At 43.7% G+C, this 71,449-nt stretch overlaps 2 protein-coding genes across 5 annotated transcripts; both read right to left on the bottom strand.

Moving 5' to 3' along the window:
* Nucleotides 1-23,980: 23,980 nt before the first annotated feature.
* On the bottom strand, nt 23,981-36,960 carry NPEPL1 (aminopeptidase like 1). Its single transcript, XM_018074008.2, has 12 exons — nt 36,790-36,960; nt 35,742-35,927; nt 34,439-34,609; nt 32,024-32,113; nt 31,278-31,359; nt 30,937-31,079; nt 30,303-30,380; nt 27,696-27,796; nt 26,948-27,071; nt 26,096-26,272; nt 25,660-25,770; nt 23,981-24,879 (listed from the first exon to the last, which is right to left on the bottom strand). Exons 1-12 carry the CDS (start codon nt 36,937-36,939, stop codon nt 24,721-24,723), a joined length of 1,572 nt encoding a protein of 523 aa, XP_017929497.2. The 5' UTR covers nt 36,940-36,960; the 3' UTR covers nt 23,981-24,720.
* Nucleotides 36,961-37,526: 566 nt separating this feature from the next.
* Nucleotides 37,527-51,692, bottom strand: STX16 (syntaxin 16). 4 transcript variants are annotated; one of them, XR_001920849.3, is made up of 10 exons: nt 51,620-51,682; nt 49,306-49,317; nt 48,119-48,226; nt 46,763-46,903; nt 46,089-46,251; nt 45,049-45,140; nt 44,017-44,160; nt 43,369-43,449; nt 40,180-41,436; nt 37,527-37,888 (listed from the first exon to the last, which is right to left on the bottom strand). XR_001920849.3 is itself a non-coding variant. In XM_018073967.2 (9 exons), exons 1-9 carry the CDS (start codon nt 51,629-51,631, stop codon nt 41,332-41,334), a joined length of 858 nt encoding a protein of 285 aa, XP_017929456.1. In that variant the 5' UTR covers nt 51,632-51,692; the 3' UTR covers nt 39,457-41,331. The 4 variants fall into 4 exon arrangements, 2 of the variants coding, with proteins under 2 accessions (XP_017929456.1, XP_017929457.1); XR_001920848.2 differs by lacking the exon at nt 37,527-37,888 and having other exon boundaries at nt 39,457-40,405; nt 41,240-41,436; XM_018073967.2 differs by lacking the exon at nt 37,527-37,888 and having other exon boundaries at nt 39,457-41,436; nt 51,620-51,692.
* Nucleotides 51,693-71,449: the final 19,757 nt, after the last annotated feature.

Here is a 71,449-nt window from a genome sequence, read left to right as displayed (position 1 = left end):
CTGTGTCAGCAGAAGGACAGATCCTGCTACAGTAGCCCTCTCTTCCCTCTTTATTAACCACACAAAAGGCTGAGCAGGTCATATCCTCTATGACACCTTTGAGGGTTTCTGTTGCTGACGCATCAGAACAGCTTTGCCAGGGTAGGAGCTGCCCATGGAGGTCACTGTTAACCAGGTGAGCTAACCAGCACTCTTCCCAAGACTCCCAGTCTTGGGATCCAGCCTTAAATCAACCCTTTTGATTGCACTGGAGCAGAGGAGGAGCAGTGCCCTGCATCCAGCAGAGAGCACGGTCCTGGCAGGCAGCAGTGAGGTTTTGGTGAGGCTCACCCTGTGCCCTGCCCTGCAGGAGGGAGTTCAGGCTTCTCTGCAAAATGGCTCCCTGGTGTCCTGTTCCCAGAGCGATTCCAGGAACAGTGACAGCAAGAGAGGGTGCCAGAACAAAGTTCAGGAAATGTGTTTGAATGGTCTGTGAATTTGGGCTCAGGCAGACACGAGCACGTGCTTCACAGTGGGGACATGCCTGGAAACACTCGTGTCTGTTCTGTAAGGAGATGCTCTGTGTGTGTCCCACGCAGAAAGGATGTTTGTCATTTCAACAAGTTTATTTCTATTTGACTCACTTTCAGTCAGGTCTGGTAACTGATGGCCAGTTTCGTACCTCTTCTCTCCTGCAAGTTATCCTGTGGAAAGTCAGTGTGTCTCTCCCTGAAGAAAGACATCACCTGAGCAAAGGGAGACAACACTCCTCCTTCCCTATCCCTCCTCCTGCCTATGTCCCACTCGAGGCACATAATCAATAACTCTCTGCCTGTCTGTTACAGCAATTAGTAAGTGTACAAATGAGATCATTACATGGCAGACAAGTTCACTTTACACATCACTGTTAGCCCAAGGTTCAGCAGCGGTTGCTGCCTGTAGCAGGAATTAATCCATCTCACATTAGGCTCAAAATGCCCACATGACTCATTCTGTCTCCACTGCTGTAATGCCTTTTCCTCTGGGACCGAGAGTTCGTTCTTCTGATGAACACACCCCTGAGAATGTAATATAACAAGAAAATGTAAAGGTCAGCCTAGAATATTATTAATAGTAGTTTTCTTTTTCTTCCTGTGCTTTTCAGAGAGACACCAAAACAAGAGGAGTCTTATAGACAGGACAGTTCTTTGAAGCACTATGTGTTGTGGGGATCTGCAAAAGGAAAGGGAACTCTCAAGGGCTGTGAGGAAAACAAATCCAAACCAACCCAAAAGCTAAAATGGGATATTAGTTAGTAACATTCAGCTTATGAATTTGTTCTCCTGGCTCTGAGGGTAGACAAGCAGAGTTTTCCTGCTTGTGCAATTGACAGCAAAGAGAAGTTTAAGGTCAGTCTGTCTTGGTTTGGTTACTCTGAAAACTTTTCCAGTGCAGATGACAAGTTCTACAGAGCACACCAAACCTGCCTTCACTGCAATGTCCATCCTCTCCCAGGTATCTCTGAAGCAGAAATCTGAAAATGAAGTAGGATTTCAAAGTGGAAGACAGGCTTTCCCTCGTCCTATTATTTTAAAACCCTAGAAAAACTCAAAATCTTATCAATTACTTGTTTCAGGAAACCAGAAATTTCACATCCTGGTATAGCCCTGTCCCTAGATGTAGTTACTTGAATTCCAGCTCTTTACAGTGTCAGAGGCACTGTAACTTCCTAACTTACACCAGTTTTAGTTGGTGGCAAGAAGTGACAGCAAGGATAAAGTCACATGTTTCACCTGGGTAAAGAGTGCTGACACAGACTGACAGCTTCTTGAAATCACACGCAGCTTCAAAGGTAGAGGAGGAAATTACCTTGAAGCTCTGCCTCTTCCTGACTCCCAGCAGGCAGGGTAGGAATAGAGAGTTGTCCTTCCCCGAGCACTGGGCTGAAGATCTCTCTGCATTTTTATTCTGTTATTTCTACCATCTGCTACGGGGGGAAATAAAAAGTGGAGGGGTTAAAAAGCAGAGTGGGCCATCTGTGAATGCAAAAAATACCACAGAAGAAAAGAAGAGAGGCAACAACTGTGAGACTGCAGTGTTAAGGGACATGGACACATAAGCGAAAAAACTTGGAGCAACACCAGGAAATATGACAGCAAGAGAAATGTAAATGAGTAAAATTTGCATTTATTTGTACCTTGGGAGGGAAAATAATGGATTGAACTCAAACTCCCACCCCTATTACTGTAAGGGATCTGTATGTGCAACCTTCATTTCTCGATGCAGAGCACCGCGTACATGTCAGACCAGCTGCTGGCACTGCCCTCCCACAGGCAGCCTCTCCAGGGCACTGCTTTGCACTCAACTTTTCCAGTGTAGGTGGCTGTAGCCTGGCACTGTGTTAAAGACATCCTGGGTAAAGGCATGAAGTTTTCAAACAGGCCCTGGGATTGCTTTGCACAGTGTGGCTGGAGCAACACAGGGTGCTGAGCACCCCTGAAAATAAATCGTGCCACCCAGTTAGAAAACAGGGCTTTTAGGGCAGAAGGAGAGGAATCTACATTTGTGGAACTTGCTCAGTGTTTGTATGACTGAACACCCTGTACAGACTACGAGAATTTTCCTTTAACTTTAGCTGAAGCAGGTTCTATCTGGTCTTTGCTTCTGGTCCTTTGCTTCAGTCAATACTTGCTTTTCTATCATTCCTCTGTTTCCTACATGGAAGTTTACATTTAAAATAGTGACTGATTTCAATCTTGGATTCCTAAATCCTTGTTTAAGTATCAGTCTAAACTGTTAATTTTTTTGTTTTCTTTCAGAAAGCCTGAAACCCAAGAGTTCCTGATACATAAAACCACAAAGCCACCATCAGTGGCCTCGTCACATCTCCTCACCTAAAAGCTGGTTCATCTGCAAAGTAAACACTGTGATACACAGATAAGGCACGATAAGTAGAATTAGCTCCATTTGAACTGTATTTCAGATATAAAGTGACAAAAGGTGTTGGTGCTTCTAGTCATGGGAAACTGTTCTGAAGACACGGTCAACAAACACAGTATTGCTGTTCAGAGATGGCAGTGGGACTTGGATATCTGTACCTGAGAGTATCATTATGGATACTGGCATTAAATAATAAAATAATTAAAATTAAATAATAATTAAATAAAATAATTAAAATTGAACTGTGACTGTTTGCTCCTGGGTCCATTCCTCTTGCCAAACCTGAGAAAGGCACCCATGTAGGTGTCTTTGAGTAGTAGTGATAGCTGTGGTCAGGGGTGGTAACAACTCCCTGCCAGGGAGGCTGCACTGGGCACAGAACCAGCCAGTGTCACCATCCAAGCTCCAAAGTACAAACTTTCCCCTCTCAAACACAATAAAACTTGTCACCTTTCCCCTTGACTATCTTTACGGTTGGTTTTCCCTTGACTGTTTTTGTTTGCAGCATCATGCCCCAGTTTTCCTTCAGGAATATCAAAATACTTTCCTTTTTCTTTCTTTACTTCCCACTGCAGACCATGTGTGACCTCTCTACGGTGAGGTTCTCTGCTCTGGGATGTCACCTGAAAACATATTCATGGCTGCAGGTGGAAAGAAAAGAAAATCCCGTTGTCAAACTCCTTCCATTCAGACATCAATCACTTAACCAGATGGCCTACCCAATTCCACTGATTTTACTGGGCTTTATACACATATCTGGCATTAACCTGCCACAGAAGAGGTGCCCTGAGCTGGGCTAGAAAACCGCTGGCATTGCACTTGCGAAAACAGCAAAGCAATATTTTGATAAAGCAGCTTATTTCCATTTCTTAACTGCTTTTCCTACAGCCTGCAGATACTTCCTGCTTCCCCTCTGCCCCTCTCCAGCAGATAAAGGGACACGTTTGTTGTTGAGATCATCGTGGCACCCTCAGCAAGCCGAGGTTGTCATGGGACTCCCTGCACAAACAGAGCAGGTTTTCAAGGATAATACACAGCATAAATGAGCAGTCTTGTTCTGTCAACAAAAGTCTGTGTGTTTATAAGGACCCTCGAATGTGTTTTTAAAAATACTCGGGCGGGTATTTTTAGCTGCGAGAGCCTCTCCAGCCGCCCCGAACACACCGATACTGTTCCCGGCGCCGCTCTCCCCCTCGCCCGGGTCTGTCGCGGCCGCCCGATGGTGGAACTCCCACCCAGGGGTGTTCCTGCAGGAGCAGAGCCCTGAGCAGAGCACGGCTCCGTGTTACTCAGGCTGCACTGACATCTGTTGGCTCTTATCAGCCGGGGTAGGAAAAAGCAGCCCCGCGTGGTTTCCCGCACTGAGATAGCGCCCGCGGGCAGAGGCGAGGGACGGGGCGAGTGACGGGGCGAGCGGTCCCGCAGTGGCACTGCTGGCACCGCGGGTGACAGGGGCTCATGGACAGTCCTGGCCAGCAGGCAGCGGCGAGCCACTTCCAAAGCTCGGTTGGCAACGCGATGTGTTCCCAATGAAACATGCAATTCCCAGCGACCATCCTTCCAATCCTGTGGCTGTCCTCGTATCCCGAAACAGCTCAGGTTGCCTTTCTGCGGGAGGAGGCTGAAGCCAGCCTGGAGAAGCTGTGTGCTCCTCTGCCGGCGTGTTGTTCACTCCATGTGACTTATTAAACCAGTAGGACATGAACACTCATTTCTGAATCAGTGTCTGAAAAGATCACATAACCTTTTGGAAAAAACGAGTAAGATCTGAGCAAAGCATTTCACTTGAACTGGCAAACTCTTACTCAGATGTACAATTTGGATGATATAACTGTACGTTTGGTGCAATAAGCAAAGAGCAACTGTATGCCCTGGAGTTCAGCCAGCATCCTGCTTTGCTTAGAAGCTCCGTCCTGCAAATACTGTATCATATGTCAGTGCTCTTATTCACGGAATTAACACAAGACTTAACTGAAGTGGGTAACAGTGCTACACGCTCCTCTGTCGGGCTTAGTGAGGGAGCAATTACAGCCCTCTGGTTTTAAGTGACTAATGCCCAAAGTGTGGCGAGTCCCAAGCCTGACTGTGCAGCCTAAAAGGGTTTTCTGAGAAACACTCTGCGAACACGGGGCCTGGCTGATTTGGGCACTGAGGGTCCTGCAGCGCTTTGTGAGTGAGAGAAAGAGCAAACAAGTAGCACAGAGGTGTTGTGGGCATGGGAGGAAGTCATAGGAAAGAGGACTTTTAGAATAGCATAGACTGGAGGGGCAGTCTTGAGAGAGATGGAGACTACCATCCATTTCCTGTCTGAGTGGAAACAGTTCCAGAAATCCTTCTCCCTGCTCTTCCTCAAAAATACTTGTTATGTGATTGGGTCAACAGCATTTAAGTTTGGCCATATGAAGTATAACCTCATTTTTAAATGTCACATTTGCCCTTTGATTTTAAAGACAGTTTGTGCTGTTCAGGTTTTGAAATAATCTAAAACAGAATTAGCTGATTTTACAGCTTTATAAATCTCTCCTGGTTGGCTCCAATGTTAAGTAGGTTGTTAAATTCTACCAGTAAAGATTTCATCATTTCTCTGAGCGCTGCAGTTTCATATTTGCTGTTGAAGCACTGGGTCAGGCTGACTTTGCCTGCTAGACTTCACTGTTCTCATGCAGCTTTAAAGGAGAAAATGTCAGAGAAACAAGGGATCTACTTTCTTGGTAAAAAAGCACTGAACATGAAAGCATTGCTGGCTGTGCAGGACAGGGAAGGTGGGGAAGGCTGGTATCCCCACTGCTGGCAAGCCCTGGAGCAGCCTGGCACCTCTGCCACTGAACTGTGCCAACACACTCCAGAGCCAAGGGAGAGCTGCAGCTGCCAGGACCAAGGAGGCTGAGCAAACCCAAGCTCTCAGGAAGGCACTGCAGTGACATGCCTCAAAGAGCTGGGAGGTAGCAGCCCTGCAGAGGAGTTTGAGCTCCCACTTACACCTTCTCTGTATATTTTTTCATGCTGCCTGAACACCTGCCTCTTGCCTCTCATTAGGACTGCAGAAAATAGAGGCATCAATGCACCATAGCTGCAGTTGTAGTAATAATTCTGATTATTATTCCAGGGCAAAATACTGTCAGTGAAGGGAGGGGAACGGGGGATATGCTCCCAGAGCACAGCAGCTGCATCTGCTCTGTGTCACACACCGTCACTCAACCCTGGCTCTGGGAACAGTGTCAGAGCTTCCCCAGTCACAGGCTCCTGATAAGTCAGTCACAGCAGTGAAGTAGCAGATATTGGTCCCTGCTCCTCGCTTCCAGCAGCACAGTTCACACCATAAGCTAATGAAAGCTGAAGCTACAGCGAGGGCTGCAGAGGGAGGAAAGCAGAGCGTTTCCTCAGGGGCAGTTACACGTGCGCAGGGGTTGGTTTTTAATGTTCTCCTCTGCCCCATCAGCCTGAGATGAGCCCAGCTGGCGGCAGGAGATGGCCCACGGCTGGGAAGCCCGTCCTTCCCCAGTACGGAGCTGTGGCTGACGCCGAGAGCTGGAGTCCTCTAGATGTCACCAGTGCCACGGGCTTGCCGGTGCCTGGTCCTGCGGTAGCACATCTCAAAGTGTCCACCCAGAACAAAGGCAGAGCTGCTGCCTTTGAGATGGCCAGCTTTAAAGCCGCCTGTAAGCTGCTAATGAGGCCCCGGTGTATTAACAACAGCCTCATTAGAAGTTAAAAAAAAGAACAAAACCGCTTCATTTCTTTTTCACCGTTTCGGCTGTTATTTCACTCTGTGCTTTCTCATATCTGGTGTCTGATCAATCCAGGTGTTCTCTTGTCCTTGCTAATCCTGCAGTGCTCAGGTGCAGGCACAAAAAAAAAATCAGTAATTTACCTTTTCTGGTGCAACACCAGGAAAAAAACTTTGAGGGGAAAATACAATGTTCCTTCTCATCCTCCTCACAGGCTGGACTTTGCTGTTACTTCACCTTCACTAACTGTCATACCTTTCAACTTCCCAGTACTTCTGTAGAGTAAGGATTGGTCAACTCTTTGCCTGGACAGAGCCAAACCACATCTGGTTGAGGGTCCCAAGGAAAAGGCTCGTGTTTGTTAGGGCAGACAGGACTCTGCCCTTTGCAGGGACAGACAGACAGCTGCCCTTCACCCAGGAGGGTCCTTCTGTGCTGAGCTGAAGACCTGAAGCCTCCACCGAACCAAATGGAAAGGCCCAAATGAAAGAGAGAACAAAGATGTCAAAGGAAAAAAGCCCTCCTGGAAATGCAAAGCGTTCACAATTCCCCTTGCTGTTATCACTACCGAAAAAAGAATGGAACCCTGAAGACAATTAGGTCTTTTCATGTTAAGAAACGTGGCAAAAAAAGACACCAAAGGCTGTATTAACAATGGGTACAGAGGCTACAAGAGGAAAAAGGCAGAAGTCTATCATTTTATGGATGTGAAAGCAAGTACTGACAAAGAATTCTTGCTTTCAGAGCCACAGGCCAGAATTTTTAGTATTCTGCACCAAGGAGATTTTTTTGCTAAACCTGTATCTACATTTTGATTTCAGTCAGCTCGTGTACAGCTGGTAAGAAAACATGAAAACAAGACTTTTAAAACATTTCATTTTCTCCAAAGTTGCCTTTTCTGGGGAAAAAAAAAACTCAAGGGTTTTTCCAGAGTAGATATTCATGTTTTTCTTAGGTTTGTTCAATATTTTATTGCCACATCTTAGTGACACCAGAACATACCAGGATGCACAAGTTCATACCTTGTTGAGAACTTAGGCAACCTCCAAGATCACTGGGCTTGTGCCTTCCTTACAATCCCCTATTTCCCATTTCTCTCTGGCCATAAAAATCAATCAGTAAATCACCGCAGCGTTTTCCTTTAAACCACTTGTGTACCTTTAATCTGTTTCCACAAATTAAACAAAGCAATCTGCGCTTTACACGGGGAGAGCTCAGCTGGATTATGACATCACCTTATCACCTTAATCATTCCTTTGTTTATATGATACAAAAGACTTTGGTTTCTGTTCCATTTAAAAACGTGCTTTTCCACGTCAGTCGTATCTCAAGTGGTGTTTGTTGCTGGACTGCACAGGAAGTTTTGATGAGCTTTATTAATTTTTGCTGATGACATTTGCACTCCTGTTATGAAATATTTCTTTCTACATCCGGGGCAGGAGAAGGTGTCTGTGGTCTTTCCAACAAGATTTTAGGTGCAGAATGCAATGTCCTTCACGTGGACTGAATTAAATTCCACTGAGAGTAGGAATAGCTTGGAGGTGAAATTGGTAAACAGATTGAGCATGTACAGCCTGCAGAGTGTCACTCCTTGACTGACTCATTCACGCTGAGGATTTCAGAAAGACTCATTCCTCTGCAGGACTGACACTCCACAGAGACAAACTCCCTTTGGACAGATCATAATTAAGGCACAGACCCTGAACTAGTTCCTATTCCAGTGTGGGAACAGCAGGCAGCTGCCCAGGGCTGGAGGAAGCCCTGGGAATTGGTGGGACACAGGGTACCTGCATCCTTTCAACCAAGCATTTGCACCCAGGTGCTGACCAGTACGAACATGTTCCACCATGGATGGGAGCTCTGCTTCAGCCTGTGATTAGTTTCCTTTAAAACTCACAATAACATAAAAGGAGACTTCACACAAATGCCAGCCTCAAAACAGCTTGTAATCGTTTTCTTGGCAAATAGTCATAAAGAGCTCTGTGTTTTCAGAGCTGCAAAGTTCATTCACAGATAAATTTGGCAACAGAAGTCACAGACCCACCATACAGTCCTGTTGGGTTATCTACTACGAACTCCTTAGCCACAGAGTGAAAGGAAAATTCACAGAAGTATTTCAGCTTTCACAGTTTAAGTAGAAAATGGCTTCAGTAAATAATTAATATGACAGAAAGAGGGTTTGCTGAGTGAGGCAACAGTACCAGTATCACTAGATTCATTGTGTTCTGCCTTGCTGGTTAATTCTGCCCTGCCTATTACTACAGGTATAGGATTGCTGTTTAGAATTTTCTTTAAAGTCTCTCCACTTGGCCTATTAAGCATTTAAGAATACGTTGCATACAGACTGTCTGCATTCATCTTAAATTCAAGAATTACACTTTTGAGCATTAATTAAAAAAAAAAAAAAGAAAAAAAAAGAAAAACCAGACATTTTTTGGTTTATTTTCAATTTGAAGAACACTTCTGTTCTGACTAGTTATTTGTATCAGGTAAGAAATCAAGCAGAGAAACTCTGATTTAGAAAGAAGGATCCTACAGCCACATTTCAGAGTAATTGCTCAGCAATAAAGAGTCTGGATTAAAGTGAAACACGAGATCAATAGTTCTCATTTCAGAGAAAATGAGGATTATTGGACAGAAAGCAAATCCCAGCCTTTGGTTTGATGATTGGAAATGTATACAGTAAATATACCTGCAAAGCAATCGATGGACACAGTTTGTGCTTTCCATTTGAGAGAACTGAGGGGGGAGGGAACAGGAACAGCTCCCTGTAAGGTTGTTCCCCCTTCTCGAAGCAATGTGAACAATTCCTGCCAGCTCACAATTTGGGGAAGCCTCACAGTTTGCTACACCAACCACAGAAGTAACACGACAATTGCAGAGAATAATTTAGCTTCTGGGTTTATTTATTATGCTCGGAAGCTCTCCAGTGCTCTCTGACACATTTATCTGTCAGAACCTTGGAAGACTTTTTTTTCCACAGAAGATTTTTCTTATAGATAATGTCAGAGAAAAAGAGTGAGAGAGAGGGAGAGAATAATGATGCTTGAAGAGGAAGAGCTGCTTTAAAAAAGTCCTGTTGTTGGCACACATTAGTTGCACCTCAGCTTCACCACCAGCAATTTTTTTTCCATAAAGGATTTCTCCTTAAAACAGCCTTACTTATAAAATATGCATCGTTAACATTTTAATCTATCATATATAACTTCATTTTTCCTGCTGAAACTTTTGCATTCTTACAGTTCTTGTACCTGAGTGCAACTTAGCATGGAAAGCTCTCCTGGAAAAGGAAGACAACTTTTTCCGTTGTTCTATTACACAAAAAATTTACTTTACTTACTTTAAATTCTATTAGTCGAGTTTTTAATTATCTGATATGAACTTGCTTTCCTGTGTTTATTATTTTTGGAAGCTTGTTTTGAAGAATAGTCTGTGCAATATACCCTTGGTTATTCTTTACCCTTAAAGAAAATACTGACTTGGTAAACTTTGTACGTGAAACAATTGGACAACATGAATATATGACCTAATTTATGAGTGTTGCTTTTTTTGGCACAGCTTACCCCTCACTGAAAGCAGCACCCTGTAACTGCATTATTAGCTTGGCAATACCCACTGCACTGAAGAGGGAGCTGAAATCTGTGCTTCTCCATTTCATTAAGTCCAAACTCTTTACAGACCCACACCTTGAGAGAAAAATTAGCAATAAAATATTGTTGACTTACAAAACATGCCAGTCCTTCTTTTATTTTATTTTAAACTGGCATTTTGTCAGTATTGTGTCTGAAGAAACAAAATTAGTATTTCAGGGTTTTCCATGTGCTATTGGTTAATTTAAAATACAGGTTTTGTTCATTAAAGGTTATTAGCTGGATTCTACTTTCATTGGTTAGGCAAGAACCACCCTGATTTCAATAAAAGATATTTTACATATGGGGCAGAAGAAAACTCAGGAAAAGGTGCTAGTCTTACCTTGAAAAAGAAACCAAACTGTCTCTCATCATCTAAAAGTCAAAGTTTACCCAAAGCTTCTTGCCCCCACACCCAGATGGGATCACACTCACCCTGATGAGAAAGTGCATCAAAGATGTTTTGAGCCTTGTTTAGCAATAGCTTGGTTTTCCCATTATTCTTCACACTGATGTTTCCCCCCTGCTTTTTACAGGATTGCTAATAGAAGAATTGAAGGGTGTTGGTAAAACTGTGGTGACAAGCTGGTGTCAGTGGTAGTGGACAGTGTGTAGCTGTGCTACAGGAAAATGATATCCTGGGGTGATATTTAATGGAGGAGTACAGGCAAGAAGTCCTAATGTGCCCAGCTGAGAGCAGAAGTCTGGAGCAGGACAATGTGCTACAGCTGACCAAGAATGAAGGGAATAAAGAAGACTGGCTTTACCTCTGACCAACACAAATGTGTTCGGAGAAACCCAGAGAAACCAGAGCTATTGCTTTTCCTTCCCTGCGTTTTCCCTCCACCCATTTGCATTTCTTAACAAACAAATCCAGTATTCACAAAACCAACACCTTGACAGCCCAGCCAACAGGCAGGAACAGTGAGTCATTAGAGAGCAGTTCCAGCATCATGTAACAGTGCACCAGAAAAATCTGTGGGAAGGTGAGGTTGCACCTACGATAGCCTTGTGTTTCATTTTTCAGGGAGCTCGTTTTGCAAGTGGGGGCTGGCAGGACCCTCCCTGTCACTGTGTGCACAGCATGTCCTGCACAGCTCCTGCCACCACCAGCCCAGTGCAGGGCCCTCCTTTATCAGGTACAGGACACCAAGGGGGATCCTTACGTGACCAAGCCTGACACAGACCAAAGCACAGTTGCCACCTAATCCTGTCTAAAAAAGGAGGTGGCTGTGTTGTGAATTCACAGCCTTGGGGAGCAGTTACCCATCAATGCTCAGACACTCACCTGCTGTAGGAGGGACTCATTTCCCTTACAACCAACACAAGCAAACACAAAAGATTCTCTCTGACATTTGGGATTTTTCGGGGGGGAGGGTCCACAGGGAAAGGGAAACACAACTGTTTGGATGGGAGGTGCTACATCCTTTAGCTTTTTTACCATGGCTAGGCACTATATGATTAAATGAGGAAATTCCAGTGCCAGATGAGCTCCAAAAATAAAATTTGGCTGCAAGAGCTTTATGATGATGAAGGGCATACATGCTCACTTGATCAGTTATGTCTATCTGAACTGACTTTGTGACACATTAACAGTATAGTTTTGTAACATTTGAACATAATTTTAATGTACCTTTCAGTGTCACATCTGCTTCCTGCTGAAATGGGACAATAATGGCATTTGGAACAGCAAGTGAAAGGCACAGGGACTGTGTACACAAACTCTGACAGAGACCATGACCGGACCAAGAAACATGTCCAAAGGAACACTGACCCCTGATTCCCTTCCACATTCCTTACAGACACACCAAATCAGACCTTGGGATGCCCATTTGTTTGGTGCAGACACACATTTTTACTCTGGTACAGATTAATCATTGATTTTTGCTTTGCACAAGGGAATCCGAAGGGATAATATAGAAAATCTATGCAATAATACATCTATTTTTTGAGGCATACTGGAATTTAAATGGCAGCATTTCTTCCCCTGAGTGTTTCTGTTGCCTTGCAGCCTCGGAGCATTGCACATTCCAGCTGCTCCACTTTTGTTCTGCTGGTTTGGTCCTGCATCACTGGGATGGCTCGTGACCAGAGGCATTATGCCTTGCGTAGTTCCCAATTCCTTCCTGCTTTTGGGAACATCCTGGTTCTCCTAAGTTTCTTTGCAGGGCTAAATATCTCCCCAAAGGAATTCTTCCCTGCAAGCCCACAATCAGTTCTCATCAGCTTTGGCTTCAAACCACACTGACTGCCAAGCTTGCTTCTTGGCAGGGAGGTAGGAATTCCACATTTTCTCATTCCCTGGTCAGGTGAGCCAGCCTCTGAGAGAAAAGTAAAACTGTGTTTTGATTCTGGTGCTGTATTGTACTCTCTCTTAACCCAAAACACGTTAGGAATGATGTGAGGGACAAACCAAAATTACTTGGCAAAGGCATTAATGAAATCCATGCCGTTTGGTGTGTACATTTTCAGCGTCTGAGGGCAGGCCACATGCAAAGTCCAGCACTCGTTATTAAATCTTGGGAGCTTGTTCCAGGCCTACCAGTTTATCACAGCCCAAGAATTCGGCTTTGTAAGAGAGCCTGGAGTGGTGAGTGGCCAGTCCTGGAGTCTGCACGGGAGAACACTGTGGTGTTGGGAACACTTGTCATTTGGTTTGTCGGAGACACTTCAGCACAGGACATGGAATTCAGAGGGGATCGTGCTCTGTAGCCAAGTGAAACCTTCTTCTTCCTATGCTGACTTAATTAACTGTTGGGGAAAAGAGCCATTTGCTCATATTGAAGAAAAGTGCAGCCGTTAGATGTTGCCCTCATTTCTGATAATGCTCAGACCTCACAGTGTGCTGTGCAACACCCACACAGAGCAAGTCCTGCCTCCGAAACCTTTGCAACCTGAACTCCTTAATTTACACATATAAAAGCTATGGCCACTGGGACAGACATCCTATCCAAGGTATGCTGCCTTTCTGACTTGTTTAGATAGTTTGTAAGATTCTAGTTCTCTCTCAATTACCAAACCAGGAAAAGTTTTGCTTGTCTATCTCTGCGAATTCTGTGGAAAAAGTAAGGTGCAAATGTGGTTTAATTGCAGCTCCTCTATGCATTCACAGTCTGGCTGTTGCTAAGACAACATGTGATTGAAAGACACAAGAAGGATAAAAAGACATCTCTCAGAAAAGTGATATGGAATGGAAACAGTGAAGAAACAACACAAGTTCATCCTAGGGCGGTTCTCTGACCTTCTCTTCAGCAATACAGTTAAGCACTGAGTTTTGCTAAACTAAGGGTGGAACCTGTTACCAAAATATTCTAAGGACAGTTTCAATAAATATCAGTTGTGCAAACACAAGCACTTGATTTGTGTACACAGGTACCTGCTTGTCTGGGAGGTTCCACGTGTGCTTTGCTTTGGTGCTGGAGAACAGACTTTTGGTATCACATAACAGCACATGGGGTGGGAGATGTGTTCATGCTCACAGGAGAGATCTTCCAGCCATTCTGGGAGCAACACAGAGTATCACAAGGACCATACCTGGCTCCTGAAGCAGAAGTTTCTGCAGCCAAGAACGTACCTTTGTTTCCACCAGTTGTTCAGCTCTCACTTGTTGCTGTTTCAAGTAAGTGTATTTGGGAAAGACAAGTGGATGCCATGTAAGGAAGAAGACAGCAAGTTACTGTATTCAGGAGCAGTAACCACTCTTTGGGACTGCCAGTCTCCTCTGCATTTTTGACCTCAGTTGCTAAGTGACAATGTTTAAGGCAAGATAAGTCACCTGCTATAGAGGCGTTTGCAGCCACAGGCAGGGATAATTATAAAAAAGGTGTCAAGTCAGAGCAGTGATAGCATCATGCCCAACAGATTTGTTTTCTTCTCATTACAGAAGGGGACAAACCACATAATCTTCTTTTGGAAATCCTTGGTTTTCTGCTTAAGGGAACGTTAGTTAAACACTGGAGCTATTTCTGTGCTGCCACGTTTTTAATTCTCAGCCTCGATGGCAGCGTGGTGGCACATGGAACACTCTGTGCTCTTCTGGTTCTGTGTGGCCCAGTACCAGGTAAGCATGAAAATCAAATTAATAGTGCCTTTTAGCACGGATTTTCAGAGGGATTAAACTGTCACTTCTAAAATTTTGTTGGGGAAAATTATAAAGAAAGGTTTTGTCAACCTAAGCTTGATGGACACCACTGTGCCAGGCTGAAGGAGCTGCTGCACAAACCTGCTCCGTGCTGTGCTCCTGTTCATCCACAGGCTGGTGCTGAGAGCTCTGGGGGAGCAATGGCTCTTTGACCCTGCCTCGAGGTGGGAGCCCTATTTTAATAACTGAAAGGTTGCTGGAACAATGTCATAGGAGGGCCAGGCAGTCCCAAGCTCTGCTGCATGTCAGGCTGTGGTGTTTACCAGGAGGAGGGCCTGGCAGTATGAGCAGGATTTGCACTGACTGCTTGTTGGGTTGGGTTTGTTTTTTTTTTCCAAACACAGTTCCACTAATTTTCACCCTTCTATTTTGTTTGGCTTTCTCTTTTAAGGAGAGCTGGAACGTACTTGCCAGTTGGCCAGAAATCATTTAAATGACTGGTTCAGTCAGTAGGCTAAATAATGCATTACCTGCATGGGATAAACAGGGTGTAAAAGGTTCTTTAAAATAAAAATCCTGTTTAGATACTTGTGACTGCCAATGGAGAGGAGATTTATGAAACAAATAATATTTTCTCATTTATCTTAGTGCATTGTTCTTGATTCACTCTGCTTTAGGCCCTCTCCCACTAGGATCTTTATTGCACAACTCCAGGAACGTTATTCCTTGAAATTGCTGCTGGCCCAAATCCTTTAGTTATTCCTGTTACTGCAGAAGCATGAGGAGGATCTTCCCACATCATGACATTGCATGTGTTCCAGGCTGGGAATGGGCTATGGGTCATCCAGTTCTCACTGAGCTGCTGCTCCTAAAAACAGCCCCAGAAAGTGGTATACAGAGATTATCTTCCCAGCAGAGAAAGGCACAGAACATTTTAAATGCTACGATTTTTGAGTGAATTCACCTTTCCCAGTTCTTACTTAGTACCACATTTTGGATTTCTTTACACCCAAGACTATTTTGCACAGATTTTGAAGAACTACACAGTTATTTTTGAGCAATAGCAGTGGAGATGATGGTGCATCTCATTCAGTTTGTCAGCTGGATTCAAAGTCAGCTGCCACCACCCATGAAGGGATTGGATTTGGGAGCATTACTCGGGAGCACTGGATGATTTGACTGAGTTGTGTCAAATATTTTCTCACCTACAGTTTTTCCAAATTCAGATTGGAGGTGAGGAAATATAAGGAGACTAAAAGTATCCTAAAGAAGGGCACATCAGTTTGCCAAGGTATTAAAACAGTCATGGTAAACTCAGTTAAACAGAGGCCAAATTCTCTCATGCCATAAGCCCACACACCAGCAGGGATATACAGATGCCACCTCTTCCCTCGGGGCACCTGCTGTGTCTGATGCCACTCAGGGCTGCACAACACAGCAGGAGGAGGGTTGTGGTATCAGGGGTTCTCATCAGCTCTCAGGGCTGTCACCCACTTGCACAGCAAAACAGAATATTGCTTTTAATGTTCCACTCTGTAAATAACAACACTGCTCCCTGGCTTCTGTAAGCAACATCTCACTAATACAGCAATTTAAGTAATCTCTGAGTACAGACACTCTTACTCCAGTAGTCTCTTTTTTTCTTTCTTAAATGTTTGTTCAAGCTGTTCTCAAGTTGCACAAGCCAAGTCAGGGTAATTTTCTAAATGACAGCACACTGTAACCTGCAAAGCCTGCCTGTTTCCTTGGCTCACTGCATCCCTGCAGATGCACCTCACTGCTGCCACCATGTTATCCCACACCATGCAGATGCCTACGTGCTGCTCATGGATGTTGGGCAACCTGGAGAAAAGCTGTGGCTGAAATCTGGCCAAGGTGTTGCTGTTTGCTGGTCACTGTTGGGGCCTTCCAGCATTTCCTGAGTCTTGGCCCCTCTCCTGCTCTCTGCAAAGGTTTGCTTGGGGTAGTTTTTAGGTTTGGAAAACTGAGAAGGCAGAAAAGACCCAAGAAGGAACTGGGTAAAGAGTGGCAGAGGAGGACTGGAGGGGTACTGCCCTTCCAGCTCTGCAAGGGGAGAGCAAGAGCAGGATGAGGGATCACAGTCCACAGTGCCCCTGGCTGTCCTTTGAGCTCCCTCGGGATGCTCGTTCAGGAGCAGGGACTGACTGGTGAGAGGACCCCCAGCAAGGGGATGCAAACAGCTCTCCAAGCCTCACACCACTGTTCCATTACTCCAACACGAGGCACATTTTGATCCTATAGAGAAGCCTTCCCAGTGCCTTTCTAGTGACCAGGGACTGATCAAACACTTCACGTTATCTGGGGCAGAATCTCACAGATGTTTCCTTGCAGGAACCTTGAGCAGAATAGCAAATGTTTCAACATCACATACAAAGCTGGGCCAGAGCCAACCCTTTATGGTGTTGTTTTGTGTTTGCCTATAGTATTGCATGTGCCTGTCAAATCCGCTTCCTGTCTCGGATATTAGATCTGGGGATGGACAGCTTCCAAACCCTGGCCAGCTCCAAAGTAAGCTGTGCTCCACAAAAATAAAAACAATAGTATCAGAAGAAGTATAAATACTCAGATGAATAACTGTCTCTTTATTATTTCCTGGCTTGCCAGCTTACATGTGTTCCTAGGAGGGGGGCAATTTTAAAAGACATAAGCTAAATTCCTGCTGGTCAAAGAGATGAAAGTCTCTGTCGCTCTCACAGCCTTTGTATCTTACATGTCAAAGTGATATCCAACAAAATAAGCATTCAAGAACCATCCTCATCCATTTTGATATTCACAGAACGGGCTTTGGATTAGGTTTGTGAGCTTGCCTGCTGTTGGGAATGTTATTTTGCTATCAGAGCATGATTTCAGACAGATAGGAAAAGTGGTGAAGTGTTACCAAATTGCTTGTGAAGGATGTGGGATATCCAGTCTTAGGAGAAAGAATGTGACAGCCAGATAGGGAAGAAAGTCACTTGTGAGAATGGGGATGCCCATAACAAACAAGTGGCTGGTGTTTTAAACACCAGGCCTAGACCCAGTGTCTCCTTGGCTTTAGCTTTAACCTTAGTTCTTTGGGAAAAATACTTCCAGATTTGCAACCTGGATTTACTCATTAGGACTGGTTTAAAAGGAAAAAAAAATGTTGTAAAATACAGCAGAATAAAAGTATTTGACTAGTTGAACAAAAAGACTAAAAGAATTTAATGTTTCTCATTTCTTAAGTAATTTCTAAATCAAGTCTGAATTTTCTGGTCATTTCTATAACACTGAAGTTACAGATTTACGCCACTGAGTTGTCACAAGGACAGTGTTTATAAGACATTGAATTCAGAAAAAGCGCACACCTAATTTAGAGCAGTCATTGCCTTAATTTTGTTTTCAACAACTGCCTTAAACTATACGAACACTACATTAAAGATATTAATAAAGAGAATAAAAACATTAACTGGTGTTCCATTATGCTATGGTTAACTGGTACTACAATGTTAAACATGCACTGAGATGTCCAGCAGCACACACAGTATTTACAGGCACAATTCCTTTGGATTTTGAGGATTGTCCTTCTAAATCACCCACAAAACTCTGAACTCCACTGATTTTCAGACTGTTTTAGTGATTTGAGCTGGTGGTTACCACCTCTCAGGCTGAGCATGAAGGGCAGGAGGACTCAGAGCACACAGGAAAGCACAGGTGGGATATTTGCCACTGGGCAAGAACCTCCTGTTACCTCTACCTAAAATTATCATAATCTATTAATTTTTTTTTCCTGATATTTTCAGGCTCTTCAAAACACATTTGTGCCACAATGCTGAAGAATTAAGTGGAGCTGAAGCAGCAGAAAAGATGGGAGCTGAAGACAGCATCAAAGGTGAGATGCCAGACATGGATCCCTCACCTGCTCAGTTTTCTAGCCTGGAGAATTGTTCATTAGGGGCAGATCACGACCCTTCCCCATCAGTTCATGTGCAGTTGTTAAAAGGTTCCATTCTCCCACCCCTTGGTCTGATTTATTTATTTCTCTGGGTTAAAAATGCTGTTTAACAATCTCACACCCCTTTTCCTAGAAAACAGAAATGATTCATTTGAACTGGTTTTTTTTTTTTTCCTCCCACCCCTGTGGTTCAGGCTATTTCATGACCATGAACTGGAGGAGTCAGAGAGGTTTTATCTGTCTGCTTTGTGCTTTGCTTTGTGGTGTCCAAGTCAGAAAGACTTTCTATTTCCTGATCATTCTGAATTGCAGGATTTCTGCTTCAATTCCCAATTTGGCTCTGCCCATTATTCTTTTTTTTTTTCCTGTGTCATTTTATCTTTTCCAAGGCCAACAAAATCCTTCTGGATGACAGCTATTATTTATCCACAGGTATGTTTTTCTTACTACTGTGAAGTTTTTCTTAGTATTGAAGTGAGTAACTTTGCAAACAAGACATTTTTAAAGTGCAATGAATGTCCTTCAGAACCAATGTTAGGGTGGATTAGCAAGGACACGAGACTTCAAACGTTTTGTTCATGGACTGTAGACAATTCATTGACTTGAAAATGAGAACTAAATTGAGTAAAAAGAAAAAATATTTATTCATCCTAAAGTTTCACTGGCTTTCAGAGCAAGATTTGCTTCCAGAGCTTCAAACCATTAAGAATGTCTGTTGGAACCATCCCCTATACTTAAAAAGTCTGCAGATTCCTCTGAGAATAATTACAGCTCAAAATTCCAGCTAATTTGGTTTCTTTACCCACACCTCTAGATAACAGTAGCTGTCAAATATTATCACAGTTTGGATTTTTTTCCCTGGACCACTAAATTACATTGTGCCATCAATGCAGAAGAACCATTTGTTCTGCCAGATACTGTTGGGGTTGATGGTGGCTGGCTCTGTGCACTTTGATCTCATCCAGTTGCTTTGTTACTGCACAGGTCAATCCTGAAGGTAAAATTCCATTCATGTGGAGAGGAATTTTTCCCCCCCCAATTGTGATGCATGTTTGCAATTAAATTAAGTGATGTTGAATGTATTTTGTCTTACCTTCTTTTATAAATCCAAAGTTTACTTTTTTGCTTTGGGAAATACAACCTCAGCATCCAAACTCTGTTTTGAAGGTGTGTCTCAGCTTTGTAAAAGGCTCAGTCACACACCAAAGGACCATTGCCCTGCTTGTCCTGCCACACCACACAGAGGCCCTGAGTAAAGGAGACACTTTATTCCCTTTAGCCAACTGCTCTGCCCTACCACTGGAGATGGGAATTGCCTCTGATCTACAGACATGGATCAGTTGGAGCAAGTCCAGAGGAAGCCATAAAGATGCTCAGAGGGCTGGAGCTTCTCTCCTCTGAAGACAAGCTGAGAGAGCTGGGGGTGTTCACCCGGAGAAGAGAAGGATCCAGGGAGATTTTAGGGCCCCTTCCAGTGCCTAAAGTGGCTCCAAAACAGCTGGAGAGGGACTTTGGAAAAGGGGCTGAAATGATGGGACAAGGGGGAATGGCTTTAAGTTGAAAAAGGACAGATTCAGATTAGATATTGGGAAGCAATCCTTCCCTGGGAGGGTGGTGGGGCCCTGGCACAGGCTGCCAAGAGAAGCTGTGGCTGCCCCATCCCTGGAAGTGTCCAAGTCCAGGTTGGACGGGGCTTGGAGCAACCTGGGATAGTGGAAGGTGTCCCTGCCCATGGCAGGAGGTTTGGAACTAGATGGTCTTTAAGGTCCCTTCCAACCCAAACCCTTCCATGATTTCCCCTTCCTTCATGGAGGACTGGTCCAATTCTAAATAATTCCTCCATGAGTATTTCAGACACATGGTCTCCTTTCTGGCAGCCTCCCCTACGCTAAATTCTCTCTGGTGCCTGGAACAGCTGCTTATTCCTCCAGCTTGGGCCTTTGAGATGTAAATAGTGTAATCCGACTTCAAGAGGCAAGGAAATATTAGCAGAATTTAATGTAAATATTGTATAAATCATCCCAAAATAGCACGGCCACGGGATCAGCCAAAGACACTAACTGAAAGTTAAACAGACTAAGTAAATATAGACTAACTATATTCCCCTCCTGGAATTGCCTCTGGAATGGATCCAGACAGGAAATAGGTTAAAATGCAGTCTTGTGGCAGCGATATTAAAAAGCCATTGGCCTGTTTGGTGACATTTATAATGAATTTTATGTACTCCATACATTTTTAATACATGCCGAGTTAAATATTATCAAATCTATAAAAAGATTATGGAAAAAATGTCTGGTTTCATATGGGTGGACACTGCCTGGAACTCTCTCTGTGGGTTTTGTGTAAGAGAAGTGTTTGAGAGAGAACATGAAAGAGAAAAATAAAAATCCCTGCACTGCAGTTTTGGAAAACTATTACTTGTCCATCCAGAGCCCAGAAGTCATCACGTATCAAGGCAACAGAATTTCCAAGACACAAACCACAATGGGAACTAAGGACTGACATGCACTAATTCCATCCCTTACACATGTAAAAGGAGAAATATCAACTTCATTGTCTGGTGTGACTTTGTGCAGCTTCTGGGGCGGTGCAGTGGAAGTACAAAAGGACCCTTTTCCTGTATGGATGCTTTTCCAGCAGGTCCCTAATCCTGCTGTAGCAAACACAACAAATAGGAGCTTTGTGCATAGGTGTTAGAAGATAAAAGGTACTCCTGTCTCACCTAGAACAGTCTTGGAATATATGTGCTTGTCTTGATGTCCAAAAGACTATTTTCCAAGGAACTGCTTTGTCCAAATTGTCCACATGACAAACAGGATGGGATTTCCTGCCTCCTGCTCTCACACTGTTCCCAGACACAGCAGGAGGTGTCTATGATCCCTCCCCACCCAGCATGGCTCAGCTACCCTGCAGATTCAAACCAGAGGCTGCAGGTAAAGTCCAGCACACCCAGAGGGAACCCAAATGGGTCTGGACTAACACAACTGTAATGGCAGAAAAGGCCTTTCCTGCACTGAAGAAAACATCACAGGCAGTTTTTTGCCTGACTGAGCACCAACTCCACTTTAACAAGCAAACCAGCAGATCACCCTTGTCCTCCCCCCCAAGTCTGCCACAGAGTTCACACAAACTGCTGCCCAGACCATCAGCCCCCAGAGCTTGCTGGCCATGGCAGAGGCACTTCCTCACTCACCTGCTGCCTGCATCAGCTTCCACGGGATCATCCTCAGGTAACAGCAGCTCCAAGGAGGAAATAAGATCTCCTGAAGGAGTGTATCCACTTGTGATTAATCATCAACCTCCTCTTATAAGTGCTGGGCCCACAGCTGCAGTGATTTAAGGTCTAAGACCTACAAAACAATCTAGAGAGGCACTCCCTGGCTCTTGTGCTGCTCTGTGACCCTGCTGAACCTCCTGTGGTTGCTCAGAAGGCACCTGAGGAGTGGGAGGACATCTGGGAACCTGGAGTTTGGGAGTCCCCAAGTTTCAGTTCTTTATTTCAACACGAAGTTGACCTCTGGCAGCTCCCTGAGCCCTGTTCTGCTTTGGAAGGGTTGGTCCAGGGCTCTCCACAGAGTGGAGGACCCAAGGCTCAGCAGTTTACAAACATCTGCAGGTGCACCCTGCCCAGAGTAGGAGTGTTTCTATTTTAAGTTGCTTAAGTGGTGCCAGAATACACTTCAAGTGCAGTCACCTAAATCCAGAGGTCAACCTCTGGTGTCTGGAACAGTTTCCTGTAAATAACTGCTGCTCTGTCACATGGAAGGGCCTGTGGAGCTGCTTGTGTCAGTGCTGGTGGAACACAGCTCTAGTAAAGACATGGATGTCTTCAGCACCCTGCTCACCTCTGGCCATGCAGGGACCAGCAGTGGGTGGCAGCTGCAGAGACCAAATTCCAGCTCTGCTGCTCGACATGAGCTTATTTCTTATTTTGGTAACCATCCCACATATGAATTTCTACATCTTTGCTACTTCTAAGGCAGTTTTGGGATCTCCCTTTTCGTAAATTGCTTCCAGGTCTCACACCAAGATGCTTCAGGGCAAAATTGTCCAGCACCTGGAATTTGGTAAGTAAATCCAGGTGGTGGAAGTGGGTCTTGAAGGAATTAAAATTCTACTCTTTAGGGGTCAAGAGACACTGTGAACTTAATGGGAATGATCCCAGTGCAAGCCCTGTGAAACACAAAACAGAGATAATCATTTAATTGGTAAAGACAGCTCACAAATCACTGTCTTGTGTAGGTCCAAAGCTTGTGCTCTAGAGAATAGACCTTTTATCAAAACAGAAAGAGATAATAATGTACATCAGGAACAGCAGGAAATTTTATTATAGATTTGAAAAAAAAAGATATTTGACTTTTATTTTGTATCTCTGAAACAGAGAAAGGATCAAACTCTTCTATTATTGGGTGTTGAATTATTTATTTTACTCTGCTTAAGCAAACTTAAGCTGGTTTTCAGTTTTTGATTTCCCAGAAAATTACCCCATTTGCTTTTCAGGTATTTCATAATAGATTTCCTCATTATGAGGTATTTCTTTTTAAAAATGGCTTCTATTAAGTGCCTTCCAAATTAAATCCAGTAGAATTATATGCCTTGAGACACAGTAAAATGGAAGAATATGATTATCAGTCATCTAAATTGAACTTCTCTGCTATCATTCCATGAATAACATTAGAATTTAGCCTCGTGCCACAAAGCCAAAGTTACTTTTTATGTAAAAATCTGGCAAAACACTACATTTCAAAATTAGAATTGATTTATTTGAAGAGTGTTCCTACAGGACGGGCACTGAAGACTTGATTTCAGAGCACAGAAATCAGAACATGTTGCCATTCACTTCAGTGCTCAGTAATGAAAACAACTTCATCAACACATTTCCCACAGCAGTTTTTGGTGGGATATGCTTTATCCCAAGTGTCCAGAATAACCAAAGGCAGAACTCATTTAGATACAAATCTCTTAAAACTATGCTCAAGTGGACCAGGGAACCAGAACAGCAAGGGAGAAACAAATACAGGAAGTAATGAAGTTCTGGTGGATTTGTTTCATTCAGTTTTTAAAGTTACATTCTGTCTAAGAGTCAAATTGGGCCAGAATAGAATGAAACCTGTTTCTTCTCCCTTCTGCATCAAGCTTTCCATGAAGTCTTTAATCAGGAAGACCAATTCCTAGGTCAGATGTGTATCCCACTGCAGGAACTGCAGTAAAACCAACACCAGTTCTCCAGAGATCCCCTCTGACACAAGGAAAGGTACAATACAGCCCAGCTTGACCTCACCTGCAAAGCAGCCAACTGTGTGCTGGGGGGGATTTTTCCCCATTGACACTGGTGGGGAGCCAAGGAATGTTTCCAAAGGCTGATGCTGGAACCACGGGACAGGGACTCGGTCGCTCCGTTCCCGGCGCTGACGTGACACAAACTGGGACAAGTCACTTCCCGAGGTGTCCCAGCCAAACCAGTGCCCGTGAGCAAACTGTGACTGGCTTGCACAGACACTCACACTGTGCATCCCCAGCTGCTGCTGAATCCAACAAATGAGTTCTCCAGAACTGCCCCCAGCTGCTCAGTGGAAGCTGTTCCTCTCTCAGGCCTGGTTTGGGATGTGAGTGCTGGGAAGAGGAATGTGGACGGAGGAATGACGGAGTGCACGAACTCTCGGAGCACTCAGTGTTCTCAGAAATGTAAATAACACCACCAAACACCACATGGGATATGTAAGCTTCTTTAATAATAATAAATTTATGAAGTGGCAGGAAGCCACCACTTTGTAAACCGATTTTACTCAATCACAGTCCCTCTATTGTTTTCCTCATTTAACGTGAATACATTCTGTAATTTGTATGTGAAACAACTACACAGAGATATGTTCTGAACCCCTCTTGCTGATTTCACTGGTCAGAAAAACATTAAACATGCGGAAACAGCACCTTATTAAAACTATAGGCCTTTTCTCATTACATCTCCTTTTCCTAAGCTAAAATGTCTCTGAATAAGCCAAGTCTACAGAGTTTTTTTACTTTGTCCCGTGTTCTGAGATGTAGAGGGGCCTGCAGAGACGTCTGATAAAACCTCACATATAATAAGTAATTCAGAAGGCTTTGTAAGCAATAGCTGCAGTTGCTTCTTCAGACTAGAGAGAGCTTCTCATGCATTAATGCACTTAGTTAGGTTTTGTGAGGAGCTCAGAGGAGGACATGCCCTCTTCCTGATACAGTTAGTTGAGCCTGGACTCTGCACCACTGATATTGTTCAGCAACTGTGTGCACCAATAATTTAAAAAAAAAAACAATACATCAGGCTGTTCTTATCAGAAACAAATAATAAATCTTATCATGATAGTAAAAAAAAAAAATGGCAATTTCTCATGTGTGACATTTTCATTGCTTGAGAATGAATCAGTGCAAAGTGAGGTAACCCACACCCCCATCCCTCGGGGCTGGGGCGCGTTAAACCAGGCGCCGTCTCTTGGAATCCCTCTCCATGTCTTCAGTGGGAGAGTCTCCATTGCACCCAAGAGGAGACACCAAGTTTAGCAAAGGGTCTTCAGATGCCCCTCCAAACAGGGACAGCAACAAAGCCACGCCATAGCCAGTAGCTCGTTCACCCTAGAAGAGAACCAGAACCACACAGTTCGCACCTCGGATTGTATGAACCGAATTTAGTTTTAATTTACCCCCTCACTCAGTCAGAGGAATGATGGTGAAGAGCCACAGCCAACACTCAGGGTCCCTGGCAGGCCTTGTGCTGCTGTATCCTCACTGCTACTGGAATCTGTCCTGGCTGGATTAACCCAACACATCGGCTGATTCACATGAGAACAGAGCTCACACTGACTCAAGCCTGGATTTACACCAGCATTGTTCAGGGCAGGGAATCTTCCACCCAGCCTGAGCATGGATTTGGAGCTGAAGCTGAATAAACTGGGTTTAAAAAAAAAAGGAGGCAGGGGGAGTAAATTGGCTTGGTTTTTAGGAAAAAAAAGAATATACACAAGTTCTATCAAAGGGAGGAGGGGAAGCCCCCAAGAGGGAACATGTTTTCTCTGCTGCAGGTCAGCAGGCAGGATGATCAACTCTGGTCAATCATCTTAAAACAACATGGATGAAAATGGAAGGCTGGGATTACTGCCATGAACAGAAAGCAGGCAAGTTGTCAAAGTCTACAATGATAAAGATGCTGCTGATTAAACTGTCTGTTAGAATATTTTTAGAACCAAAATGAAAAATACAAACAGATGAAACTACCAAACCAAAGAAATTCGCAACAGAGACCACGAGTCAGCTTTTCCCAAGAACTCTTCTCCTCCTGTTTCTGTCCCTCTGAACTGGATGGACACAACTCAGAGCCCCTGCAGGTGTCTTTACCCACCCCAAGAACATACTCACTGCGTGCACGGGCGCAGCAATGTCTATATGGACCCAGACCCCAGGCCAGTCGAAGCCGATGTGGGAAGCAATGAAGAGCCCGGCACAGGAGCTTGGAGTATTGTCTCTGTCCTGCAGGAACAGTAAACATACAGTTCCTAAACAGTCTCCATCCAGGAATGGATTCATTTAGGGCCATGTTTAACAGGCAAGCAGCACAAAGACACCTTTGCAGCTGACCACCCCATTTAAAACTGACACTGAATGTCACTGCAGCCACATACAAACTGCAAAGCCCCAGGGAAAAGGCCCTGAAGTTCAGAACAATATGGCCACTTCTGAAAGATTAGAACCCCCAGGAAGAGCTTCCAGCCAGCTACCAGCAGGCCAGCACACTGCCCAGAAAACACACATTTTTATGTAATAAAGAAATTTAAAAGAAAAAAATCATTCTTACTGCCACAGAGTTCTTCATATCAGCTACAGCAGAGGTAAATTCACTGAAGTGCAGCTCAGGGCAATACACCAGAGGATGGACCAAGTCTCCACAGTTCCTGCCAGCTTTAACACAAGCCTTTTCCCACTCTTCATTATTGGTAAGGACAGCAGCATGGTACTTTCCTGTAGCAATTCCCTAGTGAGACAAGAGACAAAATCAGGAGGAAGTCACCTTAACTGCGCTGGGCAGGATAATTCTGTACTATTCTCCCTCACCATCAAGAGCTGCTTTCCATCTAACAAAACTACCAAGAAAATATGGCTCAGAACTACTCCACAATAAATTAATGCTACAAAGACATTGTAGCTCCTGCTGAGTCTTTTAAATTTTCTGAGAATCCATTCTGTGGTGAAAGTCTTCATTTGTATGTCCTATTCAAATCACTGTCCCAAAAACATATTTATTTGTAATTACTGAGTAAGCAAACTCTATCACTTTGCAATTATTCATCCTTAGAAATAAAATTAAATAAGAAACAAATTATAAATAAAAAATCTAAAATGCACACAAAGAGGATACCCCAGCAATGTGTGTCCATCACAGTCTGAATGTAACACCCTGATTCATTGGAAAGGTTGCTTCCCTCCAAACGCACAAAACCCAGGAGCCACCGATAAACCACTTTTCCAGTAGGACAACGATGGGAAAGGATTCAATTCAAAGGATTGATGTTTACACCAGTATATGCAACAGTCATGCTTCTAAAATTTGCCACCGTTTCTCCTCCTGATATGAACACCAGTTCATTCTCTAGAAAGTTACACCACAAGAATAACTGCTCCCTGCTCACCAGCCATTCCGGGTCAGTACCTGAGCTCCAGTAAGAGTGGCCATGTCCAGGATGATGTCAGCTCCAAGATCTTTGCATGCATAAGCTACTCCATCAGCCAGTATCAGTCTGCCTTCTGCATCAGTGTTATTGATTTCCACAGTTCTAGGAGCAAGAGAGAGGGCATTTAAGACAAGAGTGCTTCAGGCTGGGAGTTAAGACTCACCTGCCTGGACTAGAACACTGGAGGAGAGCAGAGTCAAACACAATGTGCTTTCTTATTTGACCCTGACAGTCTGTACAGCTGCTTATTCCCCAGCTCCAAGCATCCAGGGCACACGTGGAAAAGGGATATGACAGCCCTGTCCTCATGGTAGGGTCTACTTGTTGGGCCTGTGTGATGCTCAGCATGTTGAGCTGGGATTCTACGAATTACTGCCACAGAGGTCACATACTCTGCTTAAAAGAGATTCTGATCAATGGTAACCTCTGTGACTGAGACAACATGGACTACAGACGGATACAGAACACTGGCTGTACTACAAAAAAACACCTAAATTTGAGTGACCTAAGGAATCAGCTCATGATACATATTTTGCTATGTATTTACACACTCAACAGAAAACTAAGCACACTTAAAACTCACTGCTATGGCTGTCTGAAACACTACCATCAATATTTAGGGAAACTGATTAGGGGCAGGTTCACCATTTACATGGCTCTCAGGTAAACAGAACCAAAAATCATGTTTGCTCTCAGTTTCTGGGAAAAGGACAAACACAATCTTACTTTCCAGAGTAAAGAACATGAATGTCATCAGGTCTTGTTGCCCGTGGTCCGACTGCGTTCTCGGCCAGACAAAAAACAGCATGAAGATTGTCTTTAAAACCCTGTAAAAACCACGGGAGAGAAATGGCTTTTGAGTCACATCAAGCTAATTTATTTGGACTGAAATCAATGAGGGATTATGACTTCTTGACAATAATGCCACTAATTTCATGGGAAATCTGTGTTTCTTGGAGGGTGACGTGGGTGTTTGTTGGGTTTTTTTCATGTATCATTCCTGCTGGGAGGCACACAGCATCTTCAACCTGGTTTTTTTCCCCTTAGCCTGCTGCCTTCTGGTATATCTCATACTGGTTTGCTTTGGTTTAAAATCAATTATGGATGATATTTTAAAATCTATGATGATTTTGTTATTTATGCAGTAGTTGTATTGTGTGGAGGGATCCTGGAACAGACAGGGAGACAGCAGACTTTAACAAACAAAAACACAGTTCCTCCTCCACTGGGATAGTTAGTCCTAACAACATTAGATCCTGAGGGAAACCAGGGCCAGTTTTACTGTTAATCTCTTGATAGAAGCCCCTGGCTGAAGAAATCTGGGCTTCCTGAACCAGCTCATGTTCTGAAGTCTAAAGGGCAAATGCATCAATCAAAACCTTTCAAAATAATGGGCAGCATCTGGAAGCCAGAAGGTAACTTTGCAGTTTCTCATCCAGTTAAATGGGCAAACAGCACTGCTGGTGAGACAACCTTCCATCCATGACCCTCTGCTCTTCCAAAATGGTCTGTGCTGCACCCCCCCACTCTGTTCACAGTATCTCACTGGACTGCACTGAATTTTCCTCCTCCTAGAGAGACGTGAAAATCTGCTTCCAGTATCAGTTGCCCTTTCCTGAATCTCGTTCTGCCTGTAGCTCTCCAAAAGCAGCATTCACTGTGTTAACATGCAGGATCAAGAAAGAATTCAAAAATTTGAGTGTTTTTCTCTTCTCCATTGTGTTAGAAAGCTCACAGTAGATGAAATGCATGTTTCTAGGAAAAAAAAAATCACTTGCTGAATTTTGCTATCCAAAGCCTTTTAAAACCACATTGTGAAACTGTTGAGCAGCATGCAGGCAGGTATTTTCTGAGGATGGATAATAACCTCTGCCCCTCTTCCCACTGAGCTTTCTATCCAACACCCATTTCCCAGTTCAGTCTCTGTGACAAAGCATAGCTCATTTAAACCTCTTCCACCTTTTATCCTTAAAATCATTTAAAAAACCCAGTTTTGAAACAGTAACAAGAACAAATTCTTCCCACTGCCTATCTGAACATGTTTTCTGCAGGGATGACATTAACAGGTCTTCTTACATGAGGTTGTAAAATTAAGCACTGAGCTCATTCTTTTGTTTTTACACATAAAGGCACAGATTCTCCAGGCTCAGTTGGCCCAAACCTATCAGTGCCAGTTTATTCACTGTTACAGGAATTGTATATGACATGACAGATCACCTGCCATCTCATCTGCTGTGATTGTGAATAGACTTCTCTCAGTGCAGATAATCACACACAAAACTGCTCTGGAAACAAGGACTGAATCACTGAAAGAACAACATCCATGGCTTTCCCAGACTCTCCCAAAGCCCTGTGTAAGTTCCAGCTCATGTCCCTTGCAAACCTGTAATTTAACTTTCTGAAGGACTTAATTATGGCAAGGTAGTCGTTCTGCCTAAGATGCAGCTCACACATCTGGTTTCAATTTTAATTCTCTGCAGATAACTGCGAAGTTTACAATCTTTCCATATCAAACACGCTGCCAGGGCCAAGGCACAGAGCTAAACTATTGGGAAATGGGAATTTGGCAGTGATCAGCCCCTGGATGAAGCTTCCATCAGATCTATGCATTAATCTGCAGCAGTAAATATTCTTTGAACTTTGGATACTCCTTGGAGGCAAGAGCTGCTCTGTCAGCAAGACTCAGTCATTGGATTTGTGGAGAGGGCAGAGTTTTATTGGCAGCAGCCACTTTTCCCCAGCTCATACTGTTAAAGTGCAATATGCATTTTTTAAATTCTTCGTATTTCAATACCTGGCTTCTTCTCAGCTCCCCCACTACTTTCTGACCACAGAAGCAAACCAACAAGCAGCTCCTGGTGAGACTAGAGCTGCCATTTCCCCAGTAGGTTAATATTAGACCTGGCACAGGATTTGGAACGTGGAAAGACTTCATATCCCAGAGTTGCTCATCCCCTTCTTTGCTAAGGTGACGACAGCTGCCCCAAATCCCACAGCTTAAACAAAATCAGCACTGGATAACTCAAGTAAAGATCTGATTCAAGGAACTAGAAACCACTCAGTCCACAGAACCAACTCTGAAATTCAAGAGAGACTTTTGAAAAAAAAAAAAATCAGCACTCAAGGAATTTCTCACAATTCTCGAGATCCCAGTAAAGATGTGAAATATTTTCCTGAAATAGCAGAGAGCAGGGTGGCTCCAGCTCACTCACAGCAGTGTCAGGTCAGACCTGCAGGATTAGACTGGCCTCCATATCTGGGAATACATCCAAAAGCCAGACTGCTCCTTGGCAATGCTGGGATACATGATATCAATTAACACATTTTACTTACTTGCTTTACAGTGGCTTTGAAGGCACCCAAAATAGCAGCTGCTCCACCACAGTCTCGTTTCATTCCAGGCATAGTAGTCTGTTTAAACAGAATCATAGAATATTTTTCTCTCTTTAAAAGAGAATTTCACAGTAATGCCTGCTAGAACTAGTGTTTCTGATGCTTCTGTGACTCTGGTTTTGACAGTGCTCAGCTGCAGCAGAAACAAGGAACATGTGCATCTATTTATTGGTGGATCTGGCCTTGGAACTGAAAAATACTAAACCTTTGCTGCTAATTTGTTAGAAAAGTAAAATTAAAAGGGTTGTTTACAAGTTTCACACTGAGGCTAACTCCAGTGGGTTTTGGTTTAATCTCTGAAATCAGAAATTAAACATCTTTGTTTCTAGCTTTCTCCTAGCAGTGGGCAACATTTAAAGGGCAAAATATCAGGTTGCTATTTAATTGCTCTGTAAAGTGTTCCTTGAATCCCATTTGGTCTTCACCCCTAATAGTTTGTGCCCATATGCATGAGAGTAGATCAAGCCTTTACTCAAAAAAATGTCCTTTGGTTTCCTACAGACATTAACTGAATTATTTTCATCAGAAAACAACACTGTAAGTAAAGGCAGCAGCAGAACAAGTGTTTCTGTACCTTTCCCTTAATGCTGAGTCCTCCAGTGTCATACACAATACCTTTGCCCACCCAAGCAATGGTCTGTGTTGCACCATCAGGAGTGTGACTGAGAACTGCCAGGGCTGGAGGATGCAGAGCTGCCTTGCCAACTCCATAGATACCTGGAAAACAGAGAATTAAACCATTGGTGGGGAAGAAAGACTGTGGGGAGCACCTGTGGCTGTTTTCTGTAAAACATCCTGGAATATTATGGGCGATAAAACTGTTTAAAAAAATGCGCAAATAAAATATTACAGTGGAGATGGCAAAACATTCCAATTAAATGCTAGGAAAAAAGTGGAATATTCAACAAGATATACCTCCAAAGCCTCTCTCTTTCAGCTCCTCATCTCGGATAATGGTAGGAGTAATCCCGAGATCCTTGCCAACTTTTTTGATTTCCTTAATCATTGAAAGAGAAAGGACATTGTCAGTCAGTCATCAGGACACATTTGTGCCTTTCCACAAGTATGGGTACCCAATTAAAGGGTCTGTGTGATTTTTGCATGCATACACATACAAACATTCACAGTTTTGGGAACGGTGTAGGTTTTCCAGTGGCCTAATTCCACTGAGACATCCTTGCCTTACTATGGCATGAAATACAAATTTGACCTTTAAGCTCTGCCAGTAAAAGAAATCTTCAGAGGTAAAGGCCAACTGTTCACTCTGTTGGATCATGATGCAATAGGACAGGAATAATTTCATTCTCAACAGCTTTACGGATCCTTATGATAAAGCTCATTTGGAAATATGTCAACTGTCCCATAATTTCAGAAACTCTTATCACCATCAGGCTTAAGACAAGAAGCCAGTGTATAACCAAACCAAGAACTCCTGTCTTCTGCCTCCCAGTGTACTGTCCAAGCTGTACACTCTGCCTCCTTCCAACTTTGCAAAGTTCTACAAAATGTTAAAGGCCAAAGAAACAGCCTCAGCATCTCTGGTTTGATGTGCTTCCCACTGCTGACATACAGGTTTTGCTAGGAGACAGCTACAGTAGGTTTAGATTACTGTAGTCTAGACTTACAATTAGTAACTCTTACTCATCAGGTGCATCACCCACCTCCAGGAAGTTATCTGTGTTCATCTCATTGCACGGGGTGTCCACGATCCGAGCAGCCAGCCTGACTCCCTCTGTAGCACTTGCCAGGCACTACAGAAAGAAGGGAGGACACCTGAGAAGGGGCCTTGGCTTGGCTGGGTTTTGGCACAGCTTTGCATTTAGCCCTGTGCAGCCAATACCAGATGTGTGGTTCCTCTGGAGCACATTAATGCTTAACTGCAAGCACCAAAGGCACTGCAGAGTATTAAATAATGTTAACCAAGCTAACCATCACTTCTTGTATGAGTCAAACTTTTCCATGTGCTCTAATTTCTAAGCCACTGGGTTCCTTCCCCCAGTGAACTGATATTGCAAAATTAGTAGACTTCTCCACTATCAGAGGAATACCAGGAAGGCAATGTGAGGTGGAGGAAAGAGAGATAAGAGGAAGCTAATTCAGGAAGTCACAATGAGCTTATGGGCTGCTCAGGTTGGAAGCCTGCAGAGATTGTGTAATCTACAACATGGGAAACTGCAGAGTTTGTACATGGCAGGCAGAGTGGCTGAGGGTAACAGAGATTACTAAAGCAACACATTCTATATGGCAGGCCCATGGGGAATGTGGAATATTTTATATTTGTGTTAAACATGTCTGTATCTGTTTCCTCATCCCTGTGGCAAAATGGTCTGACCTTCACCTGGACTGAGTAAAAACTTATCTGGGCAAGAGTGGGCAGAATCAAAATGATCAATGGTGAGTGTGCCAAAGCTGTTTCCTTCAAGAAGGTTCTTTCTGGCAAAAAAAGGACAATGGGGACACAAGACACTAAGCTTCAACTTTTAACCCCCATGAATCAACAACTTGGAGCTGTAAGACTAGGGGGAAGGAAACTCTGTGTAAGCTCTGCAGGAGCCACACTACACTGAAGACCACACACAGCAGATGGGCAAGTCAAGATGGGTTTCACAGGAATCTGAGGTGTTGGACAGTCACTTGTGCTGAGGTACTTGGAAGTTTGGCTTGGCCAGACCAGCCTAAGGACTCCACACATTTTGTATCTCAGCAGACTCATAAACCTTGGCTTGCTTTGGAATGGTGCCCAATTCCCTACAATTACTTTTGATTGCTTCACTTTCCCTAAAGGGATAAGGACCTCCTCAGGAGCCAAGCTTGGTCTGGAGTGACTCCCCCTTAAGGCCATGCAGGTAAATGGAGGTGATCTGACCCAAAGGCCAAGCCTCAGGGGAACAGCAGGACTTACAGAAATGAGCTGTGCCTGTGTTTGTGTTTCCAGGGTACTCCAGAGAACCTGGATAATGGTAGTCTTTAATAAGTGCCTTGTAAAACTATGACAATCCCTGCTAGTCCTCACCATAAAATCTCCTGGACAATGCAACAGGCGTAAAATACAAGTGTTAAGGGACAGGTTTATATAAAAACATCTTACTACATGCCTCTTCCATGTTCTACATTAGCTCCCTGGTGCTGGCTGAATTTAGGGGGTGCAAACTCAGTTTGGAGGAAGCCAGTCGTAGTTTTGGCATTGAGATCAAGGGGAAGAACAGGAGGTAGAAATAACTGCAGCTTCAAGTTAAAAATAACCCAAGTGGTTTGGAATCTACCTATCTGAAGGAACTATTTTTGACACCAGTGAACTGCTTTTTCTGATTCGAGGCATGAAAAAATCGTGTGATCAACAGTTGTACCCATAGCACGCCTGTCTCTGCCACTTTCCTGAAAAATGGTCTGGCATCATTTGCTGGGGCCAAATCAGTTCACAGAGTAAGGATCAAGTACAGAGGAAAAGATACTGAAAAAAAAAGTACCCTAAAGCTGCAATTCTGTGAATTTCACATGCAGCAACACCATATCCTTTGACAAATCCACTGCTTAAACTTTTACAGGATTTGTACAACCTCACTGATCAGCTAAGGCAGCATCCATCTGTACTGAAGCACAGAACCAGGAGCACTGAACAGGGAACTCCCTAACAGCTTAACAGCAAACCTTGGAATAGCTTTTAAGTTTATGGATCTTGAAGAGGAACAAAAAAAGTGAGAAGCCCAGCCATGGAAGGCAATGTAATATTAAAGGCTAAAAATACACTATTTGCATCTATGATATACATACTTCCTTGTGCTATTTGTTTGGTGTTTTCCACCTCTGAAATCTAAACTCCAAGTAATATCTTCAGCCTTTGCTGCACTAATATTTCAATATTGCTACAAGTAATAGTTCAATATTTGTCCTCACAGGTGCTGTGAATGGATCCATTTCAAGGAACTTTGACCTAGGATAATTTATGATTTCAGATACAACACCCGTTCCATATGCAGCTTGAGGCAGATGTATTTGTGCACACAACAAACGGAAGGAAAAAAACATTTCAGGTAACAATGGGAAAAAATGACAGAAAAAACCCACAAAAATCTTACTTTAAGTGTGGCCACTTCTATTGGTCCGTTGTTCTGTCCAACCAGGAAGAACTCCACAGTGACAGTTTTCTTCTCCGTGCGTCTGGACGCGCTGGAGCGGTGTGTGAACAGCGGGAAAGCCCTGGCCAAGGCACAGGCAGAAGCGAAGACTTCAGACCTCTCACAGACCATCTGAAACACCAGCCAGCAGGGAAACACGTCAGACAACACCAGGGGATGTGGGACATGGCATTTAAAAGGATCTGTTACCTGGGGTATTATTGGTGAAGAGGGAAAAAACGGAGGTGGGTGGGAAATAACCGATCTGTGAGTCAGGACGTGCTCATTCGGCATGTTTTGCATGGATGAACAGACCCACACTGAACTGGTTCACTCCCATATGGAAATGAATTACACTGTTGGGCTGTGTGGGAATTAGTACATCCTTATAAGGGAGCTGGACTGTTTTAATTACACTACTGGAATTAACACAGGTTAGCTAACAGATCAAGACAAAAAAAAAAGGCATGGGAACCACCAATATGTGCTCAAAACAAATGAAACAAAGACAAATTTCATGAGAATGTGGCTAATATTAACCCGAAAGCTTTTTAACAGGGAGACTATTTTTCTGAAGTTCATTACAGAAATTACCAATGGAAAGCAGTTTTAGCTAAACATTTTCAAATTAACACCAAGGGTAAAAATTAAGTAATTACTCTTGCAAATAAGTTTTTCAAGTGAAGAGTATAATTAAATTTTTTTACTGGCACGGATTGCATGAGTCTTCTCTGACAACCTACAGATCTGATATAATCTGGAGAAGCCATAGAAACAAATCAATTCATCAGGCTCATACAGAAGATGACCAAAGCAGTCTAAGAGCTTGTCCTGCAAAGGACTCACACTGGAGCATTAGTTTGCAACAGGACTTGTGAATAACACAAACAAGGCACCTTTCATGGGTTATGTGATACACCCATTGCATCCTGCATGCACTCTACATCAGTCTCCCAAAGCATTGTGCTAACATCATAAATTCCAGTTTGGAAAAAGCCACCAATGGTTCCCTTTGCATGGGCATTCCTAGTTGAAGATGTCCCATACATATCCAACCTTAATTCCCCCCAACTGCTTGAGCGTGCCCAGGCTATTGCAGTCAGGTCTTGCTTACGTGTCAGCCCAAAACCACTTGTGTCAGTGTAATTACATCGGCAAAACGTGTCCACCTCCAGTCTCCTTGGAGACAGCTGAAATCCGGGGAGAGTCGAGAAAACACTCAACCAGACATTTCACCAGGGACATTTTAACAGCAGCCACTTACAACGATGCATCTGTTGACACCTCCCGGCAGGCAGTTTCTGACCAGGCGGGTGATGAACTGCGCCGCAGACGGGCTGTTGTGCCGGCTCACCCTGGACGGCAGCGCGGCCACCGTGGCGTAGTTCAGGTAGAGAGGGCAGCTGTCCGTGGGGTTTGGGTTCAGGGTGCTCAGAGCAGACTGCCATATCTGGGGGGGGGGAAAAAGAAGAATTTAAAGGCAAGGAACGGTGTCAGACTTTTCTCTCCATCTCGTTCCCGCTATAGGCACTCTTTTAATGACAAGGATTTCAGGTGCTGGAAACAAAGAAGCTGTGCGTGCACTTTTTAAGTGCAACAACCCTCTGAAGTGAAAAGAAACAGGAAATTTGACAAACCTGTTTATTAACCAGAAAATACAAACGTACTTTCTATTACAAGCATCTGTTCTAAGCCATATGAACCACAATTTAAAACCACACTATTTAGTGCAAAGGCTGCTTCAGAGCTTCAAGTTGAGACAGTTTTCCTACTGATAAATAGGACTGATTTACCAGCCCTGAACTACTGTTTCACATAGCAATTTAATTAAAACCAAACTAACCCAATAAAGGTAAATATTGTCATAAGAGACTGGGGAGAGCCCTGCAAAATAAAAAAAACCCCTTGCCAAACACCCAGCGACCTAAAAGCCGCAATGCCAAACGTTCATCATTTCACCACAAGCCATCACCACCACCTCAACAAGCAGATCCGCAGTGGCTGAGAAGGGAGGGGGCTCAACGCCAACTGTGTCCCCTCGCAGGGGGCAACGCGCCTTCCCCCGCCGCGGTGGGCACAGAGGATGCGGGACCGGCTGCCCCGGGCGCAGCAACAGGCTCGGGCCGGATCCCGCCAGGAATTCCCGGGGCTCCAGGCCGTCCCCAGGAACGTGCACCGCAGCAGCCGCGGGCCGGGACCCGCCGCCCGCCCCACGCGGTCCGCCGGGGGCCGGGCGGAACACGCGCGCGGGGCCCGCGGGCGGTCCGGGCTCGGAGGGCTCTGAGGGGACCGGTCCCCCGCGCGCGCCTCACCTCCTCGGTGACTGCCGCGGCTGCAGCTTCCCCCGCAGCTGCGCCCAGGGCAGCGCGTTGCAGTTGTTGCAGGCTGCCCAGCACGAGCCAGCGGGCGGCTCCTGCGGGCCCCTCCGCCCGCGCTGGCCTTGGAAACTGCTTAAGCTGCATCGTTCGCCATCGTCCCTCCCGGCCCGGCCGCTCCGGCCCCGCCGTGCTCCGGCTCTCGCGGGCTGGGGAAACCGCCGGGTCAGGGAGCGCCGGACACGGCCGGGACAGCGGGCCACGGACGGCGGGCACGGAACTCGTGCCTTAGTTAGGCAACATGCAAATGCTTGGGTTTTATAAACGTAATACGGGTTTAGTCTTTTTTTTTTTTTTTTTTTTTAGATTTGCCAAGCGCCTCCTGTTACTGTTTGGTCAGTAGGCAATTATCATAGGAACCCATCGGGTTCATCCCGTCCCGCTGCTGGCCCTGCACGGACACCCCAACAATCCCACCCTGAGCCTGAGAGCGTTGTCCAAGCGCTCCCTGAACTTCGGTGCCGTGGCCACTTCCCTGGGGAACCTGATACTCGTTGATCTGCATCCAGGAAAGCCGGGAAGGTCCGAGTATAACAGAAAGAGAAACCTGATGCATGTAATAAAAATACATCTAAAAAGAGGAAAAAACCTCAAAGAACCAAACAAAACATAAAACAAAACCCAACAAAACCTAGGCTGAATTCCAGGAAAAAAAACTTCCATACAGCAAGGTCTTACTCGGTCTCTGAAGTGACATTATGGAAACTTTATTGCCTGATGCATTTAAAATTGCTCCGAATAAAAGTTGTAGGAACATCTGTTGCAGAGGTCGGTCGTGCATCCTCACAGATGGGACGGTAACTCAATAAACAAGCTCCAACTTTAACGAGTCTTTACCAAGCCACAGAACACGCACTGTTCAGGGGTTCACTGTTATCCTGATACATTTGGACAGTGTGGGAGATAGGAATGACAGTACACACAGCAATTCAGGATTGAGGCATTCCAAGGATTCTGCCAGGCAGTAAACTCCCAGTCATTGAGTGTTCCTGCTACTGTCAGAGTACAAATACAGCACATTCCCCGAATCCAGTGTCTGAAAGGCAAGCAAAATAGTAGGAAACACTCACCTAGCCCAGAATCCTTCTTTTGTCAGTTAAGGACAGCAGAGGAGTGTCCTCATGAAGGGAACAGTCTGAGGAAATCAATCCTACCTACAGAAATTCCCTGTGAATGTCCCACCAGCAGTAGATGCAAACATTTCTATTTGTACAGGCCATGGCAGAAGCTGCAGCCAGGACCTGTCTTCCAATTATTGATCCTCTACAAGTACTTGTGGAATCAAGCCACTAAAACATCATCTTACATAATCCATCATAATTAATATGCAAAATTATAATGAATTCCCTATTTTAATGGCTTTTATTCAAGAAGGCTGGTGGGTTTGGGGTTTATTTTATAGTAAACATATTTTTTTTCCCAACAAAATTGGTTTCACTGCCACCTATCCATGAACTTACATTTTGCAATGCTGTACCAAAAGCAAACTTTCCAAAGATTTAAGCAAAGGAGTTAAGACTTTTAAGTAGTTCATAAAAGCAAATCTTAAATCAATACAATCCAGGCAATCTCAGTAAACACCTCACCAATTACAGTTATTCAAATTTTTAGCACATTCCAAAAATCACCAAGCAAAAAACCAATTCTTCTGTTTCACTTTTCAATTTCTAGAGAAAACCTGCAGTAGAAATAAATTTGCTATTACAGTGCTTTTAATGCTGTCCTTCCTGCATATGACTCCAACTGATTTCTGTTAACAAGTAGCAGCTCATTTTTTGCATGCTTACATGCATTTTAATGGAGAAATTCTGTACAAGCCAGTGGCTTTATAGGCCATTCCCTCCAGGTGAGGAGCCACAGATTCTTGGGAGATGCTCCAGCACTGCTCTTCTGTTCCTTTGTAAGGAATCAGAGCTTCCATACAAGCTGAGAAGAATCCAACAACTACAGGGGGCCACAACCTGCAGGAGAGAGGGCACCAGCTTTGTCTGGTCCAGAGGACTGGACACACACAGGGCTGGACAGAAGCACAGTTCAAGCAGCTCCTGCTCTTGGAACACCTGAGCAGGCAGTAGCTGCCGTGGATTTTTGGGCTCTCACTGCCCAAAGGCACACACACCACCCCTTCTTTAGGAGGCCACATGGAGGGAGTCCCACAAAGCACAGCATCAGGGTTTCATTTAGCTGCTGATGGTTATTGAGACTGACTCAGATAGTTACACACCTGCAATGATTTAGAAGCCTGGTGTGGGTTTTCTGCCTCTATATAATCAGCTTCAATAAATTCCAGCTCGAGTTACACAGGACAATTGACATCTGAGTTTAACCTCTTGTTTGATACATATTAAAAACGCATTTCCTTGTACAGAATTTGAATAGAAAATAGGTAGCCAGTTACTTCAGTGGAGTTAGGATATCATGGCCATAACACATGGGAAATAACTCTTGACAATGCAAGTTTACATTGTGCTACAAAAGTTATTTTTTTTTTTAGATATTTCATGTCACAGCCACTTTCATTTAATTATGAAGAACAGAAACGCATTAACATCATGAAAGTATGTTTCAGTTTATGTTTTTTTTAAAAAATGAATAATTGCCCACTTGGGTTGGAAGTGTTTTATTACTCCTTCGGATTCACTTGCCATGATAAAATGTCAAAAGCACCGGTCAAGACAGAAATAAATAACACGATCTCATGTTAGAGAAAAAGTTGCAAATACAGTATATTAAATTATAGCAAGATGCTGCTTCACACCAGCTGATGCAGACAGCACGAGGGAGACAGTAGTTTTACTCACGATCATTGAAAAGATCTATCACCAGAACAGGGGAGCTGCACACCCAACCACAAGCCTCAGTCCTCCTTTTACCAATTTACTTTGTGAATTTAATGAAGAGTTTGAACTGGCAGTTTTGGTAGTCCAACATCCCCTTTCTCTAGCAGTAACAGGAGTGGTACAAAGCTTTTCATAAGCCCCACGAAAAGCCAAGGCTTTCATGTCTTTGCAGTCTTTGATTTCAGGTCCGTTCCTGAAAATGGTCAGTTTAAAGCCACGTCTCAAGTCCTCCTTTAGTAAAGAAACTCCAGGCAGGCAACACATGTAACTTCAATAGTGTTATGAAACTGCATTCAGGGGTTGGAGCAGAGCATCTCTGCAACTGTACAGGGAGCACTTTTATCTGTCAGAAAATGAAGGAAGTTACAGTCCCTTTGGGAGGAAAATAAAAAATATAAAAAAGCCATATTAAAAATATTAAGGCAAGGCCACTACAATTGCACACCACTTCAGGCCTGAATTAAATCAGGAGGATTCTATTACTTACATGTTGCCCTAATTCCTGTTGTATGGCCCGCAGCAAAGTTTTCCACTGAAAAAAATAATGAAAAGAACCCCAAAATTCTCCACTGAAGGCCTTGGAACATGTCACTTGCATAACACCTCCCATGGTCAGCTGGAGACCATAAACACGTCCTCCTCCAGGCAGACATTTGAAAGAGAATCTTCTGCCAGGGAAAATGATGTAATATCTACTGTAGTGAAGTCACTTCCTGCACAAAAAACATAACCCATATGGGCAAAATGCACCGTAAAATAAAGAGCTTATACACCAAGTAAAGTTTGAAACATCTGAGACCCACTACAGAAGGTCAGAGAGATTCTCTTTTTGGGTTTCTACTCCATTTTTTTTCAGTTTAACTTTGCCACTGCTTTCATGTAATGCCTGTACTTTAAACTAAAAAAAATGATGCATGAAAAGATATATGATCCTTCTAGTAAGGAAAATCGTTCCCATGATTACTCAAGCTCAGAAAATTTTTTAATTAACTAAACATGTTAAATTATGCCAGTGATTACATCTTGTTATTTACAAGATCAAGTACCACTGATTCTTAGTAATGGGGCAGTATCTAAATTAAGATCACAGGGGCTGGATTATGTTCTGGTTGCTAAAATCTTTCTGGTTTAGCTGTCTATCCAGTTCTTTGGAATTTTGAGTGTGGAAGAAAGGGGATCAAATCAAACAATTTTGCGCCTCGACATATTCTACACCTGGATCAATTTTTGATATCTAGTCCCATTGACTCAGTAACATGGTTTAAATTTGAAACCTGTCACAATTATGACATAAGAATATAGAAGACAACACATTTTTGTTCACAGTAACACACTAATTACTGTACTCACTGGTAAACGTCAATTTTTAATAATTTTTAAATACTGTGTTTTCCAAATACCTCAGCATAAAACGCCAATTTTTTTGTGGGGGAGCATCAGATTTCCTGAATTTTTCCACATAATCCTTACAAACACCTCACAGATCACTAAACTTGGAAGAATTCTACAGAAACATTGCACAGACGTTGCACCACAAGGGCTCGTACATTCAAAGGCAGCTTTCTGGAGTGCAGGTCCATCCATTCACATTGGGAAAAAAGTTCACAGAAACTCCAAAAATGAGAAAATGAAGCAAAACCTAGTGTGACTTTACACCAATAAGAACAACAATGAGGACAATTACTATAACAAACAAAATTAAAATAACGAGCATCTTCCGGTTCTTCTTTTGATATTGCTCTGCCTGTAAAACAGAAAAGGAGGAGTTAATACTTAGATTTCTGCAGAGCTGAGGTACAGACTGTTACTTGGTATAAGTGAAATACATGTGTTCCAGATGGTTCTTTGGTAACCTGACATTCCATACAATGTACATTGCAAGCAATTCCCACAAAATAACTCTGATCTGCACCACAGACTCCAGTGAATAAAGTCTGCACTGAAGTCACATTTACCTGTGTTAAAGAGCAGACTCACTTTGAGATAAGATTCCTGTTTTATATTTGAAGGTCATTAAAATTCACAACAAAACTTCATTTTTTTTAATAGGCATTTTTGTTGGACCTTACCCAGCTGTGCATTTTCATTTAATTTCAATTAGCACTGAAAGCTTTCTTTTTGTTTTGGTTCTCAGTTTTCTGCTTCTTTCCTTTTTTCTTCTAGCCATATTTTCTCATCCCTTGCCTCTTTTTCCCAGGGGAATTAAAAGGGCACAATGTGGAGAAAACTCTCCAAAAGCCAAATGAAAGTCTGCTAATAGAAGCTAAATGGAACAAAGCTTGCATTTAATTGCATTTAATTAATAAACCTTCAAAATTTAAAGGGAAAACTATATTAATTCTTCTCCTTTATAGTCTCTGGAAAGTAATTAATTACCAGATCTGCTAAAGAGGAATTTTTGACCTGAAACTATGTAACATGCAACCACTGTGACTACTGACTTCATTAGTAACTGATTCCAATTTTCATGTGAAGCAGGAATTGGTAATTAGTGATTCATATCACCAGACTTTTGCAGTGAATTAGTGCAATTCCTGTTGTCTTGGTAGTTTATAATAATTGTGCCAATTAAAACAGAAAAGAAATTTGACAATATAGATATTAAATCAGAATAAAGCTACCACCAGTACTGAAAACACCAGGGTACCTCTGATATTCCTCCTCAGACCTGTCTGTATGTCTACCATGATAGGTGAAAAAATTCTTATGCTGTATTGAAAGCAGGTATATATTGGATCAAAAATCCATACTCCAGCCAGCAATCCAACCAGGGGCTTACTGAGAATTCATTACCCACCACTAGACCAGAAATAACATCGATTCCAACTAATTAATTTATTTCCAGTTCAATCTGTACAAATTGCTTCCAATTACTTTAAGCTTTGCTCATCCACAGTCAACACCTTGTTTCAGTGATGTCCAATTTACTTTTGTGTATAACAAGAATAATCCTATAACCAATTTATTTTGCTGTGCCTCAAATGGTACATTTTTTGCTGTCCATATATTACAAGTCTACCACCAAAGGAAGTTGAGTGTGTAGAAATCAGATGTCCAGGTTTCCAAAACAGAATGTTTTATTTAAGAGGCTTTTGCATAGGTCTCTTTTGGAATTTATTTCCAGCAATGGAAGGATTGAACTGAGCTGACAAGTCAGAACCTACCATAGAATCAAAACAGAACAAAGAAGCCAACAAAACAACCACAAAACTCTGCTCTGCTGCCAACTAAAACTTTTCAGGTGTTCATGCAAAAAACTGTTTAAAGTGTCAGATGGTGAGAGAAAACATTAATAATTATTCTTGCTGATTAGACAATATTTTCAAACTGAAATCTGTAGTGAGGTACCCAATAACCAGTCCTGTTTCCCAAGTGCCTGGCTCTCCAAACAGAGAGGGAATTGCACATAGGTTCCAGCAGGTCAGCAGTATAAATATCAAAGCACATTGCTTGGATGCCCAGAAAGTCATTTAAGAAATTAACACTGGGCATCAAGCATGACATTAACAGAAGTTATATGGAAAGCTCCTACTGCAGTACAGTTGGACATTTTATACTGTACAGCAATCATTTCTAAAAGGGACTATGTCCAATTGAAAATTGAATAACTTAACAGCTATCAAATTATAAAATATTATTAGATATGCAAAACAGCTTAATGATTCCATCAGCTTACCTTATGTAGTTGTTTTAGACCCTCTTCAGTTTTCATACACGACTGTTCAATATTGTAGTCAATTCTATCTAGAACTGTTCCCTAAATAAAAAAAAAAACAAAACAAGCAGCAAATTGAAGCAAAATGAACTTCATAAAGCAATTCTTATTATAAACAGCAGAGTAATTAACAACACTCACAGTAAACAGCTCATGAATTATGTAAACAATGAACTTTTACAGAAGAACTTCTTGGGACTTCACTAAACAACTTCCTTGCTCAGTGCCCAATGGCAGCTCTGTCCACATCTCACATCACATCCCTAATTATCACCTTACTTCCAGACCAGGTGCTTTTGGCTGACACACTGAACATGAACTGAATCTCTGGGAGAAATAACCATCAGAACTTCGGCTTTCTATGGCCTTTTTATTTTATTTTTTTTTTTCAGTCCAACACACATAACCACTTGAATTCTTATTTATTTATTGCCATTAATTCAACTTCTGGAAGGTTTCAACCTTATCTTGAAGATAAGGATTACCTTATCCTGAAGACAAGAGGTAAGTTAGGAAAAGTGAGCAGCACATGAAAACAGGAAGAGTCTGGAAGCCTCAACACTACACAGAAATCTCCTCTTTGTTACTAACACTGTGATGTCCATGTACCTGTTCTACTATCATTGCTCCCAGGTCCCTAAATATTTCATTGAGATCAGAGATGGACTGTACAATCTGACGGATTTCTCGTTCCCGCTCTTCCACCATGAGTGTGTTCTGCTCCACCAACGCCAGCTGGTCATCTGTAAAACCCTGTGGAAATAAAAGATTTAGGTGCTGAACTGGCATTAACAGCATGAAATAATTATATTCACTAGAAATAATTATATGGATTACAAGGCCTTATAACACAACAATCCTTTTGGAATTGCCTTAGTAGACAAGAATCTAAGAAAAAAATGCATTTTAAAAAGATTTTCAGGGTCTCTAAAATAACTTGCATAGCTATTTATAGCTGAAGGAGAGAAAATGCATATCTTGTATCCTGCCCAAATACATAAACAACTGATTTTAAAATAAGAGCTGTCCTAAACCGATGATTTTGTTGTTGTAGAAAATCAATACATGCAAGTGTTCAGCAGTTACAGAATATCTATTGATTGATCAGCATGACAGAAACTCCCATAATGCCAATGTGTAAAGACAGTAGCAATTCTGCTATTTTTATTAACCATAGAGACTTTCCTGTTTTTGTCTTCCAAGGCCAATCACAACTGAACATTGTCCTTTCCCCATCACTCTTCCTTGAGATAAGTGAAAAACCTCTTGTACACAGGATTAGCTGAAAAGGTGCCTTGACTGTTTCAGTAAGTTTTCAGCTAAATGTTAACTGAATGTTAACAGTTAAGAATATTTTGTGGCACTATGAGTGAGGACACAACAGAACAACTCCCACACTGATTACAAAAGCAGTATCCCCAAACTCCAGGAAGTCAAACAAAGTCTGATAGAGCTCTACAACATTATTTGTGCAGAAACAAATCACTGCACCATTTTTTCAGCAATCTGACATATTCCAGGTCTTCAGTTACTCTGTAAAGTTCACTTTAAATAGTGCCACCTTCCATCCAAACTCAGAATCACAGTTTTCTACAATTGCTCTTGCATGTGGCCAGACAGGTGCTGTGACAAGGGACTTACTCTGTCATAAAGTGTATCATCCTCCCCATCATCCATCAGTGGGACTGAGGTGTCGAAGAAGTGTTTGGATCTTTCTTCTCTATTCTTCATGCCTGTAAAAGACAAGCCATGTTTGAGCACAATATTTATGCACACTAAGATCAGAGTAAGAGTAAAGTCTGAAGCACCAGATAGAAATGCACAAAAAAAGAAAATCTGGCTAATAAATGACATAAATAATAGTATGCAAATTTTAATTGTCACACAGGCTTCCTATTTAACAAAGCACAACAAATTCAACCAGACTTGCAAGATTAATTAAATCAGTGATTTTGAAGTCGCTCTGTTTGACGTAGTTAAAAAAATTAGGTAAGTTAAGAGCCTTAAAGTGTGATCACTTTAGGCTATTTTATAACAAATTCTCTTAGGAACATCCCTTGTCTGAACTGTGATCTTCAGTTCCACCTGTGCCATTTATACCACAGGAGGAAGAAATATCAATGTTAAATTTGAAGATCAAGTTTTTGTGGGTTTCTTCCAAGATTAAAATAATCTTACTTAGCCAAAAATAGAATTGCACACAATTTTAGAGTTTTAAACAGAAGCTATTCCACTTCCAATCTGTTTATGGAGGCAGAATTTTAATTTATCACAGACTACCTCTTGAAGTTTTGTCTATCACAGCCTGCCATCTACAGCAGGCATCATGGCTGAAGAGCAATGGCTGCTTCACCAGTGTCACAGAAGCAGCTTTTCAGACCACAATTAGAGAAGCAAAGATGCATTAAAAATATGGATGGGTGAAATACACTGATTTTGTTGACATGCTTAACCATGACATTTCTCCTTCAGCAATATGAAAGAGAAGTAGAATAAAGCAATTTGAACATGAATGAACCAGAAACCCTCAAATTCTACCCTCTAGCTAGTCCTGTGTGCATCATTTAACCCTTCCATGCTTGAACTTTCCCAACCAAGAAAACAAGCACACCTCCATCAGTGGTGATGTATGGGCACCACCACAGGAGGTGCCCCTGTGTTACTGTATCTCTTATGCTTACGTTTGAGATAGTCAGACTGTGCATGCCTAAAGTTGGTGGACAGGTCCTGAAGGGACTGTGCTAAGGAAGACACTACATTCCTGAGAACACGTGCTTCTTGTTCTGTACAACTACGGGACCTGCTCTGCAAGACCTGGACTGCTCTCTGACACCTGTGGAATAACTGAGAAAACAAGGCCATTAGTAAAAACACAGACAGCAGCTCACACTTCAAACATCACATTGCAAAAGTGCCAAACTGAACACTAATATTTTGATTTCTAGATTTTTAAAATTAATTTTTATTGCCTCGTGCAGTGTTTAAAAAGATACAGAAACAGAACAAAGTTAACAAGGTAGCTGAGTAACACAACTAATTCTGACCAAAGGCATTTGCTTCATTTTAATTGCTTGGCCTTGGAATTGATATCTGTATTTCTCTGAGACATCTGTAAACTTGATCTGATTAATCCTATTCCAAGTAGAAAAACCAACAAGTAAGTAACAGAACAGGGAGGTTAATGACTCGTTGGGAAGTTCACCGAGATGGTGAGTGCAGTTCTGAGCACAGAGCCCAGGACTTCTCACTCTAATACTGATTAGAAATGAAATGCTTTCCTCAAAGCAAACCATCCCTTGTCCTAGTGCTTAAAGATATGTCAAACTGGAGAGTTAGAGCTGAAATGAGCCTGTACCTGTGTGATCTCCTGGGTTGTTATTTCTATTGCCCGTTCCTCTTCACTGCTGTCATCCAGCGTGGGTCTGTTTAGATGTTTATCGTGAAGACTGGCTAATTCTTTCATCTTCTGTTTAACCCTGGCAATATCATACTGAATCTAAAACAGAAAGCCCAACAGGAACAAAGGGAAGTAACTCGTGTTTCAGAGGAAAGGGTTCTGACAAATGGTAGACAAAAATCATTGACAGAAATCTGTAACATCAAAAGCAGACCAAAGATCATTATAAACCAGATAAAAAGCTGACTAAGAAGCAACTGAATACTCTTATAGACTTTGAGTTTGGTATCTTTTTAAACCTACTCTTGTTAATCTTAGGCAAGACTGCTGTTTTCAAATGTGCTTCATTAAGGTGGAATAGTATTTTAATCATTATGTAGTATCATAGTAAGAAGATTTAGCCAACTCCCAAAAATATTAATGAAAATTCAGGCCACAGCTTCAACTCTCTCATACATTGAATAGCCTGAACTTAACAGAAGAAGTTAAATGACATGCTTGCAAACAAGTAATTAAAAATAAATATGTAAGAGTGATTATTATAGTAGTAAAAAGGAGACTGAGCACCTTTCTGCAAAATAGGTTGTGTTTACGCACAAACTGATGAGGCAACATGTGTTCTGAGAGTACATTTAAAAACAGATTTTCTGAAAGTCAAGAATAGTTTCACGTTCCAAATACAGAGAAAGGTTTTTAACTGGATGCCTCCAGAATCATTCCCTTGTGTATGTCCAAATATTTCCATAACTTGCAAGGTATCCATAGTGCACAGGCAGGAAAGTTCTCCTGCTAGAAGACACTAACATTTCCTGTTTTCAAACAGTAAACCTGCTCATCTCCACCATTTTAGGGTCTACTCAACTGGATTCAATAGGTTCAAACCAAAATTCCACTGCAAGTACTAATTTTTTGGTACCTTCCCTTCTAAGTCTTAAAATGAGAAGAACTTTGCTTTGCTAAGAGCTTTAGGACCTTCCCGTGTCTCAAGCCTAAAAGCTCAGCTATAGCACATTTACCCTAATAGTCCCAGTGTACTTTTAATACTGGGCTCCCATTAATGATACACAGTCTTCCAGAACTCCTGGTCCTGGATAATCTCCATTTATTTCACTTGCAATATACCCTTCAAGATAATAAGTCACAGCTTGCCTCATATTTTCCTCGAAACAAGGTGGTCAACTTAGAAAACACTAATTTTAATCTTTCTTCACATACTAGTTTTGTCATAAAACTGACAGCATTGAGAAAGTAACTGACAACACCAATAAATCCCTCCATGAGAAGCCAAACTGTTGGATTTGCCACAGAACTCACCTCATCAGCCCCATCGACCCATTTGGGAGGTAAACGTTTCGTGACCCCAATTGCTGCTTCGGGATCTAAACTGATTCCCGACACCAGTGCCATGCGGTCATCAGCCAGCTGCAGGGCAGAAAAAAACCCAGTAAATTAATTTAATTCCAGTCAGATCCAAATCCTTGAACATCAGGAAAAGTGTGTGTGTGCCTTCTCATAAAAAGTAACCTCGAAGATGTGTTCACACGTGACGCAGCTACGATCACACACCACATCTCCTGGTTTGTCCCTATGTGCCAGTGACCTATGTCCTCCCCCTTCCCACAGGATCTGAAAGATGAGAGTCAGTCTTAAAATAAATTCTTAGGAGATTTTTCAAGGAGAAAATATGGTGTTGCAGTGAGAATTCAAGTAGCTCTCATGTTGGTACCTTTTTCCAGCACAGTTTATATCAAGCCAGGCAAGTTTGAAAACTGCACTTGGGAGAATCTCAGAAAAAATTTTTATTGTAACTGCAAGAAATAAAATAGTACCCCATGCTTTTTCTCAAACAATGTTATTTAGACAGACATTCAGCTAAGAGGCAGCTGAAGGACAAACACTCTTGCAAACTGACATGCAGCTAAAATGGTTAAATTACTTGTTTAGTGGACATGAAAATGTGCTAAACACAAATAGCCAAGGCAGTTCTAGAGATGATCATCAGTGATACCACTTGAAACATAACTAATCACTGCTTTGTCTCAGGGAAAGATTTAATATAAACACCTCCCTTCCTAGTTTCTCTCACATTTTAATTTTCCTTTATCAGGCCTGTAAAGCTTCATGGTTCTCTACTCCATCCCTCTTCCTTCCTGGGTAATGCTTTCTTGAAAGCTGTTTTTTATCTCTGACCTTATTCCTGATCAATAAAGTTTGTATAATTCATGCATAGCATGAAAAATAGTTACTGGCTTCATTGTGCAAAGTCATTCTACCCCACACATGTACAGTAAGTCAGATTAGTTTATACATTTATCTATTCACAGTGTAATACTCCATCACTAAATGCTTGACTTTATGCAGCCTCGTCCTTCTACTGTGCAGGGAGACATTTCATCCTATATAAAAAAATTCAGTAAACCAGCAGAATAAGGAAAGGAACATTTTAGGTCAATGATGTAGGCTTGATGCACCATGGCAGAATAAAATGTGAAAAACAATACCTCATCCAGCTCCTGAAGTGATTTGTGGATCCCATCAGCCCCATCCAGTTAGAGACAGCAAAAGATAAAAGGGAAAAAAAGAGACATAGGACAGATATAGGGCATGGTCAGTTGAGAAAATACTAATTGATGTTTAAAGCATGATGGTTTACCAAGAACAAACAAACAGCCCTTTAAAGACATGACTAATCAATAAATATATCATGATACTGTATTTTAAGTCAGCATTTTGCTTGATGCACCAACTTTTTAAAGAAATATTTCAGTTCCTTGGTAAACAGCAAGAACATAAGAGATCAAGTCCAGAGTTTGGTTTGTTTTCCAAAGTAACTGCACAGTCAATATCTAGATACTAAACTGTCAGGTAGAGACTGCAATGGAATACACTGAAGTAGGACAGCAAAGGCCACTGACTGCAGCATTCAGCATCCACAGGGAGTTGGAGGGTTTGACTATGATTGGAGGAGGCACAGACAAGCTCTTGAAAGATATTTATCAACAAGCACCCCAATTACCACAGGATAACACAGACAGCAAAAGACAAAAAGCAAAAGCAAATGCAGCATATGCTCACTTCTGTACACACTGGAGTTGTGTTCTGCTTTCAGGGAACATTAACCCTGCAAGGATCTGAAAAAATATAGAAAGCAACCAATCTGCAGCTTCTCTGTTCATCAGTGTTTGCACTGTGTGTGTGAGCAAAAGGGTATTTCACTCACAGGTGAACAAAGCAGATCTAAAATGAGGACAAACACTTGTGGTTTAACAAAGCAGCATCAACTGATGGTCCTTATCCCAGCCCAAGCTCTTGAAACAGGACTGCACTGTTAAAATGCTGCTGTGATTATCTGAGTTTAAGGAGTGGCTGAGTGTCCTCACGAGGGTGCATCTGCCAGGGCAGAAGGTGATTTTGGACAGAGTTCTCATTGCAAAGGATGTCTTGAGAAGCCTGGGGAGTGAAATAAGGTGAGCTGAAGTTCTGTGAGAGAGAACTTGCAGCCCTGCCCTGCTGGCACCAGCAGCTCTGCTCTGGGGGCACCACCCAAGGGAAAACCTGCAGTTGACAGGGACAGGCACCTGAAAACCTGACAGACAAGTAACTCACACTAACAGTGTTACACTTCTTGCTAAAACAGTTCACTCGTGGTAACTACAGAACTCTGTATGTCCAATCTGGATCCAGATTGAGCCATCGACTCACTTCACCCACTGCACAGAGTCACTGTTCATCTCCATGTGAATGAGCAGCCCAGCAAACACCTTCAATTCATGTTGAAAAACACCGTCAATAAACGTTTTATGCATGTTTTAAGTGATACTGCACTCACTGCTGAGCAAAGTGCATTTCACTGCTCAGTTGCCTGTATGTGAGTTTAAACCATCACTGCCTTTTCTGGGTGATATTTTAAAAAACCCCAAGCATCTAAAGAACTGATATTGATATTGGCAAGGAAACCTTAACAAGGACTAAATGCAGAGCCAAGTTACACACGTGTAATACAAATTATCATTGACATTTCTTGTTCTACAAAAGCAATTTCATACACAGTTGGTTAGACACAGGTGTAATAAAGTTAACAAGGAACAAATACCATAAACAGCAACATGAAGCACTGCTTTTCCTAATAAAAATGCATTAATATAAAGCAATTTAGAATGATGAGACTGCCAGCAGATAGTTACTGGTGCCTATGACAAATAAATGATAAACTTAACAGAAACTGTGAAAACCTGAGCAGAGCTGAGCTGCCAGGCAGCCCATCATGGTTCAAAACTTAGAAAAAGCTGCAGAAACTGCCTCTGAATGCATAACTTTTATGAGGGAAATCTACTGACTTCCTCTCTCAAAGATGTCTCTGAGTACTATTTGTATTTAGGGAAAATTAAAATAAAAGGGCAATGAACACCAGAGCAAGTTATGGAGAAATTTAAGCAATGGGAATAAACTATACCAAGTGTATTTAACGGTGCCCACACTGAGGTGAATAGAAGAGTTCTGCTCTGTGAAATGATTTTGGGTTTTCTTTGAGGTAAAGAGGCATCAAAAACCAAAGAGGACCAAAACCCTCATGTCAACGCTAACACGAAGCTCTTAGAACAATAATTTGTTATTCACGAAGGGAACAGAGATCAGCACACAGAGAGATTTCTTCTATTCGCTTTCCGTGAGGGAGCAGGGAAAGGGATCAACAGGGCGGGGAGGGAGGGAGGCGGAGGGCGGTGGGGGTTGAGGAGAGGGTCGGGAGGAGGGGAGAGGGTCGGGGCACAGCTCGGCTGCCGGGCGAGGTACAGAAGGATGAAGGGAGAGACTCACCGCAGCAGCCATGCTAACGTGACCCCCGAGGGCTGGAGAGCCGAAACTACTCACTTGCTCGCCAGCAGCAGCTCTGCACGCGTTGTCCGCAACAACAAGAAACGCGTCCGTGAGACGCCGGGGCCATGGCCCCCTGCCCGCCGGGCCCGCGGCCCGAGCACAGCCGCGGCGCGGCGGCCGCCCCTCAGAGGGCCGGGGCGGAGACCCCCAGGAGGGCCGGTAGCGGGAGCCCTCAGCGGCCGTGCCCGGGCCGGCCCTGGCCCTTGCCGGTCCCGGTTCCCCCCTCTCCCTGTCCCCGTCCCGGCCCCGCCGGGGCGCCGCCATCGCCCCGGCCCGCGCCGACACTTCCGCGTTGTGCAGCGCCCAACGCCTTCCGGCCCGCGCGCCCCGCGCCGCTCCGCCCCTCTCGCGGCCCCGCCACCAGCGTTCCGGCCCTCATGGGTCCGGGGCACGAACACTCCACATCCGTTCCGAAATCCAGCTCTAAGTCCATCCCCACATCCAGCCCCAAATCCAGCCACGCATCTGTCCCAACATCCACCTCCGAGCCCATCCCCACGTCTATCCTCCCACCCGTCCCTAAATGCAGCTCCCCACCCAGCTAAAAGTCCGTGCCCACGTGCAGCCCCACGCCCACCCCACATCCCTCCACACATCCAGGTCCACAGCCCACCCCAAAAGTGGCCCCACCTCCAGCCCTACCTCCAGACCCACATGCACCCCAAATGCAGCCCCACATATGGCACCACACCCATTCCTCAATCTGTGCCCACAACCAACCATCCTACGTCCATCCCAACTGCCAACCCCACATCCATCCGTCCATCCAACCCCATATCCACTTCCACATCCAAATCCACATCAGCGCCACCTCATCCATCCATGTGTCCATCCCTGTGTCCGTCCCTGGCTCCATCTCTGGGTCGATGTCCATGCCCATGTTCCCTGAAAATGGACAAGCTATTTAAAATGACAGTATGGGGTTTGACTTTACAAAAGAGGCTTTTCAATAAGGTGACTGAAATGATTTTCCCCTGCTGCTCTGTCAGGCTGGACAGACTGCTCCCAGTGCGGGGCAAACATGACACAAGGTGGTTTTGGGGTCCCTCTGGTGCATCCTATGCCAGGTGCCTGCACTCCAAGGGACATCCAGCATAATCCGCAAGGAAACACCAGCAGCCACTGCCCAGCACGGCCAGGGAAACTGCTCCCCACAGGTCATCAGGAGATTAAACCCTCAAAAAAACCCCAGACCAACTAGTATTTACACATATGGCAGGAACAGTGACTGTAATCACAACCACATTTGCTGGAAATGTTATCTCGTTTTATCCAACCGCCCAGGCAAACTTGTATGGTGAAAAATAGGAAAAAAAATATTCCTCTGCTATTATAAGATATTTGGGGGGTTTTCTTGAACAGCCCTTCTACCTCAGCGGGAGAGACCTGAAACTTGGAATTTAGCAAGGAAATAAGCTCCAGTCATACAAGGCCTAACGCACGCATTTCATTTTTCGTGGTCTGGTGAAATCTGTTTTCATTTTGGCTGCCTGACAAAGGCTTTAAAAATCTATGTATGGGCTTCATTTCTTCATGCTAATTTTTAATCTACTGTAACAATTTTTTATACCATGAGAACAGTTTCAGCTAATGACCTTCCTGCCTTCTCTTGGCACTGCTGCCATGGCTGTAGGTCAAGAGAAATTTCTCCTGCAGTCAACAGTCTTCCTGTGATCTTTTATATTTGGGTGCATGTGTAGGGAAAACCAGTTGGAATATCCCACACAGTGGGATGGAGAACCCAACAGGAAGCCTAATGTGCTGGAAGTTAGTACACACTAGCAATTAACATTTTGTTTCCTGATTTTTGACAGCTTAAAAAGGTTTGAATGTTGGGCAGGCTTGGAATATAAGCAGGGGCTATAAAAAGGATTTGGGACTTGTACACAGAGGGATAAAACTCCATAAGGAAGGGGTCCAGACCTAACCCGGTGAAAAACCACTTCAAAGTGGATATTAGAAATAAGCAAAGGGAGTAGAAGGAATGGAAAAAAAGGATTAAGCAAAGAAAACTATGTCTTAGAAGTTAGGAAATGTAGGCATAAAGGGAAACATGCCAGAAGTGAAGGCGAGGTGGACCTTGCAAAGGAAATTAAAACAAATAGCAAAATGTTTTTCAGGCATTCATACCAGGAGAGGAAGGAGAGAAGAGGTAGAGGTGATGAAAGGGGGAGAGGCAGGACACAAATGAATGCATAATATGTAGTGGAAATGTACACAGAGGAAATGAATGCATGGAGACAGAAATGACCTCATCCAAGTGGAACAAATCATAAAGATCATAAAGCGACAATAATTTGGGCTAAATGATCGTTATAGATCCCTTTCAACTGAAATATTCTAATTTCTGACTCAGACATCTAACAGGACTTTGCATCTGGCTGTGTAACAGCATCGCTGCAGGAGCAACGCGACACAAGTTGAGAGCAGGAAAAATTGTTCCAGCTTTTAAAATGAGGAAAAATAATTGAAGTCTGAACCAAATAAAACACAAGACTTTTGGATAAGTTTAGCAGGAAAGAATGATAGCAGACATGATGGCAGATAGAAATGGGCTAACGTACAATACATGCATTTACTGAAGGTGGACAGTGCTTGACTAACCTGAGGACTTTGTAAGATAGTTAGTTTTCATAACAGATAAGAGCTAGTAGTTCTATTCTGTCTGGTAATGAATAAATGTAGGCTGGATATTAGAAGAAGTTTTGTTACCATCAGAGGAATTAGGTCCTGGTATGTCTTTCCTACACGCATGGCAACTACATTATAAAGCAGCACTTGATCTGTTCATAAAAAACCCCAGATCATATTTTCCATTCCTAAGACAGCACATATCCCTAAACATATCTTTCTAAGCATATACTGTTAATATTTAGGGCTGTTGCATGTTGGTGCCTAAGCCCCACTGCCATAGGTTTGGAGCCTGTGTCTTCCCTGTTATCTGCTTTTTAAATGTCTATTCTTTTCTACTGCTCCTGGTGAGCAATGAGACAGCAATGCTGCCTGCACTGGCACATTCCAGCACCCACCACCTCCCACAAGCAGAGCCTGGTCCAAAATGGTGGGAACTTTCCAGTTACTACTGTGGCATTTGGATCAAGGCTTCTGGTGGAAAAAACTACTCCATATTCAGAAGAACATTCTATTTTGAGGTGAATAGATAAGCTTTTTTTTTTTTCTAAATGGCAAGATAATCAGAGCCATATTTCAAACTCCAGCTTTTAAACTGTGCTTGCAAACTCCTTCATCGTGGTCCAGCCCCTGTATCACCACTGGTACCCAGGCCAAGTCAAGGGCAAACAGACCTTATGCTTCAGTGATCAGATGAAGGTCAATCCCCACGACATTTTATCTTGTGTAATTGAGTAGATACACGGAGGAGGTGAAATATTGCACTCTTTTGAAGCTTGAACAATCAGCTTGAGCCAAAGGTAGGATTAATGGACCATGAAGTGCATTTTGCCCTGGAAAATCCCACCATCCTTTTGCAGCTGGAACACTTGGCTGCCAGAAAAGTTCTTCCGCAGGAAAGTTTCTAAGGAAAAAAAATCAGCGAAGTGGCAGAGTGAGCTCTGTCATTGCAAGAGTTGCCTTTTTTTTTGCATGGGAACTGAGGGGCTTTTGGGAAAATAGACCATGTTCTTGCCTTTATCTTGCTGCAGAAGGATTTCAGGTTTCAGGGCTGTCAAACTCACAGTTTCAAGAGTGTGTTAATCACTGAACCAGGGTTTGTTTGGCCAGGGAACTGGAATTTCTCGAGATTTGCAGTGGATGTGATTCTGACAACCTCTCTGTAGATGGTGCTGCAAGGCAGGGAGATGGGAGCAAGCATAGCCTTTTAAAATTCAGACCCTTGGTTTCTTAGCCAGCTCTTGGTATTCCAGCTTCCTTAAAAGAAAATGAGACATATTTGCCCATAGTGTCTTTATTTTGATGAGCTATAATCCAAATGCACCTTTTGGAAATATAAACAGAGGAGAACTGTTATTTTCTCTGGGTTCAAAGAGTTGGCATTCTGTACTCTGCCTGGAAAACTGCTGTTGAACAAACTGTCTTTTCATATTGATCTGACTGTACCAGCATTTTAACAGCAGCTTGTAGAATCTAGTGATTTTGAGAAAAGCATCTGAAAAAGAATATTAATTTGGTCATGCAGAGACACTAAGTAATGGATGTTTAAATTACAAAGAGAAAGAAATTCACATCTCTGAGCAGGCTCTGTCCTCTTTTGCTCAACGCTCAAATGTTGCCTTGAGTTCAATTGCTCTTCTGCACCCAGGAAAATGGTATAATGGATCCTGCAAGTGTGTCTGTACTCCTCCCCTGCACTGAAATGCAATCAATCCAGGTGGAATCAAGTCTTACCTCAAGCTGGGTAGGCAGTGAAGACTGATGTGTCTGCTTGGAGGGCTGGGAGGAATTTTTTAATCAAAATTCAGCTGCATGAATTTGGTGTTCACAGGCAGACATACTTCACATACATAATTAGACAGGCAACCTTGTTCAAAGGCAGATGCGAGAGTCACTGTCTATGAGCTTGTACCCCAGTCTCATGACAGGCTAATAATGCCTGTGGTACTTAAACAATGGAACAACTTTGTCATCTAATATTGTGTAAAATTCCTTTCCTCAGCTGGGCACTATATTAAATCTTCTGTGTCACCATGGTTCTAGGTCACCTCTACAACAAAGATAAAAGATTGCTCATTGTAGACATTTATATCTCTGCTTATCCTAATTCTCTCTCCAGTAGTCACTGGGGGGATATTCTGATTTTAAATTGAGCTATCAAATAAAAAAAATTATTAGTGGTCTCTTTCTTCTAAGGTAGGTATATACATATATACAAAGATTTTAGATCCAGATGGGATACCCAGCTGTCATGGATATGTGTTTTAGCTGAGCAAAAATTGTGTGGCTGGACATGCAGCAGTAATTAGGTGCTCATGCACAGAGATAGCAGTGTGAATTCAAGATGTTTCTGTCCCCTGGCTGTTTGCTTTTGACAGAGTGATGATGTTACCCTGCAATTTATCTAGCACAGGACACTCTGTGAGTGCTTCTCATGTGCTTTAGTGCAAGCTGATCAGTTTAGTTACTAACAGAGCAGCTTTCTTGGAGAGGTCAAACCACCAGCTCAAAGCCACTCTGCAAACCCACATTCAAGGGTCCAACAGCACCATCTCTGGAGTAAGAGAGGAGAGAAATGTGTTGTTTGCATACTGTGGCAGAGTCCCACAGTACTTCAAGTACACCCAAACATCAAAAAAAGGAATCAAAATAAGTAGACAAGGGAAGTATTACTATTGCTCTTTTAGAGATGAGGAACCAAGCCACAAAGAGATTGAATGAGCAGTTCCCACACAGAAACACGTAATGCAAGAGCTGGCAATAAAACACAGGATTCATCATTCCTGCCATTTTACAGACGGAAAAATCAAGTCACAGAACAACAGTGGCTTGCTCAAGGTCGCACAGGGTATTTATAGCAAACCCAGACCTGAATCTGGAGCTGCTGAGTCCTGGTCAGCATTTATCATGGATAAGGAGATTAATGTCAATAATTTCCTCCAAAGCAGCAGAATTTCAGTAAGAGAAGGAAGACTGTTCCAGAAAAATAATGCCTCTTCTTGTGCTAGAAAAAAGAAGCTTACACTCCAGTATCCCCAGCAACTCATATCTGTGTTCTTGTTATCCTAATTAGTGGCAATGTTCCACTTCCAGAAGGTTTTATCTCTTTAAATTAGGTGGTGGTTTTTTTCAACTAATAAAATTAGAGAAGGCAATTCAAAAAGATGTATTACTGTAGATCATGGTCTGACATTCATTCCAGCAATAACAACTGTTATCAAAGAAAGATCTGTTTCATAAACGTAGGAAACAAGTCAGGCTAATAAAGACATGAATAGGCTTTTGCACATTACAGTGTAAAAATAATCAATGAAACAGTGAAAAAAAATCTAGTCAGAAAGTCTGCCTAATGACTATTATCTTGCACAGAAGCAGTCTGACTCTGCTTTATAATGATTGCATTTAGCCATAAATCATTCTGAAACAAGAGGGAAGGAAGGAATGACCCTGCCAATTCCAATGCCAGTTGGGAGCAGCAGAGGGCACGTAAGAGCGGGGTCCTACTTAACAAATCTTCAGTTTTTTTGGGCCTAGATCTTCCTGTAGAATCACGAATTGCAAATACTGATTTTCCTAATGAACTGGTGCCCAGTGATTAGCAACTGGGCATCTTCTGGTGAAGAAATCTTTGATTTCTGAGCCAGTTTTCTGTTGCTTAGGACTGCTGCCTGCAGCTGACATGTTATGCCAAGATACTACTGGATGTGATGTTAGTTGCTGTTCTTAGAGGTGCTTAGAAATAGGAAATGCTAGTACCTGAGATAAGTACAAAGATGATGTAAGAGCACAAGGAAGGAAACTGGACTAAGCAAAAAAAAAGTTTATTAGACCAAGTGGAGCAAGGCAGGGAGGTGGGGTCAGAGCTGCAGCTGAGAATGGCCTTGGGGAGATGATGAAATCCCCTTTCTGCCCTAAATAGCATCACAGTAGGAAAAAAAAAAGCAAACCATAAATCTAAAATCAAAACAAAAGGATTGCAAGGAACATCAGAACAGCAGCTCCAAGAAATGAACTGCTCCTGCATCTTTCTCTTTTCTACCTGTTGCTCAGATGAAAGAATTTCAATGTCTCCAGAAACATTTTACTGCCATTTGTGAACTTCCACTCCCTGCAGCAAGGCCTCGCAGGAACACCTCCTGTTGTCCCCCGTTTGAAGAGACTGAGGTGAGAGAGTGTGATGCTGATTTGACAATGTCCTGGTTTCAACTGGAATGAGACTCATTTTCCACCTACTAGCTGGTACAGTGCTGTGTTTTGGATTTGGGATGAGAATAATGTTGATAATGATGGTTTAGCTGTTGCTGAGCAGTGGCCAAGGACTTTTCAACCTCTCGTGCTGCCCTGCCAGTGAGGAGGGTGGGGGACACAAGAAACTGGGAGGGGACACAAGAAGCTGAGAGGGGACACAGCCAGGACAGCTGACCCCACAGACCAAAGGGATATTCCAGACCACATGGCATCATGCTGAACAAAAAGCAATGGTAGGAGTCAGCCAGGCAGTGGTAGGTGCTGTTCGGGGACTGGCTGGGCATCGGTCAGTGAGTGGTGAGCAATTGCATTGTGCATCACTCCTTTTGTGTATCCTTTTTTCATTATTACTGCTATTTACCTTTCATTTTCTGTCCTATTAAACTGCTTTTATCTCAACCCACAAGTTTTACCTTTTTTACAATTCTCTTCCCCATCCCACTTGGGGGGGATTGAGTGAAGGATGATGTTTAGCTGACTCCTGGGTTGAACCACAGCAATCAGCTTTTCTCCAAGCTATCCTTACTTCATCCCTCTGGAGACATGAATTCACCTTGGATGACTTACGTAGCACAGACTCTACTAGTTTACCTCCCACTGATGCCCCCATGGTTGGCTTTGGGACAGGACCCCTCAGTTGTTGTCTGTGGGCTCTGGCTGGTCTGCAGTGATAGTGAATATCCCCTTCAATCATCTCCCCACTCACCCCCCACTGCTGGGAGAGGATCAGCCAGTGCTCTGTGAATGATGGCAGCAGTGGGCAGAGTGGGCAGAGGGTTATTTTGATCTGCCACCTCCATGCTGCCATGTATAGGCTGATCTGGGAGGCTCTGTTGTCTCCAGGGTGTACGGCCCCATCTCTGTGTCCTGCTTGTTGCATCCCTGCTGGGAAAGTAGTCCAGTGCCTGTTGGCTGAGCTTTGCAGGAGTGGTCACATATTCCCATGCATGGAGTGCATCCACCATTGACCACAGGAGGCTGGGGTTCTTGAAACCCTGAGCTGAGTTGCAGGGGAAAAAAAAAGAGAGGCATGTCTGAATTGGTGTACTCAGGGGAGGGCTGGATCCAGCCTGTGCCAGTTACTCTGACGCAGCCACCCCATTTTCCTTGCATGGGAATGTTCACCCTGGCTTCTCTCCACTGTGTCCCTCTAAAATCCATAGAAGAGCCTGCCAGAATCACTCAGCCAGCAGGAAACACTGGGCACAAGGACCATGGAATTGTGTTATTCTTGGTCTTTCAGTGTCTCAGCTGACAGCAGTGGCTTTTCCCACCATTGAGAAGGAGAGCACGTGAGAGATCAGGAGGTGGTTCCACAGCAGGGGCCAAGGTAAAGGTCCAAGTGCTGACCTGCTTTCCCTGCAGCATAATTGTAGAAGATGATGGGCTGGGAGAAGTTAACGGGAAATTTGGCTCCACATGTTTTCTTGAGGTATTCTGTCTAAGTAGGCTCAGCAGCTTTACCTATCCCCATCTCAGTTTCCTGACCAAAGATGAGGTGTGAGGAACTGAACCACATTCCCTGGGAAGAGCTGATAGAGCCTCCCCCGCTTCTCCCCCTCCTCTGGTGCTTCAAACCAAAACAGCTGGAAACTTCTTGTGGCTGGAGATGTGCTGAGTGGCCTGGCTGGAGTTCAGGGAGAGGTAAAGGAATCCCACCCACCAGTAGCAAGGGCTCTGTGCCACCACCAGCCCTTGCGTGCCCTAAATCCTGGCTTCCTGGTAATTGCTATCTCCATAAATACCAGCCATCGAGCAAGAGAAGGGACTCGCATCACTGGACTGTGTTTTACCGCGTGAAATATGAGGTGTGACACAATACACTGGCATTAGGTGAAGGACTTGTCTGCTGATGTGGTGACACGCTTGAGGCAAAACTGGAAAATTCGATCCCTTCCTGCCCCGGTCCCGCGGGCGCTGTGGTGAGGAACGCGGGGCTCGCTCTGCTTGGGGATGTCGAGGGAAAAGGAAACGCTCGGGCCAGCACCATCTGCAGTTCACGAACTCAGACGTGTCAGGTTGGCAAGTGCCCGCGAGGGCGATGGCTTTGCTGAGCCTGGGTCCTGCCACAGCTGGATTATCCAGGCTGAGCACAGCCCAGCCAGGTTTGTCCCCAGTGAAGCTCAAGGGAGGTGAAGAATGCTGAGCTGGTTTTGGCAGTGTTGTATCAGAGATGACTTTGGCCAGTAGTTGGTCTGGCTCCAGATCCAGCTCAAAATGTCTCCCTGCTGCACTAGTTACCCCATTCTCCACCCTGCAGGACCAGGGTTCATTCCTATTGAATCTAAGAACAACAGAGCATTTCTCTTTGATTCTCCTGAACATGCAGTCCGAGTGTGACAGAGACCCGTGAACACCTTTCTGTGCTCTCTGTATTTGCTTCTTCACCTTTCTCTTCCTCATTTCTGTCTCTGCATAACTTTTCTCCTTTTTTAAGTATGATGGCAGCTGTGTTACAAAGATCAAACGCCTTCACAAGGAGAATTTGCCCTCTTCTGCAGTGTGGTTGTTAGTTTTTTTGTTTTCAGGGCCCGGGGACAGAATGATGCTGCCCATGAGTAACCATGAAACTATCACTGTGGTCAGTGCTAGTAGTTGTAGACCCAGGACTGCATATCTAATCCTCACATAGTGTGACAGCAGAGCAAGCACAGGGGGGTGACAGCAGGGACAAACTGCTGGGGGCTGAGAAGAGGAATCTCCCTCCTATTATGGATTGCACCTCAGTGAAATGCCTCCTGTAGCTCCGAGCAGTCCTGCAGATACCAACCTCCCTCTAAGTGCCACTCCTGAGAGTGTCAAAGGCAATTATCTTGGGGTTCCCATGTGGATTTTGTAAAACCAATTTTGTAAAACAACCCAACAAAGCCATACAATGAATACTAATTTCTGTCAGTTCTAGCACAGCACTTGCACAGGGAAATGAGAATCTCCAACATGTCTGTGATGCTCCTTAGGGCGGAGCACACACACATCCACAAGGATTTCTGGTTGTTTATGTAATACAAGTGTCTTGAAACAGATCTGTTTGCTCTGAAGACCAAAGGATTAAGGAATAACATGCAATTAAACCCTGGACAGGAGGTAGCAAGTAAGAACAGCTCCAGCTCTGCTCCCTTCCCGGGATTTGTTTCATGTGCACATTAAAGGAGTGCTTGTTTAAAGTAATACCTCTCTTTCTATTCTTTGGGACAGATTTCTCAACAGGGCTTTAGAAAGGCAACGACACACGTGCCAGCTGGACAGGCATGAGCCTGGGAGGGATCAGTGGTGGCAAGTGAAGGTCTTGGGGTCGTTGCTTACAGCCAGCCCTGTTCAGTGGAAAAGGTTCATCTCATGGAGGGGTGTTTGCCTGGGCCTCTGGAGATGCAAATCCAACACCCTGTATGACCATCAGCGCTGACACACATTTCCTGTGTGACCTCCAGCGAGCTGCTTTGGGCTCCAGCAGACACACTGTGCCAAACCTTCCCAGGGAGGTGAAGGAACAGCCCTCTGTTTTCATAAGGGAAGGGGAGAGAGGCACCAATGTCTGCCAGATCCTGGGCCTGCTGTATTACCTTACACTGGTGATCTAATTCATGGCCCTGAATGTGAACTGCAGGGGCAGAGCTGTGATTTCTGCCACAGCCGCTGGGCTGTGACAGCAGCTTCCAGTGATCAGCCCAGGGATCAGACTGCCCCAGCTGAGCCCAACAGAGCCTTTCCCACTCAGCAAAGCTCTTTACCCAAGCCCCCAGCAAGAAATGCTGTGTTCCCACACTGGTTTTGAGCTCTTTTGAAAGTGATTCCATCACCCTGGGTTTGGGAGTTCAGGCTCCAGCTATTGTGAGACAGAAGGAAGAAGCAGGGATAATCTTATGGGGGAAAACAAACTCTGTGCTGCTGTTGACTGCAGAGGGGAGCAAACCCCAGGAAGTCTGGAGCCTGGTTTTTGCAGCTCAGGTCATTGCCCAAATGGTGAATCCCTGGACATGGACTTTGTTTCTGTTTTGCAGGTGGGAAAACCCTGGTGCAGGATGACATGAGCAGTGGAGAGGCAAGTCTGTGACTGAGAGTGACACAAATAGCACTTGAATTTGAGCCTTCACCAGCAGATCGAGACCTCCATACCAGTAGAAAAATATGCTGGAGTATTCACTGCACATACTACTCTCCCTCAAAGGACCAGAAGTGTGCACATCATTAAAAGGAAGTATTTTGTGCTGATCATTCCCACATGCCTGCTCTGTATCTATCTGGGTTCTTAAGCAGCACCCATTCTGCACATAATGTCATGCATTTACGTCTCACAAAGAAGATCAGACCTCCTCAGGTTAAGGAATTGTGTTCTGGGTCCTGATAAAACCATTTTATGGAGATGAATAACTTGTGTGGTTTCATGCTTCCTTTCCCTGAAACGCCGTTAGATGAACACCAAGTGCTTTTGTATTTATTTGAGGGAATTTCCTTTTAGACTCTGCAGGCAGAGAAAAAAATGGGCATGGGAAGGGAGCTTGGGACTGAATTATGCTGCTGACTGGCAGTGCCTCAGCGAGAGCCGAGGAGCTCGGCTGGCTGCCTCATTCATATCCATCAGAGGTGCCACGAGCTGCAGACTGGGATAAGTTACCTTGTCTGAAGGACTGAAATACCACATCAAAGCACCACGTGGATCAAAGGTGAAAGCAACAGGCATTCCCGTCTGGCTCATCTTTCAGACCTTTCTCTCTCTTTAGTTTCCACTTTGAATCTGATAATGCAGCCTGAACGCAGCCTTTCATATGCCTTCATTCCTCAAGGCACAGGTGGTATGGAGCATGTATTTCCTTGTCAGCAGGCTTCATGGGGCATAAGATTTCCAGGGCTTAGCTCCCAGGCATCAGTGACAAAAAAGATCTATGATTTTGAGCAAGGCAGAGCAGGACTGGTGGAGTTGGTGCAGCAGAGCAGAGCTCTCCTGCCCCAGGTACAGAATGGGGTGCAAATCTACAAAGTGAAGCACCAGTTTTCATCTGTAACACACAGTGCTCAGGGCCCTCCCAGAGAATCAAACCAGCCAAGACTTTATATGAAGAGACACTAAAGCATCTGTGAGCCTTGGAGAGGACACACTCAAACACACAGGGTAAAACTGAAAAGGCCACTTCCAATGACACACAGGTCCCACTGGGACTTGGAAGCACACTGAAAATTTTTATGCTAAACAAAGCAAATGTCAAAGTAAATGACTTCAGAGACTCAGAAAGTAGACTTTCACCCCACTGGTGTGTGATTTCTGTCCCACAGAAGACAGTGGGAGGCAAATGAAGCTGTGTTGCTCAGTGTCTATGAAAATCTGGATGTTAATCTTCCATATTGTAGGTTCATCCTGCGGTATTTCTTGTCAGAGAGGATCAGAGTCACCACAGCACGAAGGAAAGGCCTCATGACCCGAAAAAAATCTTGATTCTGACATTTTCCATCCTTCAGACCTTTTCATTCATGTCACCAAACTATTGAGTCCCTAGTGGCTCTCTGAGTGGAAATGTCTCCCTGATAGATGTTCTCAGCTGTGCATTCTTGCTGCAGTTTGGTGTCAGAATCAATATATGTGCTTCAGATTTGTGGAGTTGTTGTCTTCTGGATTCAGAGCTCGGTGATAGTTTGTAGGGCCTTAGCAAGTATCTTTTGAATTCTTCTATATCTGTGGGTTCACGTAATATGAAATATCACCTTACGATTAAGATGAACTGGATTCTGGTATGTCAGTGTTGGTCTCCAAGGTTTATAAAGCCTTTCAGACTGGCAGGGAGATGAACAAGGCATTGTATGGCTCTTTCCCCTGCTCCAATCTGTGAAAGAAAAACATTGTGACTCACCAGGCAGAGAAGTTGTGTTTTCTTCAGCAGGAAGCTTTGCAGATTCTCTGCTCCCAGATCTCGTTACACTCTTCCATCCCACCATCCTGGAAAACCTCCCACAGAAAGACAGGCAGATATTTTAATCAAGAAATGCCCCTTATTTCCATTAGCAACAGCTGTTTTCCTTTTAATTCAATTCTGCATTCTGCAGTCTGTTTATGAAAGCCGCCATTAATTACATTTTTTCATCAGTCAGTGTTCAGAGATGGCTAATGGCCCAGCACACCTAATTAGTCCTTCATGTATGATAATGTTTCATCAAGTCTATAGTTAGTGTGTAGGGCAGATATCCTCTGTGCAGTGGAGCTGAGTGGGGCTGCACAGACTCTCCTGGTGTGTGACAGATCCTGTTACAGCCGCGTTCCCCGGCTGCTGCCAGCGTGGGGAGCTGGGGGCTGCAGTTACTGGGCTGTGATAACAGCGACGACCAGAAGTGGCTTCCAATGTCACTCTGAGCAACAGGGTGAAGAATTCAAGCTGCCTGTGCAAGCTCTTTGAAGACAGGGAGTGCAGAGACTGGAATCATGGCTACTTTTGTTTTTGTTTTAAATTATGCTCTTGATAAGTGTTAGTGATGGCTAAATTCACTGTGCTACAGTGCTTTCCTTTAGCACCTTCTGTGCATCCTTGCCTAGGTATTCCCAGCTGATCCGTCTGTCTCAAAGGTGTCTGTCTGTGATGCAAAGAGTGTTACCTACTTTAATGTCAGTGTGGAGACACTGGCATGACTTAACCTCACTTACCTAGTGATGCCTCTGGCTTTAGGCAGGTCTTTGGCTAGGTGTAGCCCAAAGCTTGACACAACTGTCCAGAAACTAGGGGCATGGAAAACAACTCATCTTTGTTCAAAAAGATGCAGGGGTAGGTTGAATGAATTCCTCACATACCTTAAAGCCAGAGCTGGAGTTTGAATATCAGACTCACTTGGAACTTTGCCTTCGTTTTGAAGGTGTTTGCAGCTGCAAAGAATAGTAATAGTTATTGGCAGGTAGCCTCAGGTAAGAAACATTTCAAATCCTCCAGTACAGAGATTGCTTTGAAAAATATCCCCATCTGTCACAATCATGTATTGAAATGCCATTGGTGTGTGTGCAGAGAGCTGTCTCTGTTCCCTTGCCCAGGCTGTCACCTGCAGAGTTCAGGCCATTGTGGAAAACTGCAGGCACTGAGCAGGGGCATGTTTTGTTTATCTTGGTAGAAAAGTGGCAAACGACCAGCAGAGGATTTGCAGTCGTGTATCACACAAAGCAGTCAGTCACCTCCAGCCTGAGGCAGCCTGGGCCCACGGCCATTCTTCACTCACTTCATCTGCCTTTGCTGTGAGCCCCACGGGAGGCTGCAGGGAAGTCAAACTGATGTAGCGGCATTTGTTGTATGTAATAATAACAATGTACTGCAGTGAAAACACCTCACTGTGTGTGAGTAATGGGAGATGTTCTAATATTCTACCTGATGCTGGAGGTACTTCTCTGTCTGTAGAATTGTGTCAGGTTTATGAAGAGGTTCTCTGGTGAGTATTCAATTGGCCAATTTCCGACTGCGTGACCTCACTAAATTAAAGCCTTTTGACTGCTTGAGGAATGAATCTGCCATGCTGCTAAACAGGCAGAAGCTTTTTCACAAGACATCTGCTTCCAAAGCAAATGAAATCTGTTTTGATTTTCATGGCCTGTCAAGGGATGAGAGCAGCACTGCAAGGAATCATACAGGATGGCTCAGAAATAGTTTAAAAGAGGGTACAAGAGCATCCAAGGTGCTGACATTTGAGAAGAGAAGGAGAAAATGCGAGTGACCTGTTAAAGAATATGTTCAGTTCCCAAAGCCTCCAGCTCTCAAGCTGCAAGGAGATATAAGTGCTGACAAAACAGATTTAGACACAATAACTCTGCGTTTAGTGTTACTCTAACCTAACACATTTTTTGGGCAGGGCATAGAAGGCGAGTGTCCTACTGTTATTCATTTTTTGGTCACCTCTATGTGGCTGTTTGATCACCTCAACTTTGAGCTCTCATCTGCAGTGTCTCAGCTGGAGAGTGTTGGATTTATGGAGCTCTTGCAGTGATGATATAAGAAATGTTCTAGCAGGGTGTTATGGTCCTGCTGTCAAGTCCTTCACTGGAAACCCAGAGTAATTCCAGTGCAGCTGATGGGTTACTGTCGTGTAAGTAAAGGCAGTGTTCATCTCTTGGATGTCACCTTTTGGCCTCTTCTGTTGGCAAATGAACCTGATGTAATATTGCAAAAACACATCCTTTGAGTGAAAGTGATAAGAAAGATAAATGTTTGACTTCAGCCAGGGAATTTAAAACTCAGAGTCCTTTGAAGATTGCTGAGTTCTGCGCTGTGTTAGTCGTCCATATCTATCTAAGAAAACACTCATTTCATCACAACCTATGACATAAATTCAGACTTGTGAGCAAATGGCTCGGTTGAGTTAAATCACCTCTCTATCTGCTAATGGCATTTTTGCTTTTGCTGGATGATGAAGGTTATCTTGCTGTTTGGAAATTATAACCTACAACTGTTAGACGGCATTATCTTCAGACTTGGGTGAGATAATTTGTATGAAAAATCCAGGGAATCTGGAGCTTATTGGCTTCCATTCGCATGAAGCTGAAACTCTTCAAGACTCCAGCCGCCTTCGCATATGCCTCCTGCTCTATGGTGGGGAAGGAATAGCAGCTGGCAGATGATGGATAGCAATGCTGCAGCCCGCTCTAAGGTTAGCAGTGACATCACTGATAGAAAGGGGAGCAGCTTGAGCTGTTTATAAAACTCCGGTTGGGAAGTTTGCCCCAGACTGCATTAGCCTCTGTTCGCTGCCTACCCTGCTTTTCCCCACTCAAATTCCAAGCTCCTTCAAGGGAAACAAACATCTGCAGAGACACAATGTTAATTGTTCTACTTAGCACTGCTGTTTACATTTTTGGTGCAGGCAAGTCAAAGCATGTCAAGGCTATCCTGATGGCTAAAACAAGGCAGAAATCCCGTTCCGGCTGAAATAACATGGGGCTGGATTCTGATCTCAAGTACCAAAGCATTTGGCATTAGCCCTGGAGAGTGGAAATCAGAATCTATGGAAATCAGAGGGTGCAAAAAAGGTAGCAGAGAGGCTTGTAAGAGGGTGAATGTGCTGGAGCCACCAGGGAAACATTACAAGGTTAATGCAGTTTTCCATTATCTGAGAACAACTGGGGATTACGCTGCATTTGTAAGCTTAAAAAGGCTGGCTTCCCTGGGTTCTGCTCCCATCACAGTCCAGCCTAATGGCTCCTTATCAGGAATGATGAATCGCTCTTGTGCCTACACTTTGGTCCCTAATTTCCACTTTCCTTGCATCTGCTTAAAGTCCTTTTTAATTTTAGCATGTACAGCAGCCTCTGAGCCCAGCGTGGCCCTGGTGTTCACAGCCACCGTGGTAATTACCGCACTCGACGGGTCCCTTTAGGATGTGATTTCAATGGGGTGTGACTTTCACAATATTTTTTTTCTTGTTGTTGCTTGAGCCACTCCAGGAAGGAACTGTTAAACACGAGTCTCAGCAGGATCCATCATGACTGAGGACAGAACAGAATGTAATGAAACAGGGTGAATACGTGTCTCGCTGAGCAGGATGTGTTCTCTTATTTATATGGTTGATAAAGCTTTGGCTGAGGTTCAAAAAGGTGTTCAGCTTTCATCTCTGTCTTCCTTCCTCCACTCCCCTAAATATTAATGCTGCACTCATACCTCCCATATTCGTGGCTACTTTAATTGTTTACAGATTTTTTTAATAAAGGATTTGACCTTTTGCCTTTACAGTTATACAAGCCCTTCTCTGTCTTCACTCTGATGCCCCTTCATTGCAGTTTATCCTTGGCTTCCCTGCAACCCGACTGGCTCGGTCCGAGGCAGGACAAGGGAACAGACACTAAATCACTGTAGTCAGGAATAGTGCAGTGCAGTTTCCTTGCTGAGGAGAAGGAGGAATAGTGCTACAGAGTGCTCTACTCTGGCTGTGACCCTGATTGCACAGAGCTGTGTGTGGCACCAGTGTGTTGGTGTCCCCAGTGCCAGGTCATTTGGCACCCTAGGCTTGTTTGAAATCACGCTTGTTTGAAATCATTCTTGCTCTGGTACTCTCGGCTTGGGAGAACATGACAAGGCTGTGTGGGAAGTTAAGGCTGTGTGGGAACAACTCGAGGTTGTGCGGGAAGTGTGTGGCAGTGTTGGGAACTGAAGTCGCATCTCCCGAGTCCCACCTGGTCCATTAACCACAAACCCATTTTCCCTCACTAATTGAATACAAGAACAGTCTCCTTTACATTATTTACATGCTGGGAGTGCAGAGGCAGCTTTGTGAGAAAGGAATGTGGCAAAGAAAAGGTAGCAGGATTGTGAAGTGCCAGGTGGCAGTGGGAGGAAGGTTTCAGGAGGGTCTGTTAAACCCTGAGCTTCTCTGGAAGAGCAGCTGAGCAGCTGGGTTCCCAGAGCATGAGGAAATGGCAGGGCACCCAGGATTGCAATGACTCTCTATCCAGATAGATATCCATGACAGGAGGAGAGCAAGGATGTGTATCCCCAGTAATGCTGATTGCTTCTTCCTGGTACCAATTGCTCCCTTCATGGGATCCCATTGTCTTGAGACATTTCACAAAAATTGCAGCAGCTGGAGGTAAAACAATCACGCTGTTCTGCTTTGGTCATGTTGCTGTGCTATGTCTCTGTATGAGCCAATATAAAGATCATGAAATTCTCCTTTATCACCTTTTTGGCTATGTTTGCTGTGCAAAATTATGATACTTGAATTAGGGTCTGTGTTTATAAAGAGAGACAGGAATGACTGATATTTATGTGAACATGAATTAAACCAGTATTTTAATTCTACAGCAATTAATCAAGTCAGGGCAGTGACAAATAAGAGCATAGATGCCCAATTTGACACTGCTGCACAGGCAACTGAAGAAAAAAGTTCATCTGATGTGATTTGGATCAAGCCCTTAAGAAGGAAGAGCCTTTCTGCTCCAAATAATTATTCATGTGATTGCTATCAGAACAGGAATTTACTACAGTGGCTCTGGCCAGCCTGTCCTCTCAATCTGAAGAGGCTTAGGTTCCTGTCCTCTCTAGAAAAGCCTGTGTATGTATACAATGCAGTTGCAAAAAGCTATGAGTGAGAAAATGTTACTTAAGTACGACATCATTAGTAGTTGGTAGCTGGGAAGGAGTGCGTTAGTGATAAAATATAATGTTTATTTCTCTCTGAGTTAAGCTCATTTAGGGACACCCCAGATGTGCAGGGAGGTGAACTGATGAACTGGCTTCTGCAAAGGACCAGACAGCAGAATGAGTTTTGAGCAGCCTCTGCTCCTGTTCCCATATCTCAGGTCAGAAGGGATGTGGATTATTTGCTTTCCTTTAGCCCATCTCACACCATCTCTCTGCTGAGACATTCTAAAAGCAACTCCAGGGGCAGGAGGGCAGGGGTGCTGGTGGAGCTGGGACAGAGGTGGAGCCAGAGCTGGACCACAGGCACTGGGAGTCACGGCTGGAGTGTGTTGGCAAGTGGGAGCGCAGGGGCCCTGTGGTGGGGCTGCCAGGGAGGTCGTTGGCAGAGCCACAGGTTTTGGGCAGCATCCTGTGTCCTGCCTGGCAAGGCTCAGCCCGGCCCTGCGCGCCGAGATTAGTCCTTGAGCACTCACTGTACCCACAAAGTATTCAGGAAAATAAAAGAAAACCATGCTTACGTTTGGGTTTGAGTGGCTGGCTTTTTATGGCTGGCTTTTTGCATCTCTCTCTCTTTTTCTTGGTCATGAAAGCAGTCAGTCTGCCTAGAAATTCAGGTCTGAATTCTTCAACCTGGAAGGCATTTTGTGTAGTGTAATGTCTACCAGCCTAAGACCAAGTCAAGCATCATGCACCAGTGACCTTCGTTTTCCAGGCTGGTAATTCCGACTTTCCAGAATGAAGAACAAAGGCACTGAATAAGTAAACGAAATAAGGGAGGGGGGGAAATCCATATGGAATACACACGTTGGTTGAAACATCCCATTTCCTGAAAAATTGATTTTGAGGTATCTGTCAAAGCAATCCCTGTATTTCTTATGATTATTATATCACATGGCCTTGGCGTGGTTTTCTGGTATTTCGCGAGGACCACCCAGAAGTGGGCCAGGTTTGGTTATTGGATTTACTAAACAGAACAAGGAGCACAGAGCTCCTGCCTGCTGTTCAAAAATAATATCGCAAGGGAAGCAAACCACAGGGAGACCACAGGGAGGTGAAGCCCATTTTCCACTTGCTGAGGGAACTGCCCTCGCTTGCTGCAGAATGCAGTCTCCATATGCTGGGAATGATTCCCAAAAGTACTCCATCCCTGCCGACTCTGCTTCCTTTCAGAAGCTGCATCCACTGGGATGGTGGGTAAGGAAGTGGCTCTGAACAGGATACTCCGGGGTGTTTTCTCTGTGCAGTGAGGTGGAGAGAACAGCCTGTTAGAGAAAACACCAAATGGTGTTGGACTGAAACAGAGAAAGCCTGTTTCTCCCTGTCAGTGTTCCTCAAATTATGGATCCTGGACCATGTGATGGCTGACAGAATTTTCTGGGGCATAACATCTCTGTGCTCACTTTGGTCTCGGTCCCCTGCTCCTTTCCTGCCTTGGCTGGTGGGAGGAGGAAGAGGAAGACCATGTGCTGATGGAGAGAAGGGAGAGAATTTGCCCCTCCCTAAGAAGCCATTGAAGTGGCACACAGAAAATAGGGGAGAAAAAGGGTAGGTGACCTGCAGTGACTGGGAATTTAGGATAGCTATGACAGCCAGGCTTCTTCTTGTGATCTGCAGGAAGAAACACTATCAGAAGGATCTGCAGTGGTGAAGTAAATGTAGCATATTTTTTTCAGAAACAGAGATAACTCCCCATTCCAGGGCCCTGAGGGCATTTGGATCTGGAAGGAGGGGCATTCACTGTATATGAAGCTTTGCCTTGTAACCCAAGCACAAAGGGCAGCAGGATTCCCCAGCAATAGTG

The sequence above is a fragment of the Manacus vitellinus genome, unplaced genomic scaffold (genome assembly GCF_001715985.3).
Source record: "Manacus vitellinus isolate BGI_N305 unplaced genomic scaffold, ASM171598v3 scaffold_26_pilon, whole genome shotgun sequence".
NCBI lineage: Eukaryota > Metazoa > Chordata > Aves > Passeriformes > Pipridae > Manacus > Manacus vitellinus.
Note: the sequence above shows the minus strand (reverse complement) of the source record. Positions and strands in the feature narration are given on the sequence as shown.

Excerpts from the sequence above, each read along its gene's own strand:
- NPEPL1 (XM_018074008.2), bottom strand. The coding sequence starts at position 36,939 with ATGCAGCTTAAGCAGTTTCCAAGGCCAGCGCGGGCGGAGGGGCCCGCA. Across the intron at positions 31,080-31,277 it reads GAAAGAGAGAGGCTTTGGAG|GTATCTATGGAGTTGGCAAG; the intron begins GTATATCTTGTT and ends TCTGTTTTCCAG. Across the intron at positions 25,771-26,095 it reads ATATGAAGAACTCTGTGGCA|GACAGAGACAATACTCCAAG; the intron begins GTAAGAATGATT and ends CTGTTCCTGCAG.
- STX16 (XM_018073967.2), bottom strand. Across the intron at positions 44,161-45,048 it reads ATGATACACTTTATGACAGA|GGTTTTACAGATGACCAGCT; the intron begins GTAAGTCCCTTG and ends TTATTTCCACAG. Across the intron at positions 43,450-44,016 it reads GAGCAATGATAGTAGAACAG|GGAACAGTTCTAGATAGAAT; the intron begins GTACATGGACAT and ends TTTTTTATTTAG.